General features: G+C 41.6%; 1 protein-coding gene across 1 annotated transcript; it reads left to right on the top strand.

Moving 5' to 3' along the window:
- The first annotated feature begins 28,570 nt into the window (after positions 1-28,570).
- On the top strand, positions 28,571-39,464 carry LOC118856927 (H-2 class II histocompatibility antigen, E-S beta chain-like). Its single transcript, XM_036767484.1, has 6 exons — positions 28,571-28,750; positions 34,819-35,082; positions 37,186-37,467; positions 37,972-38,082; positions 38,550-38,573; positions 38,741-39,464. Exons 1-6 carry the CDS (start codon positions 28,651-28,653, stop codon positions 38,752-38,754), a joined length of 795 nt encoding a protein of 264 aa, XP_036623379.1. The 5' UTR covers positions 28,571-28,650; the 3' UTR covers positions 38,755-39,464.
- The last annotated feature ends 32,625 nt before the right edge of the window (positions 39,465-72,089 follow it).

Genomic DNA, 72,089 nt, shown 5'->3' on the forward strand with positions numbered 1-72,089 from the left:
ATTGACACAAATAGTGTAATTAATTACTGCGACTAAATCAGAGACATCTTCAGTTTAGGTAAACAATTCTAGAAGTATTTTGGAAAATGTTTTTGTGATTTTAAGTGAGAGTTAGAGCTTAACAATGTGTATAAGACTCAATTCCTGAAGTGTTCCTTTTTTCCTCCAGAAGGAATTAACAGGGACAAACCCATCAACTTGTGAGGTCAGTCATTAACCTCTTTTGTTTGCTTGAGCAAACTGGAATGGGATTCCAGTATACACAGTTATGTCAGTAAAAAGTACTAACTTATGAGTTGTTTTGTCTTATGGCTGAAATGAAGACTGAAAGTGTGAAAGATTTGGAAAGGTAAATTAAGGTTGAGGGAAAATAGGAAAGGCAGATGAGAAAGTTAGGGGACAAATGGGAGTTAGCTAAGCCTCCCCTGTCCTGAGAATGATAGTTTCAAATGGTTTAAGTTAAGTTGAGAGTGTGAGAAAGTATTTTAGAAGACAGAAAAGTTATGTAGCTTGATTTGATAATTATTAGCTCAATGAAATTTGGGACAGTCCTATCTGAAGGATATTTATTTGCTATTTAAGATTTTATGGGACTACAATTTAATATTGTTTTAAGCTCTGATTACAGGTTTAGGTCACATGAAGCCAGTAGTGGAATGGCAGGCATTACAGACTGAGAATTCTTAAAGGTGGATGTCTATGCCTGGAAAAAAGTCTCGAAGACGACCTTGGACACAACCTAGGTAGGATCTTCCTGACTCTATTTCCCAATTCTGCTATTTCCTTTCTGAAAAGGAAAGTCCCCACCTGGTTACTCCTAAGCCCTGCTTTCAGCACCTGCTGACTGTAAGATTGGCTATCAGATATGACTCGTGCCTGGAATCAAACAGAGCTAAGGGAGTTCTTTCCTTCTGTTAAGATATATGACATTGTCCCTTGTTTCTTTCATAGCAAATTTATATTATCAGAAAGTTTTGTAAGCACAATGCTAAATCTATTAGGTAATAGATGGATATTGGAATATCTCTGAGTTATTATAATAGGATACAGGAATGAATAGCTTACAATTTTAACCTATGTTCATGACCAAATAAAGATCAGAAGGATATAGAGGTAACATCCTCCAAAAGGAGGAAATGATTAGACAAAGTAATAAGGCAACGATGTAATGTGATAAATGTCTAATTAAATAGGATAGCAAATTTTGAGAGGAAAAGGCAATAGGACCAAATAGATTCCTCTAAGAATTATGTACAGATGTGTATGATTGGCTCCAAAATTTATCAGTCATACTGCATAGCAGTATGGGGTCTTCCTGGGACAATTTGAGAAGATCTAAAGAAAAATCCCAGGATGAGGTTAGGTCCCCAGGAGGAGGAAACAACTCCAGGCTAGGTTCCATTTTAACATCTAGCAGCAAGCCCTGGGGTTAGTTGGTTTGAGAGGCCACCTGGGCCCCAGCCACTGGAACTTTTCACCCTGGGATAATGAGAGGAGTCATGCGTTTGAGCCCAGGAAGACCGAGGGAGCCTCTGCTGATGAGGAACGCCTGACCCAGCTGTTCTATGAAGAGCAGTGGAGGCGAGAAGGAACTAGCACGTGCCACTGAGTGCAGAAGCAGTGAGGCAGAAAGCCCCTGGCTGTGGGCACTTACAGGAGGTTGCAGGTTTGGCTTTGGTTCCAGGCTAGAGGGGAGAACTCAAGATCTGGGGCAAGAGGCATCATTTCCCACACCCCAGGGCTAGAGGTGATTACAAAACTCAAGTTATTATCACAAAAAATGCACAGGCAAAGGAGAAAGAATCCAACCAGAGAAACCTATTACTGGAATAGAGGCGAAGGAGGTTCATCTTCAGAGGAAGATATTGAAGTAAAGAAATCTCCCAAAAGCAACATCAAATGGTCATTTGCCCAAAAAGAATTTATAGAAGATCTTAAAAAAGACTTTAAAAATCAAATGAGAGAGATGAAGGAAAAAAAAAACTAAAAGAAAACTAATCCAAGAAAAACAAGAAGATTATGAAAGGAAAGTCAACCAATTAGACAAGGAGATCCAGAATCTCAAGGAGGAAAATGACACCTTGAAAATTAGAACTGGGCAAAGTGAAGCCAGTGAAATTATAAGAGATCAAGAAATAATTAAACAAAACATGAATAATGAAAAAATAGAAGAGAAAGTGAAATATCTTATAAAAAACAGATTTGGAAAATAGGTCAAGAAGACAAAATGTAAAAATAATTGGACTAACTGAAAGTTATGATAACAAAAAGAATCTTGATAAAATAATACAAGAAATAAATAAAGAAAATTGTCTGGAAGCATTAGAACAAGGCAAGAAAGTAGGGATAGAAAAAAAAATCCATCAATTGCCATTTAAAAGAGATCCTATGAGGAAAACTCATAGGAATATCATAATCAAATTCTGAAACCCCCAACTCAAGGATAAAATATTAAAACCATCAAGATTAAAACAATTTAAATATGATGGGGCCACAATTAGAATTACGCAAGACCTAGTAGCAGAGACATTAAACGACCGCAGGTCTTAGAATGCAATATATCGAAGAGCAAAAGATCTGGGGCTCTGGCCAAAAATATCTTACCCTGGAAATTTAAGTATCTTGAATGAAAAAATTGGACATTTGATAAACTCTCAGACTTCCAAGACTTTCTTAAAAACAATCCTGAACTTAATAGAAGATTTGACATACAAGAACCAAGAGAAACATAAGGTATCTACTAAAGACTGATTATAAGGGATTCATAAGGACCAATGGTTTACCTTTTATATAATGTAAAATGTAAAATATATGTCTAAGATTCTTATTAATAAGCTCATATTTGTAAGCTCATAAGAAACGGGGAGGTAAAACTGACTATGATATGAATTTAAAAAGTAAAACCATTTAGAAACAGTTAAAAAGAGTTACTATTGAGGTGCAAGAGGAAGAAAGAATACAGAGGAATTATGAGGGAGGAGGGCTGGTAGTTCTGGTAACCTACTTTCATCGGGAATGGGTTTAAGAGGGAATGATGCATATATATTTAGAAGAGTATAAGTCTTCTAAATTTAGAAGAAACAAAATAGTAGGGGTAAAGAGGCGGGGGAGAGGACAAGGGAGGGATTTTTAGAGGGGAGAATGAGGGAATAGGTAAAAGGGGGATATAGAAGGGTGTTTAGATTTATGGGAATGGGAGGATAGGGAAGAGATCCTCAGAGTGGGGTAGGCAAATAATAGGAGGGCAAAGTAGTTGGTGGAAGTAAAGTAGAGGATTCAGGAGAGATAGGTAACAAGAGATGTGCACAAATATAAAAACAAAGATCAATAGTAGAGTATATTTGGGAAAGTATATGTCTATATATGTATGTATATATGTATGTATATATCTATAATTATAGAGAAACATATCTAAACTTTATTGTAGGGGTGGGGTGGGGTGGGGAAAAAAGAACAAAGTAAAAAAAGTGCATAGCAGAGAACAAAAGAAAACTCACAAGGAAGCAAAGAAAAGATGGACAATTCTTTTTTTAAAGTTTTTTATTTAGTTTTTTAAATTTAATATATTTAGTTTTCAGCATTGATTTTCACAAGAGTTTGAATTACAAATTTTCTCCCTGTTTCTACCCTCCCCCCACTCCAAGATGGCTTATAGTCTGGTTGCCCTGTTCCCCTGTCACCCCACTCCCCTCCCATCCCCTTTTCCCTTCCTTTCTTGTAGGACAAGATAAATTTCTATGCCCCATTGCCTGTGTAAAAGATGGACAATTCTTAACACAACATTTATTATTTATCATGTGGGCTTTCTTGAAATGAAAATCTATTGTTATATGTTTTGAATCCCCTCTTACCTTCTGCTATGTACTCAACACACTTTTTTTTCCTTTCTTACTTTGTATTTATGTTTCAATAATTAAGTTTATGATATGTTTTGTTCCTTTTCTCTATTCTGTATTTTTGTTGTGGCCCTTGAGTCTAAAATAGAAAAAACAATATTCTGAGCAGGGGTCTATAGGCTTCGCCAAAGGGCCAAAGGGATACATGATTCAGAGAAGATTAAGAACCACTGGCCTACTCAAATGTAAGTTCCTATCTCACTTTTGTATTTGTATCCACAGTGCATAGAATATAGTAGGTGTTTAATAAATGCTTGTTGATTTATTGCACTGATTTGTTATTCCTCTAGGGATAAAAACCTATCTTAAGGGAGATGAATTCTTACTGAATGGGATAGATTTGAGATAACCTAGGGCAGGCTCTGTGACTAGGGTGTAAACTCTTTTTGTATCATGGACCCCATTGGCAGTCTAGTGAAGACTATGGACCCCATCTCAGAATAATGTTTTTAAGTGCATAAAATAAAACACATAGAAATATAAAGAAAATCAATTATAGTAATACAATTATAAAAAGGATTTTTTAAAACAAGTTTCACAAACACGAGGTTAAGAACCACTGCCTAGGGAAACAGTGCTTACACACACTTACATCCTCTCTTCCTTTCATGGTTTCTAAGTTTCTCTTGGCAAAGACTTTCTATGCTTTAGCATGGACCAATTATCAGGTAGAGTTTTATGATGTTATCAGTTACTAGGTGAAGCTGTTATGTGAAGAGGCTTTTTCCAGAGGGGAAGGATGTGGTTTGTCAGGCAGTCTGAGAAGGCATCTAGAGACAGGGCAAGTTTCTAGAAGGAAGCTTTGGAGAAAGGAGAGAAGGGGCTGTAGAGAAATCTAAGCTAACAGAAGGCTTGTGTGGACAAGTCAAACAGCTTTGAAAATTAGGTGGCAGAAATATCAAGGGTCTAAAATAAATAAATTTATTGTTAACTACTTCATCCTAAGCATTTTCTGAGGTCATTTGGGTATTTTCTCTTTTTTAAAAATGTTTTATTAATTTTTTAAAAAGAAACTTACATTTTGAATTTATTACATTCTTACAAAGGGTACATAAGGAGGATTCATAGTTTAGTGTACAATCCTCTTTCACTGTTTTACTGTGTATGTGGAAGTGCTTGTTTAATTTGGTGCTTAATTAAATTTAGAACAGAAGTTTTAAAAATAATAGAACTCTTATAAAAAGGAAATCTAAGTTTAGAGTAGGGAAGAGGATGAGAGGGTCAAGATGGCAGAGGCCATGGAGGCAGGGGTGTGGAGAAAATCAGTGGGGTCCAGGGCAGGTGCTTAGGGGGGCAGGGGTCAAGGCTAGGATTGAAAGGTGGAGGTGGGGGAAGCTGTGATGGAAGAGATGAGCCTGGGTGAAGTGATATGACAAGATTTCAGATGGGAATACTGGATGAGGGAAAGGGAGAAGCTGAGATGCTCAGATGAAGAAGGAGCAATTGGATAAGTTATTTGAACAAAAAGAGACGGTGTCTGCTTAACCTTTTGCAGTCCACGACACCTGTGAGGTAAGTAGTATAGATATCATTATCTGCATTTTAAACATGAGGGAACAGAATTTCAGAGAGGGTAAGCAATTTTTTCAGTCATAGAGCTACTAAGTGTTAAGTAGTAGGGAATAAATGATCTGAAGACAAATTTGGAGTGGACAAGATAGAAGTGGATTGAAGAAGAATCATAAAGAAAGTAGAATAGAAAGTAGAAATCAATCATTTCATGGATTATTAGTTCATTCTAAGACATGTACCCTGCCCTTTTCTGTCTCTGTGGCTTTGCTCATACTGTTTCCCATGCTTGGAATGCTCCTCCCCACTCCCTCTATCTATTGAATTCCTACTCATTTTCTAAAAGAGATGAAACGCCACCTCCTTCAGGAAATGTTTTCATCATTGATAACGGATTCACCGATCCATCATTGGTAACAACTTCTCCCACTTTGGACCTCATCTAACACTTGGTTTTCTCTTCTTGGGTATATTGATCATAGCTGGTTTTGCTCTGTGGTTATTTATGTATTGGTTAAATTCCCCTGTTAAGTTCCAGAAGGCAGAAACTGGCCTAGAATCTTCACACAGTGCATACTAAAGCAATGTTTAACTGAACAGAATGTGAGAGTTAGAAGGGGCTGTGGAGAGAGAAAAATGATGTATAACTTGAAAGAGTTGGAAGGAAACTGGGGTGAGAGGGAGCAAGTGGAAGACTTGCTGGTGATGGTGATGTGAGAATTCTCAGGCTCCTTAGCATTTGGGTTTTCCTTGGCATGATACTTACTTGTCCACAGAAACTACAATGCCTAACATGTTCTTCTCTCTCACTTGGGCTGGAGAATGTATGAATGAAAAAATCATTTATTATTCACTTGTTCAGTTGTTTCAGTTGTGTCCAACTCTTCGTGACCCCGTTTGGGGTTTTCTTGGCAAAGATACTGGAGTGGTTTGCCATTTCCTTCTCCAGTTCATTTTACGGATGAGGAAACTGAGGCAAACAGGGTTAAGTGGTTTGCTCAGGGTCACACAGCTAGTAAACATCTGAGGCCAAATTTGAACTCAGGTCTTCGTGATTCCAGGCTTTGCACTCTATCCACTGTGCAATCTAGCTGCCATGCACATACACGGGCATATCACTTATTATGTGCCAATCTCTGTGTTAAGTGCTAGGGATATAAATGTGCAAGCAGGACAGCCCCTGCCCTCAAGGAGCTTGCATCCTAATAGGGTAGACCACATGCACAGGGGTGTAGATATCCCTACTTCATTTGCCACTAGCTACTCTGCCTGGTTTTGACTCCACCATCATCTTCATCATGTCCATTCAGGATAAACTCATTACCAGATAAACTCAGCATTGGAAAACTCAACATCGTGGAGACTGCTTCAGCTTTGGTGTTCACACCTCATCAGTATCCTCAGTCACTTCTGCCTCTCTGGTTGGAGGGCTGGACAGAGGAGCAAAACCTTCTTCCCATAGCCTCCCAGAGAGCTCGAAGTCCCAGCCATCTCTTCCTTTGCCACCAGCTGCTCTGCTTGGTTTTGACTCTACCATTGTCTTTATTATGCTCCCATTCCGGTTATCCTTTGGCACTCTTGCCCTCCCCACCCTTCTGTCTTCCTTGTGTGTTTTGTCTTTTTCCATCAGATTGTAAGTTCTTTGAAGGCAGAGATTGTTTTTCTTTTTCTTATTTGTGCTCCTATGCTTAATACAGTACTTGGCACATTGTAGGAGCTTAATAAATGTGGATGGTATCACATCCTTCCTTTGATTCCTGGACCGTAGAGTTGTGGCTAGGGAAGGACAGTTAGAGCTTTGCCCCAGGGTGCTGACGCCCATTGTGAACTTCCTTCCCCTAGATCTGTGTCTCTTAGTCCTCTATAGGCTTACACTGAGTGCTGTGACCCTGCATCATTTCAAGCCCCGGACGGCCACTCCCAGAGTCCCAGAGCTGTACTATTCACTTCCCTCCAAAGCACAAGAAAGTATTTACCAGACTCTTTGGGGAATGATCCACCTCCTTTCTCTTTGTGACACTTCTGAAGTTGAACTATTCCCTTTGTGGCACCACTTTTCTTCTGCAAAAGAATTCCTAGTAAAGGCTCTGTGGGATCCCTCTTCTCCACCCCACCCCAACTCCACCCTGGCCCCCTACATGTGACTTCTCTCAGTTGATGAAACAGTTCTTAGGGCAAGGATTTGTAACCTTTTTATGTGTCGTGCACCCCTTGCAGTTTAATAAGCCTGTGGATTCCTTTATAGAATGTTTTTAAATGCATAAAATTAAATACATATGATACAGAGGAAACCAATTAAGTTGAAATAGTTATACATTTTGAAACCCTTGTCTTAGGTGCCCTTGGTTCTGGTATCTTACACCCTAAGGTAGAAGAAAGACCCAGGGCAAGATTCTTGGGAATTGGAGTCACCACCCTCTCATTCATTCTGCTTAGCCTGGGCTAAAGGCAGGTGCTCTCTGCTGCTGTTTCATGAAACTTTGCTGAATAGTAACTTTCCTCAATTCCTTAAAGCAGGGCTGTCCAAAATAGGCCGCATGCGCAGTGCACAGATTTTATGTGGCCTGCCTGTGTTTACTACAAGCATAGAAATTGACATAAATGCTTTAGTAAATGAAGCCGAGCTACAGCAGAGCTGTCACTAAAGTGGCAAATCAAAATATGTTGTCTGTTGTTTCAATAAAAACTTTTAAAAGTACCATGACTTTTCGTAGCACTTGCTAAACCTAAGGTAAGACTACAAGTTAACTATTATATTAGTGTACTGTATTTTTTGTTCTGGGTGCAGCCCTCGAATAACTATTTTATTTTAATGTATCCCTAAGATAAGCTAAGGTTGCACAGCCTTGCCCTAAAGGATTGTGCTGGCCAATCAGAAGCCAGAGAACCTGTAGCTTCATTAGTTACTAGAGAAAACTGTTACATGAAGATCGCCTTAGGTTGCCTCTCTCCTCTCCCACACGGGAAAGGTGTGGCTGCTGTGGCCTCCAGAAAGCTTCTTCCCCAGTATTTCTTTATTATCTTCCCTCTACCCAACTCCCACCACCACCCCTGTCTGAATTTCTTACATACTCTCCCCAGCCAGGGTAGGCCTGGCTCTGTCCATTCTCATTTTGCAAACACCACTAGCCTGCCCAGGATAAGGTATAGTGCTAATGGTGATAACTTACACTTGCACGGGGCTATTTTCAGAGATTTATTGACCTTATCCTTATTCTATCCTGATAATACATCAGTGCAGTCAGTATCTCCTTTTTGTATAAGAGGAAAATGAATCTCAGAGAGAGAAAGTGACTTTTCCAAAGTTGCACAGCTAATACATGGAAGAGCTTAGATTCGAACCCAGTTCTTTTGTTTGTAAGTTCACTATGCTTCCCACTAGACTGAAATATAAGAATTCCATAAGATGTGTGTGTATATGTATTTATACCCCAAACTCCTCTGTATCATTTTCCACTCTCTCCTCCATTGATCCATTCTTAGAGGTCCAGTGTTCTCCTTGCTAATGCCAACCTTCTTCTTGCCCCACACCCTAATCCTCTGGAAATTTGTCTTTTAATCATTCTCTCTCTCTCTCTCTCTCTCTCTCTCTCTCTCTCTCTCTCTTTCAGACACACACACACACACACACACACACACACACACACTCTGATCCCTCTCATATTTCTCTTTGTCTCTGTTTCCTCCATCTGTTCCCCCTCCTTTCTCTCATCTTTAATCTCTATCTGCTGGCTTCTTCCTGATGCCAAGTTTTCACCATTTTTTGAAAAATCTTTATTATGTCACCCCTTCAGACTAATTCTATATCACTCCTCCATTGCATCTACTTCCTCACTCCCACTTCCTTAAATTTCACTCACTTAATCCCTTAAAATGTGACTTCTGACTCTACAACTCAACTGAAACTGTAGTCTCAAAAGTTATCGGCCTAGTCAGGAAGTGGGGAAAAGAATTATTCTCAGTTCTTGCAAAAAGGGGCTGCAGGATACTGAGATTCCTGAGGGGAGAGAGTTGTAGATTGTAGAACAAACTTTGAGGAGCCTGTTTGGGGAAAACCCTCCAGTCATGCCTTGGATCTCCTCCAACCAATGGGAAGAAGAAGAAATGGTAGCATCCTCTGTCTCCAGCAGAAAGCACCTAGTAGCTGGTTCATTCTTGGGGCTTAAGTAACTCATTAGTGTAGAGAGAAGATATTTGGAGACAGAGAGGCAGAGACAGAAAGACACAGAGAAAGACAGAAACACAGAGAACAAGAGAGATAGAAAGAGAGAGAGAGAGACAGGGAGATACAGAGAAAGATAGGGAGGTAGGGAAGTGGAGAGAGAGAAAGAAAGAGAGAGAGAGAGAGAGAGACAGAGAGAGAGCTTGGTTGCCTACAAAGCAGTGAAGTTGGGATCTGGGAGAGATTTGGAAAAATGGAGAATCAAGAATGCCATGAGTGTTTAGTGAGGCCTAGACTACAGATGCAGGGAGCTAGGGGTGGGGAGAATTGGGGGCAGGAGAATATCCATCTTTCTGTGACCAGCTCTTAGGGCAGGATGTAAGAGCAACATGGCCCTGTTGGCTGGTTACCAGGGCCTGTGTCTGAAACATGGGAAGTGAGAGGGAGATGAGTCCATGCTCAGGCCTGCTTCAGTCACGGGAGAGAACTGGAGTCAGTAGACTAGCATCAACACTAGCATCAGCATCAGAATCAGCATCAAGTATTTACTGGGTGCTGAGATTCAGTAATTCAGTGACTCAGTGTCATTCATCATTTTGGTAACTGAGGCTTATGGAAAGATGAGCAAAACTTGACCTGGGACTGGTCATAAAGGCAGAAAAAAGTATTCATACACAGGCAAGTTATGAGATCATCCCATCCCAGTGATGTATGTAGGGGGTCCCATGCTGATTGTAGGCTTCCCCAGTGACCTGGTACTGGTCCCTGATGCACACTGGGCCTTGGTGTCTTCTTGTAACTTCTCCCCATTCCTATCTCCCTCCCTTTACTTTCCCCCCCTGCTTACAAAGAGCCCCTGTCTCTCTATATGTTCACATTCTTCTCAGAACAAGGGTGCCTTATTTTCCAGGCTCCCAGCTCTTTCCTAACATCCAAGCCCCCAGCCATTCATTGCAGACACCAAAGGCCATTCCAGTAAGCTGTCTGCTTGTGACCTCATGGCCTCATTAACCCTCCTTTAGTTGTTCAATTCACTCAATAATCATGTATTAAATACCTACTGTGTACAAGACACTGTTCTAGAGCTGGAGATACAAAAATAAAACAAAAACCAGTCTCTGCCCTCAAGGAATTTACATTTGACTGAAGGATTCAGCAATTGCATTTAACACCTGTGGCACCGCCCTTTCACACAGGGATTCACCTTAACAGCCACCCTAAATTCAAGGCTATCTACGGGTCCTTGTTGCATAGTTGTGTCGGACTCTTTCTGACCCCATTTGGGGTTTTTCTTGGCAAAGATACTGGAGTGTTTTGCCATTTTCTTCTCCATCTCATTTTACAGATGAAGAAACTGAGGCAAATAGGGTTAAATGACTTACGCAGAGTCACACAACTAGTGTCTGAGGCCAGATTTGAATTTAGGAAAATGAGTCTTCCTCACTTCAGCCTGGAATTCTATCTACTGTGTCAGTTAGCTGCCCTTCTATCTATGGGTCCACAGGCACTCAAAACAATAGCTCCCAAACCCCAATCTGCAGGGCTACTTTTTCTCTGGCCAGTCAGCAGATATAATTGGCTCAAAATAAAGGGTGAAGAGATGATTTAGAAGAGAAATGTGTGGTTTTGGCAGGCAGTCTGAAGCCCCAGCCATGGCCTGCATCTAAAGGGAAGGTTTGGAAACAGGGGAGAAATGATGGGTGAGAAATCCAAGCCAAGAGCAGAGGAGGGATAAGATAGCCAAGGAGGGCAAGGGTTATAGAAGAAGGAGACTAGAGAAAATCATTGGGCCCGGGGCCCGGGGGAAGGCAGTGCTCAAGCCCAGGACTGAGTAAAGGAAGGAGGGATTGAATAGTGAGGTTGGGATGGGGTGGGGTCAGTGATATGACAGAAAGTCAGAATAGAATATGGAATGAGGGGAGGGGAGAGAGTGAGATGCACAAATGAAAGAACAGCTGGATTAGTTAATTGAGCAAAATAGCTCATGTTTACATAGCACTTCATAGTTCATTACTCTCCTGTGATAGGTAGTACAAGTGTCCCCATTTTACAGATAAGAAAACTGAAGCTAAGAGGAGTTCAGCATCTAGGTGGCACAGTGGACAAAGTGTAGGGCCTGAAATCAAAAAGACCTAAGTTCAAAGGCAGTCTTAGACACTGACTAGTTATTTGACCCTGGACAAGTCACTTAACCACTGTTTGCTTTGGATTCCTGATCTGTAAAGTGGGGATAACAAGGGAGCCAAGGTGGCACAGTAAAAACAGTGACTTGCTTGAGTTCTCCGCCAAACCGCTGAATACCTGTAAAAATGACTCTAAACAAATTCTAGAGCAGCAGAATTCACAACATCGACAGAATGAAGCAAACTTCCAGCCCAAGACAACCTGGAAGGTCAACAGGAAAGGTCTGTTGCACCAGTCTAAGAGAGGAGCACAGTCCAGAACAAAATGTACCAGCACAGATATATATATATATATATATATATATATATATATATATATATATATATATATATATATATATATACGTATATGTCGGGGGCTCCACCCCGACCACCGCCTTCCACTTACCCTGCCCTCGGGTCTTCGGACGTCTCCGGCTCCTCTCGGGGGATACGAGAGGAGAATCACCAGGCAGAACACCGGAGTAAACAAGCAGCTTTATTGCATGGCGTCACAGAAATCCCAGAAATCCCACTGACCCTCTCTGGGGCGCGCCTTATATAACCTATCAGGGTGTTCCGGGTTGGCTCCTCCCCAGTTCCTCCCCGAGGGTGGAGCTCCTCCAGTAAGAGCTGCCCCGGTACTGAGGTGGCGGAAGCCACACAGGCATTGCCACGTCAGCAGGTCCAGACTCCCTGGCGTCTCACTACCCTCTCGGGGGGCCTAGGTCCAGAGCGCCCCTAACATATATATATATATATACATATATATATATATATATATATATATATATATATATATATATATATATATATAGACAGGGCACAGGGTGAGTTGAATATGAAGGGATGATATCTAAAAAATAAAATTAAAGGGTGAGAGAGGAATGTACTGGGAGAAGGAGAAAAGGAGAGGTAGAATAGGGTAAATTATCTCACATAAAAGAGGCAAGAAAAAGCTTTTATGATGGAGGGGAAGAGGGGGAGGTGAGAGGGAATGAATGAACCTTACTCTCACTGGATTTGGCTTAAGGAAAGAGTAGCATACATATTTAATTGGGTATGAAAATCTATCTTACCCTACGAGAAAGTAGGGGGAAAGGGGATAAAGGGGGGATATTAGAAGGGAGGGCAAATGGGAGGAGGGGGTAATCAGAAGCAAACACTTTTGAGGAGGGATAGGTTCAAAGGAGAGAATAGAATGGGGAGTGGGATAGGATCCAGGGAAATGTAGTTAGTCTTTCTCAACATGACTGTTGTGGGAGTGTTTTGCATGACTCCACATGTATAACCTGTATAAAATTTCTTGCCTTCTCAATGGAGATGGGTGGGGATGGGGGAAGGCAGAGAATGTGGAACTTAAAGTTTTAAAAATGAATGTTAAAAATTGTTTTTACATGCAACTGGGAAATAAGACATGCAGGCAATGGGGTATAGAAATCTATCTTTCCCTACAAGAAAATGGAGGAGAAGGGGATGAGAGAAGAGGGTAGTATGATAGAAGGGAGGGCAGATTGGGGAAAGGGGTAATCAGAATGCATACAGTCTTGGGGTGGGGGGAGGGGAGAGATGGGGAGAAAAATTGGAACTCAAAATCTTGTGGCAGTGAAAGTTGAAAGCTAAAAATAAATTAAATAAGAGAAAGAAAGTGGGGATAATAATAGCAACTCTCTCCCAAGGTTGCTGTGAAATAGTAATTGTAAAGTGCTTAGCACAGAGCCTGGTATGTAGTAAGTGCTTTATAAACATTAGCTATTATTATTATTATTGTTAAATAACTTTCATAAGTTCACATAGGGCAAGTGTCAGGTCATCATGAATAAGTCATCTCCCTGATAAGGTGATGGACAGGATAGGAGTGAACTGAAGATGCAATACAGAGAGAAGAAGATAATTTTAGGGGGAAAATTCAGAATTTTGTAGTTGATTAGCTTTTACTGAGACATACTCTCTGTACTCTCCTGTTCTGAGCATTGGTCTACACTGTCCCTGGGACAGCCAGGTAGCCCAGTGGATAGTATGCTAGGCTTGGAATCAAGAAGGACTGAGTTCAAATGTGGGCTCAGACACTTACTAGCTGTGTGACCCAGGGGAAGTCACTTAACCCTGTTTCCCTCAGTTCCTTAACTGTAAAATGGGGACACACTGGAGAAGGAAATGGCAAATGACTCCAGTATCTTTGACAAGAAAATCCCAGGGACAATCCATGGACTCCCAAAGAGTCCAACACAACTGAACGATTGAACAACAACAACACGTGTTCCTGTGCCGGGAATGGCTTCCCCCACTCTCTCAACCTGTTGACTTCCTATCCATGCTTTAAGATCTCCATGACTGAAATGTCATCTCCTGCAGGCAGACCTCCCCATGAGGAATCACTCTCCCTCCTTTTGGATCTCACCAAAGCAGCACTTAGTTTGAGCCTGTCAGATGCATTCATTAGGGATTACAGTTCTTTGTTCACATGGCAAATTATCTTATTTAGCTTCATAAAGTAGGAACCCACACAGGCTCTAACCTAGTGCTCTCCATGCAGTGGACTCCAAAGCAGTCTTGAATTCAATAGAACAGCAGAGCCAGAGGGGACTTTAGGGAGAGGAAAGGATGTCTCACTTGTAAGAGTTGGAGGAAACTGGAGTCAGAGGGAGCAAGGAGAAAACAAGGAACAAGGATGTGCAAGTTGTAGCAACTTCATGGTGCCCTCCTTGGTTCTTGCTGTTCATCACAAACTACATGGGCTGAACACAGCCTTCTCTTTTACACTGGGCCTGGGGAAATCCTCTTAACTCTTTCCTTTGATTCCTAGATCCTAGAACTATAGCTAGGATGGGGCAACCAGAGTTTTGCCCCTGGGTACCAGGGGGGAATTTCCTCCCCATACACCTGTACCTTCAGGTCTTCCACAGGTTTACAATGCATGATGGAATCCTGTATCTTTCCTAGACCCCAGGCTATGACTCCTAGGATTTTTATAGTGAAGTGAAGTTAAGAAGCGTTTGTTAAGTGCTCACTATGTGCCATTTTGCTAAGCACTGGAGGAACAAAGAGAAAAAAGCCAAAAAAAAAAAAACAAATAAAATCCACCCTAGACCCAGTCACTTTCTTCTAAAACTCAAGGGAACCCAGGTCAGGTAGGTTGAGTCTATCTCCTTTCATAGTGGGAGTGCTCCTGGATTTGAGCTATCTTTGTCCCAGGATTTTCCTTCCAACCCTCGCCCCATGACTGTTGGTCCACCAGGTGAAAGAATTCCTAGTTGCTTCAACTTAAATCTATTTTTTTCTTTTTTTTTAGATAAATAAATCATTATTTATTTATTTAATATTTTTAGTTTTCAGCATTAATTTTCACAAGAGTTTGATTTACAAATTTTCTCCCCATTTCTACCCTCCCCCCACTCCAAGATGGCATATATTCTGATTGCCAAGTTCCCCAGTCAACCCAGCCTTCGGTCACCCCACTCCCCCACCCCATCCTCTTTTCCCTTACTTTCTTATAGGGCAAGATAGATTTTTATGCCCCATTGCCTGTATATCTTATTTCATAGTTGCATGCAAAAACTTTATTTTTTGAACATCTGCTTTTAAAACTTTGAGTTCCAAATTCTCTCCCCTCTTCCCTCCCCAGCCTCCCTCCCTAAGAAAGCAAGAAATTTAGCATAGGCCACATGTGTAACATTATGCAAAACACTTTCACAGTACTCATGTTGTGAAAGACTAACTATATTTTGCTCCTTCCTGTCCTATCCCCCTTTATCCAATTTTCTCCCTTGATCCTGTCCCTTTTCAAAAGTGTTTGCTTTTGATTACCTCCTCCCCCTGTCTGCCCTCCCTTCTATTGTCCCCCCTTTTTATCTTCTTCCTCCTTCTTTCCTGTGGGGTAAAATACCCAATTGCATGTGTATGTTATTCCCTCCTCAGGTCAAATCCGATGAGAGTAAGATTCACTCATTCCCCTCACCTGACCCCTCTTCCCTCCCAACAGAACTGCTTTTTCTTGCCACTTTTATGCAAGATAATTTACCCCATTCTATCTCTCCCTTTATCCCTCTCTCAATATATTTCTCTCTTATCCTTAATTTGATTTTTTTAATATCATCCCTTCATATTTAACTCACCCTGTGCCCTTCAGCTACGCTAATACTGAGGTCTCATGAATTATACACATCATCTTCCCATGTAGGAATGTAAACAAAACAGTTCAACTTTAGAAAGTCCCTTATCATTTCTCTTTCTTATTTACCTTTTCATGCTTCTCTTGATTCTTGTGTTTGAATGTCAGATTTTCTATTCAGCTCTGGTATTTTCACTGAGAAAGCTGGAAAGTCCTCTATTTTATTGAAAAATCCATATTTTGCCTTGAAGCATGATACTCAGTTTTTCTGAGTAGGTGATTCTTGGCTTTAATCCTAGCTCCATTGATGTCTGGAATATCATATTCCAAGCCCTTCAATCCCTTAATGTAGAAGCTGCTGGAGATCTTGGGTTATTCTGATTGTGCTTCCACAATACTCAAATTGTTTCTTTCTAGCTGCTTGCAGTATTTTCTCCTTGATCTGGGAGCTCTGGAATTTGGCAAGAATATTCCTAGGAGTTTTCTTTTTGGGATCTTTTTCCGGAGGCAATCAGTGGATTCTTTGTATTTCTATTTTACGCTCTGGCTCTAGAATATCAGGGAAGTTATCCTTGATAATTTCTTGAAAGATGATATCTAGGTTCTTTTTTTGATCATGGCTGCCAGGTAGTCCAATAATTTTTAAATTATCTCTCCTGGATCTATTCTCCAGGTCAGTGGTTTTTCCAATGAGACATTTCACATTGTCTTCCATTTTTTCATTCCTTTGGTTCTGTTTTATAATAGCTTGACCTCTCATAAAGTCACTAACTTCCATTTGCTCCAATCTAATTTTTAAGGTAGTATTTTCCTCAGTGGTCTTTTGGACCTCCTTTCCCATTAGGCTAATTCTGCCTTTCAAGGCATTCTTCTCCTTATTGGCTTTTTGGAGCTCTTTTGCCATTTGAGTTAGTCTATTTTTTACGATGCTATTGTCTTCAGTATTTTTTTGGGTCTCCTTTAGCAAGTTATTGACTTGTTTTTCATGGTTTTCTTGCATCACTCTCATTTCTCTTCCCAATTTTCCTCTACTTCTCTTACTTGCTTTTCCAAATCCTTTTTTGAGCTCTTCCATAGCAGGAAACCAGTTCATGTTTTTCTTGGAGGCTTTTGACAGTAGACTCTTTGACTCTGTTGACTTCTTCTGGCTGTATTTTTCACCTTCTTTGTCACCAAAGAAAGATTCCAAAGTCTGAGTCTGAATCCAAGTCTGTTTTCACTGCCTGGCCATGTTCCCAGCCAACTACTTGATCCTTGAACTTCTCATCCAGGTATGACTGCTTGTAGAGTAGAGAGGACTTTGTCCCAAGCTTGAGGGGCTGTTCTGTTGTTCTCAGAGCTATTTCTACACAGCAAGCTCTGCCACACCAGTGCTCTTCCTCCCCCAAGCACTACCAACTTGGACCATGACTCAGATTTTTTTTTCTTTTTTTTAAATTTATTTATTATTTTTAGTTTACCACATACAGTTCTACATAATTTTGAGTTCCAGATTTTCTCCCCTCCCTACCCCCTCCCTTCCCAAGATGGCATGTAATCTCATATAACTACCATGCATAACTTCGCATTGAATCAATTTATACACTAGTCAAGTTGTGGAGAAGAATTATGACCAATGGAATGAATCATGAGAAAGAAGAAACAGAACCAAAAAAAACCCCAAAAAACAAAAAAACCCCCCAAAAACAAAAACAAAAGAGAAGCAAAAAAAGCAGGCATGTAGTGTGCCTCAATCTGTATTCAAACTTCATAGTTCTTTCTCTGGATGAAGATAGCATTCTCCATCGTGAGTCCCCTGGAGTTGTCCTTGCACCTTAGGTTGCTGAGAAGAGCGAAGTATGTCAGGGTTGGTCCTCACAGAATCCATATATCTGTGGCTGTGCACAACGTTCTCCTGGCTCTGCTCCGCTCACTCAGCATTATGTCGTGTAGGTTTTTCCAGGTTGTTACGAAGTCTGCATCATCCCCATTTCTTATGGCACAATAGTATTCCATCACCTTCATATACCACAGCTTGTTCAGCCATTCCCCAATTGATGGGCATCCCTTTGATTTCCAATTCTTGGCTACCACAAAGAGAGCCGCTATAAATATTTTTGTACATATGGGTCCCTTTCCCTCTTGTGTGATTTGTTTGGGATACAACCCTAGAAGTGGTATTGCTGGGTCAAAGGGTATGAACATTTCATAGCCCTTTGGGCATAGTTCCAAACTGCTCTCCAAAATGGCTGGATCAGCTCACAACTCCACCAGCAATGCAACAATGTTCCAATTTCCCCACATCCTTTCCAGCATTTATCATTTTCCTGTTTTGTAATTTTAGCCAATCTGACAGGAGAGATGTGGTATCTAAGAGTTGTTTTGATTTGCATTTCTCTAATCAGTAGTGATTTCAAGCATTTTTTCATATGCCTATAGATAGCTTTAATTTCTTCCTCTGAAAACTGCCTGTTCATATCCTTTGACCATTTCTCAATTGGGGAATGGCTTGTATTCCTATATATTTGGCTCAGTTCCCTGTATATTTTAGATATGAGGCCTTTATCAGAGATACTAGTTGCAAAGATTTTCTCCCAATTTTCTGCTTCCCTCCTAATTTTTGTTGTATTGGCTTTTTTTTTGTACAAAAACCTTTCAATTTGACATAATCAAAATTATCCATTTTGCATTTTGTAATGCTCTCTATCTCTTGTTGGGTCATGAATTCTTTGCTTTTCCATAAATCTGATAAGTAAACTATTCCTTGCTTTCCCAAATTACTTATAGTATCAGCTTTTACTCCTAAATCATGAACCCATTTTGACTTTATTTTGCTATATAGTGTAAGATATTGGTCTATGCCCAGTTTTTGCCCTACCATTTTCCAATTTTCCCAACAGTTTTTGTGAAATAGTGAATTCTTAGCCCAGAAGCTGGCCTCTTTGGGTTTATCAAAGAGTAGATTGCTAAACTCGTTGATTTCTCCTCCTTGTGTACCTATCCTATTCCACTGATCCACACCCCTGTTTCTTAACCAGTACCAGGCAGTTTTGATGACTGCTGCTCTGTAGTACAGTTTAATATCTGGTATGGCTAAGCCACGTTCTCTAGCATGTCTTTTCATTAATACCCTAGATATTCTAGACCTCTTGTTTTTCCAGATGAATTTTGTTATTATTTTGTCCAGCTCAGTAAAATAATTTTTTGGTAGTTCGATTGGTATGGCACTGAATAGATAGATTAATTTAGGTAAAATTGTCATTTTTATTATATTAGCTCAGCCTATCCATGAGCAACTGATATTTTTCCATTTATTTAGATCTGATTATATTCGCGTGAAAAGTGTGTCATAATTATGTTCATATAGGCCCTGGGTTTGTCTTGGCAAATAGACTCCCAAATATTTTATAGTGTCTACAGTAACTTCGAATGGAATTTCTCTTTCTATCTCTTGCTGTTGGGCTTTGTTAGTAATGTATAGGAATGCCGAGGATTTATGTGGGTTTATTTTATATCCTGCAACTTTGCTAAAGTTGTTTATTATTTCAAGTAGCTTTTTACTTGATTCTCTAGGATTCTCTAAACAAATCATCATATCATCTGCAAAAGTGATAATTTAGTTTCTTCTTTTCCTATTCTAATTCCTTCAATTTCTTTTTCTTCTCTTATTGCTACAGCTAATGTTTCTAGTACCAAATTGAATAATAGGGGTGATGATGGACAACCTTGTTTCACCCCTGATCTTATTGGGAATGCATCTAGTTCATCCCCATTACAAATAATGCTTGTCGATGGTTTTAGGTAGATGCTATTTATAATTTTAAGAAAGGTTCCACTTATTCCTATGCTTTCCAGTGTTTTTAATAGGAATGGGTGTTGTACTTTGTCAAAGGCTTTTTCTGCGTCTATTGAGATGATCATATGGTTTCTGATAGTTTTGTTGTTGATATGGTCAATTATGCTAATAGTTTTCCTAATATTGAACCAGCCTTGCATTCCTGGAATAAATCCTACCTGATCATAGTGTATTATTGTCATGATGAGTTGCTGCAATCTTTTTGCTGATATTTTATTTAAAATTTTTGCATCAATATTCATTAGAGAAATTGGTCTATAATTTTCTTTCTCTGTTTTGACTCTACCTGGTTTGGGTATTAGTAGCATATTTGTGTCATAAAAAGAATTTGGTAGGACTCCTTCTTCACCTATTTTCCCAAATAGTCTACAAAGTATTGGAATTAGTTGTTCTTTAAATGTTTGATAGAATTCACATGTAAAACCATCTGGCCCTGGAGATTTTTTCCTAGGGAGTTCATTGATGGCATGCTCAATTTCTTTTTCTGATATGGGGTTATTAAGAAATTTCACTTCCTTCTCTGTTAGCCTGGGCAGTTTATGTTTTTGTAGATATTCATCCATATCTCTAAGGTTGTCAAATTTATGGGCATACAGTTGGGCAAAATAATTCCTAATTATTGTTTTGATTTCCTCTTCATTAGAGGTGACCTCACCCTTTTCATTTTTGATACTGGTAATTTGATTTTCTTCTTTCTTTTTTTTTTAATCAAATTGGCCAAAGATTTATCAATTTTATTGGTTTTTTCATAAAACCAGCTCTTTGTTTTATTTATTAATTCAATGGTTTTCTTGGTTTCAATTTTATTAATCTCTGCTTTGATTTTCAGTATTTCTAATTTGGTATTTAATTGGGGGTTTTCAATTTGCTCTTTTTCTAGCTTTTTCAGCTGTATGCCCAGATCATTGATCTCCTTTTTCCCTATTTTATTCATGTAAGCATTTAGGGATATAAAACCGCCAACCCCCGTGGCTCAGATCTTAAGCAGGCTCTGCACTCCTGCTCTGATCCGCCACTTAATTCCTCCTACTAGGTGGACCTGGGACCAGAAGCAACTGCAGCTGTAGTTCTGTCCTCAGAGCTGCATCCCCTCTACTGCCTCAGGGTGTTGGCCAAACCACGAACTCCTTTCACTCTGTCCCCGCAGCTTTTCCCACCAACCTTCTCTGTAGTCTTCGGTGTTTGTGGGTTAAGTCTGGTAACTGCCACCGCTCACTCATTCAGGGCACTAGGGCCTGTCCCACCTGGCTCCTGGTCTGGTTGGTCCTGGCGCAGCCCATGCTGGGCTCTGCTCTGCTCCGCTCCCAGCTCCAGGTGATAGACCCTTCCCCACATCCATCCAGGCTTTCCTGGGCTGGAGCCCTGCTTCCCTCTGTTATTTCGTGGGTTCTGCAGCTCTACAATTTGTTCAGAGCCATTTTTATAGGTTTTTGGAGGGACATGAGGGAGAACTCATGGCAGGTCCCTGCTTTTCAGCTTCCATCTTGGTTCCGCCTCCTCCCTGGCCCCCCAGTTCTCTCAACTTAGATCTTAAGTATGTGTTCCCTCTTAGTAAAGGAAACAGCTCTGAGAGTGAGCTCAAGCTGACACCTTGGACTATTCATGTGAGTGTATGGAAGTGTGTGTGTGTGTGTGTGTGTGTGTGTGTCTGTGTGAGAGAGAGAGAGAGAGAGAGACAGACAGACAGACAGACAGACAGACTGACAGACAGACAGAGACAGAAAGAAAGAGTGAGAGAGAGTTGGCAAGTTGGGGATGGGGAGGGGTGGGTGGAGGAAACTCTGGAATCTCAGTCTCAAGCTGGCCCAGGCTTCACCCAGTGTCATCATCAAATGTGAGGGAAGTTCTCCACTGATGTCCAAGATGTGAGTAATGATTGCCTTTCTAGGAAGAGAATGGAGGTGGACAGACTGGGATGTTTTCAGGGGAAGGAAGAAGGCGAACATACTCTAAGGGAAATGTCTTGGGAGTGAGGAGAAAGAGCAGAACCAGGGCTGTAGTTTGTGGTGACTGAATGTTGGGGACTCCTTTAGGGAATGAATTCTGTCTTTCAGGGGGCCAAGTCCCCACTGCAGTGGGACAGGAAGGGAAACCCTAAGTTAAGGAGAAAAATGGGGTAAGTTTCTGAGGAATCTGAATCACCCCCTTTCCATCCATTCCACTTAGCCTGGGCTAAAGTTACATGCTTTCAGCTCCTCTTTCAGATACTTTAGCTCAATGGGGACTTTCTAACCTCAGTTCCCCAAAGGACTACACTGGCCAATCAGCAGCCAAAGAATCAGAGATTTCATTAGTTACTAGGTGTAAGTGTTACCTGAAGATCCCCTTGGGTTGCTTCTCTCCTCCTCACCTAGCTCCTGAAGCTTGTAGAAAGCTTCTCCCCCAACATTCTCTTTTACTACCTTCCTTTCCACACCCCTCAGTTTCTTGAATGTCTGATCCCAACCAGGGTAGGCCTGGCTCTGGCCCTTCTCCTTTGTAAAGACCACTGGCCTGGCCCCAGGAGAGATAGTGAGGATGATGATACCTTACACTGAGCCTTAACTACCCCCTCCCACACTTTTATAACATCATAGACAGCTATGGAGTGTATTCCCTCTGGTCTACAGGATTTCACCACCTTCATATTTTAATGAGCTCTTTCTCACTTCTTTCTCACCTACAGGCATAGCAAGGGTCTCCCTCAATTCCACCTTATGGATTAGGATGAGTATATTTTGCCCAGAGAATTTGGGGCAGGCCCCCGCTCCATTCCAGACAATTTCCCCAATCAATCAGTCAATCAACAAGCATTTATTAAGAGCTTAATATGTTCCAGCCACTGTCATACATGCTTCTTGACTTTTGATTTTCCAATCCTCATCCCCAGCCTGTGTTTCTTCATTTGGTTTGCCCTGCAGATAGGAATGGAAGGGAATAACTATTTATATAATGCCCTCAGTGTGCCAGACACCATTCTAAATGCTTTTACATTTTTTATAAATATTATCTCATTCAATTTCAAACTTTGAGCCTTTTCTCACTTCACCCTATATATTTTTATCCCCTATACCTATCCTACGAGATGTTACCATGTGCTGTAAGCTCCCTTTCCTCTCTTTCTCCCCATCTCAAAGTCCCTCTAGCATATCCCCCATTCTTCCCTTCTTTGCTCCAGCCTCTCTGATGGTCCTTTTCATTTCCAGGGCCATCTCTCTTTCCTGGGGTATGAAGCTCCTTCCTTTCCTCCTCCTTTGGAACTAGGCTCTTTGATCATGCTTTTTCTCTTTCTTATTCTCAGTCTTTCTCTATAGTCAGGCCCCTTCCTATAAACATGATCATGTCCTCCTCCATCTTTAAAATACCTTTACTTTGCCATGCCCCCTGTTCAACCTTATATCTCCACTTTGTTTCACAGTGAAACTCTATAAAAAAGTATCCCCTTTCATAGCAGTACACACATTTTCATCCTTTGACATCTAGCTTCTAACTCTACCACACAACTGAAACTGTTCTCTGCAAAGTTATCACTCCTCCAGGCATGGGGACACACACCTGTAATCCTAGGTACGATGAGGTGGCTAAAGCTGGTGGATCTCTGGAGTTTAGAATTGTAGTGGGCTATGCTGATCCACTGTCTGCACTAAGTTCAACATTAATATGGTGTGCTCCCAAGAAGGGGGCAAAAGGGGACTATCTGTTTGCTTAAGGAGGGGACAAACTGGATCAGGTCAGACATGGAACCAGCCAAAGATGTTGCAGATCAGTAGCGGGAATGGGCTTGGGAATAGCTCCTGTATTTCCAGTCTCAGAGAGATGGGGAGACCCAGTTTTCAGAACAAAATAAAACACAGAGTTATCACACTAATTCTTAGTTGCTAAATCTTATAGTATTTTCTTAATCCTCATCCTTCTGGAATTCTCTGTGGTAGTTGATGCTGTTAACCAATCTCTCTTCCCGAATATTTCCTTCTCCCTTGGTTTTGTGACACTGTTCTCTCCTGGGGCTCCTTCCTGCCTGATCACTTCTTTTAAACTCCTTTGCTAGATCACTGTCCTTGTCCTCTTCTCTAATCATACTTTTTCCCCAAGACTGTTTTTCTCTCCCTACATCTTCTTTCTCTTGGTGCTCTTATCAACTTACATGGGTTCATTTTTTTGTTTCCTTGTGTATGACTTATCTCTCTAAACCCCTAAGAACAAAAGGTAATACTTTAGTGGAGGCTTGTGAGCTGTATTTTTAGTAGATGTCAACCCATAGAGAACCTTGAACCTGACACAGTTGTTCTGAGGATTTCATATGTGAAAGGGGGACAGAGAGGTGGCCACATGGACTACATGATATATCCCCCTAGTATAATGTAACCTTCTTGAGGGCAGGGACAATTTGCTTTTTTTCCCTAATCTTTGTATATCTAGTCACTAATGCTGGGCTTTGCACATAGTAGGTGCATAATAAATGCTTGTTCAATGAATTAAACATTGAAAGTAGAGGTAACTAGACCACGAGATCTTCAGGAGACAGCTATAACAGGAGAGAGCCATGGGGGCTGGAATGAATGGTTGGGGAGCCATGGTAGAAAGAGTTCTGGGAGGAACATGAAGTCGTGGAGAGACACGGGCTCTATATAGGTATAGAGGGAGTATAAAAGGGAAGAGATAAGAGAGAGGAATTGGAAGTAGATGTCTGGAACCCAAGGTGCATCAGAAGCTACTCAGACTATCAGGTCTCTGGGCGAAACTTGCGATGGGCATGAGACTCCCCAGATTTGTCACTGGGATAGAATGATCTCATGGTCTTGATATGTATGGGACTTCTTTTTCTGTCTTCAAGGCCAATCCCAGGTCAGAATTTGCGCATCTTTACTCTCAATCCTTAGTCACCATAGTGATAAGTGACATTGACTCATTGAGTCACTGAGCCACATCACCTCATAAATATTGAATGCTGATTCTGATGCTGATGCTGGTATGGAGGCTAGGCTGTGGGCCCAGCTCCCTCCCATGACTGAGGTGGCCTGAGCATGGGCTCATCTTTCTTACACTTCCCATTTTCTCAGCTGCAAGCCCTGGCATCCACTCAGCCAACAAGGAGCCAGCCATGTTATTGTCACACCCTGCCCTAGGAACTGGCCAGAGAAATACAGATATCTCACCCCCAGCTCTCCCTATCTCTTTATCTCTAGTCCAGAATTTTTTCACACCCATATGGAACTGCTGATTCTCCACTCCTCCAGATCCCTCTCAGCTTACAAGCTCTCTACTTTACAGAGATCCAAGTGTTCTCTCTCTCTATCTCTCTGTTTCTGTCTCTCTCTGTTTCTCTGTGTCTGTCTGTTTGTCCCTTCCTCTGTTTCTGTCTCTCTCTTTCCCCTAATCAACTACCCCAAATGCCTTTTTTTCTATACTGGTGATTTCTCTAATCCCTTAGACAAGAACCACTGCTGGGTTCCATCCGCAGGAGACAGATGACGCTACACATTCCTCTACTCCCCATTGGCTGGAACATCCTGCCCTTCCATGGCAGGATAGGGTTTTCCCCAAACAGCTTCTTCAAAGCTTGTCCTGCAATCTGCAACTTTCTCCCCAGCTCCAGGAAGCTCAGGGTCCACCAGCCCTTCCTTACAACTGAAAGAGAACTACTCTGTCCCTCCCCTCCTGATTCGGTTTAGAGGCTTTGTAGATAGGACCAATGACTCTGAGGGATAAGGCCTGGGAGACAGTCTAAGGAAGATGGAGTGGGGCATGCATAAGTGGAGTTAAGTGAGAGAAAAGGACGTGGGTACTCACTGACACAGCTATCAGCAAAGACTGTTGGCGTTTATCCTATTAAGTGCATTGAACACTTCTTCCTCTTCCCTACATCAGACCTTTCTCTGCCTCATTTAGGACCTCAAGTGGAGATGTTTCATTGAAAGGGCCCTTGTGATTGAGGCAGGTCTGGGCGTGGACATTTCTCAGGCTTTTCTCTTCTGAAACCTAACTATAGCTTCTTACCCAGAAGAGACCTCAGCATTAACTCTGAACTTCTAAGAAACAATGAGAGCTCAGAATTCCATCCCGAGCACTTCTTGTATTGGGGTTCCTCATCCCTCATTAGATCTTGCTGCACACTCCAGTCATAACAACTGTGACCTGGCTCCCACCCAGGTGGAGGAAGTTTGCAATGGGTATAAGAGGACGAGTGGGGGAGGGGCAGTGTAGTGCTGCATGCTGCTTATGTGGAGGGGGATGTGACTCCTGATTGGTGGGAAGAATACTGAGTGTGATGTTGTATGACTGTAAGGGGCTCACTTCATTTGGCTGTAGAAACTTTGGAGAGATCATTCAGAGACACATGTGGACCAAGGACACCAGGGAGGTAGTGGAGAAAAACTTTGGAATGACAGACATGCATGGGAAACTGGCCCCATACTTTCCTTGAACTTACTTGAAATTCTAGAGAGTTTTGAGAATGGTCCTTGTGTGTGTGAAACTGCTCTCTCTCTCTCTCTCTCTCTCTCTCTCTCTCTCTCTCTCTCTTTCCCTATAGCACCACTGGGACTACTCTCCCCCTCCAAATATTTGGGCCCCAGCTTCACAACAAAAGCTGCTTTCCTGATTACTTTTGCTTAATATATATTTTTTTGCCCAATCACATGTAAAAACAATTTTTAATTTTTTAAAAAATGTTTTGAGTTCCAAATTCTATGCCTCCTTTTCTACCTCCCTGAGATGGTAAGCAATCTGATATAATTTATATATGTGTATTCATATAAAACCTTTACATGTTTAGTCATTTTGTACAAGAAGACAAATTAAAAAATAGAATGAAACAAAGAAAGTGCAAAATAGCATGCTTTAGTGTGTATTCCTATAGTCTCAGTTCTTTCTCTGGAGGCAGATAGTATGCTTTGTCATTAGTCCTTTGGTATTGTCTTGGATCATTGTATTGCTGAGAATAGCTAAGTCATTCACAATTTTTCATCGTACGCTATTGCTGTTACTGTATACAACGTTCTCCTGGTTCTGCTCATTTCACTTTGCATCAGTTCATGTAAGTCTCTCCAGGATTTTCTGAAATTACCCTGCTTGTCATGTCTTAAGATTCCATCACAATTATATACCATAGCTTGTTTAGCCATTTCCCAATTGATGGGCATCCTTTCAATTTCCAATTCTTAGCCACCGCAAAAAGAGCTGCTATAAATATTTTTGTACAAACAGGTCTTTTCCCTTTTTTAAAATGATATTTTTGGGATATAGACCTAGCAGTGGTATTTCTGGGTCAAAGGGTATGCACAGTTTTACAGCCCTTTGGGCATGGTTCCAATTACTCTCCTAGATAGTTGGCTCCTGATTACTTTTAAAGGGGAAGGTAGTCCCTAACTTATATCCCTCAGCTGGGCTCCTTCTCCACAAATACTGGTTACACAAAATATAACAAGCCCACTTATTCCAAGCAAAACAGCAAACAGAAACCAGAGAAATAGCCTGATTACAATATGACATAAAATACTGAAGAATAAATGAGCTTTTCATCTGAGTTTCATCTGAGAGTGAGCTTTCAAACAAGGAATGAGCACACAATCTCACTCAGATGCAGATCTATTCTTAGAAGTCTCTAGAATTTCGAGCAAGTCCAAAGACAAGACAGGCCTGACCTTCCATACACACATGCCCTTCCAAAGTCTTTCTTCATTAAGGAGTTTCCTCTGCCCATGCTTGTCTCTCAGTGATGCCTCTAAAGTCTCTGAAGGGGATTGAGATAAATCCGTGAGCCACGTGGGCACCTTTGTACTTGGCATTTTTGGTGTCAACCAAGAGGCATGAGAGGAACAATTAAGGTAATATTTATAAAGGGCTTTGCAAACTTCAAATCTGTAAATGCTGTTATTATGATGTCTCTTCATCGAATAAAGTTACTTGAACAGATAAAGTGGATTTTTAAATTCAAGTGTAGAACTCCTTTATCTCTATTAAATTAAATCTCCTTCCATTCAATTCTCCCATCATTCTGACCTGTCGACAATGCTTTGGATCCTGGCTCTGTCATCCAATATAGTAGCAATGTCTCCCAGTTTCAAGTCATCTGAAAATTCCCTTTGCCTTCCTTCTATGTCTTCATCCAAGGCACTGATAACAATGCTGAATAGGACGGGACCAAGGACAGATTCCCGGCATACTCTGCTAGGGAGCTTCCTCCAATCTGACATTCACCCATTAAGGACCAATCTTTGGGCCCCAGCCATTCAACCATTTCCAAATCCAGCTAACCACATTATCATCTAGTGCATATCTGTCCATCTTCTCCCCAAGGGCAGCACTGGAGGCTTTGTCAGATTCTTTGTTGGAATCCAGGTTTACTGTATCTACAGCATTCTCCTGATCCATGAGCTCAGTTATAGTGTCAAAAAAGAAAGGTTCATCTGGCATGAGTTCTTTCTGATGCAGTCTTGATGGCCTTTATATAATCACTCTCCCCTTTCAAAATGCTCACAAACCATTTCTTTTATAATGGGTTTTAAATTTTTTTCTAGGAGGCAAAAGCAAAATTAATTGAACACTCATCCATCTTCCCTTTTTAAAAAATATTGGAACATTTGTCCTCCAGTTTTATGGGACCCACTACAGTAGTGAAGACATTCATTGATCTACACTAACAGCTCAGCTTCAGTGCCTTTACATTTGGCTATTGCAATAGTCCAGGTAAGACACGATCTCTGGGCCCCTTACTTCACTGAGATTCTATGATTTCTGTGACCTTTTTTTTTCCTTAACCACAAAAACATTTCAGTATTAGAACAGGCCCTGCAAAAGGAACCTCTGCCTAGGAACTGATGATGCCCTTCGTTCCTAATGCTCATTGGCTCTCTCAACTCTGAGGTTGCCCAACCCTGGGGCAGACAAGAGAGTGTAAATTCTTAGTCTGGGAGATGTGGGGGGTAGTTCCCATGAAGTGAGGGCCATCTTGACTGTTATATCTCTGAGTCCCTCAGCCTCATCTTGTCTCCAGGATGCTGTGTGTCTTGCTCCCCAAGGGCGTCTGGACAGAGGTTCTGGCTGTGACCCTGCTGGTGCTGATTTCTCAGGTGGCTGCAGGCAGACATGCCCCAGGTAAATACAGAGCAGCAGCTTCCCAGAGAGCACAGGTGGGGCCCAAGGGGAGCACTCTTCTCTCTGGGCCCAGACCAAAGGAAGGACTTGGGACAGGATGGACCTCAGATAGATGGACAGTAAATGAATCTGTTTTCAGGCTCCCCTCCCAACTAACTCTTCCTTTGGCCCTCCTTCCTTTCCCCCTTTTCCTCAGGGTTCAGGGACTTGATATAGCCCCGCCCCCTCCAAGAGCTGAGGGCTCCAGGCAGTTTGTCAATAAGCAGTTATGAAGCAGCTACTGTCTGCCAGGCACTGTGCTAATGCCAAGGATAGAAAGAAAGGCAAAGGCAGTTCCTGTTCTCAGGGAGCTCACAGTCTTATAACACATAAACAACTGTGTGCAAACAAGATAGTTACAGGAGAAATTGGATATAATCAAGAGAGGGAAGGCACTGACGTTAAGGGGCATCAGGAAAGGCTTCCTGTAGAAGGTGGGATTTGAGCTGATACCTGAAGTCAGCCAGGGAAGTGAGGAGGCAGAGGTGAAGAAGGAGAACATTCTAAGCAAGGAGGACAGCCAGAGAGCGCCCAGGGTGGGGAGATGGAGAAATGTGTGGGGGAAAAACAAGAAGGCTGGTGTCACTGGATAGTACAGTGCTGGGGCCCTGGGAAAGCAAAGTGTAAGAAGGCTGGAAAAGTAGGAGGGGGCCGGGTTGGGAAGAGCCTTGAAGGCCAAGCAGAGGATTTTATATTGGGTCCTGGGGGTGATAGGGAGTCCTTGGATCTTGTTGATTAGTGGATGGCATGGGCAGAGCTGCCAGGGTGCTCCACCCCCGTCTAAACTTTTCTGTCCCACTAAATATCTTCCCAGAGTCTGTCTAAGCTGCTGGAAAGGTTTCAATTTGGCTGGCTATTTGGGAAGGAAGGGGTAGACTTTGCTGGATTAATTTCCCAGGTATGGTTTCAAGGCCATAGTGAAGCTGGAGTTGGGGACCACCTTCTGGTTTTCATGAATAACACCCCAGTGCAGTAGGGGAAGGTCTCCCCATCAGTTCCTCAGAGGCAGGTTAGAGGCAGACACTGGGCTGGAGGGGCCAAGGGGATGGACCCAGGCTGGCTTTTCTCCTGTCTTCATGATCCCTTGCTCATGGGCTGAGAAAAGAGGTGCAAGCCCAATATTCCCCAATCCCCCCTCCCCTGGATCAGGCAGGGCTTGCCCTCTCTGCCCCCCATCTGCCAGTGTCATCTCTGGTCTCCACACCTCTGCTGCTCTCCCTGAAGCTGGGGTCTGGATCAAGGGGTCTCTGCCATGACCCAGCAGGGGAGTGAGATCCTTTGTCCTCGGCAGGGAGGGAGCCCTCTGGGATGGGACACAATCCTCTCCCAGCTGGTGTAAGCATTGTAGGGGAGCAGATAAAAGCCCCTCTGGCACTATCCATATTATTTCCTCTCCAGCCTGGCCTGGCACCTGGCCTGGCTAACCACAGTCTCTCTGGGATCCTAACCTGCTCTAGAGCCGTCCTCCAGGATCTGACCCACTTTTGAGCTTTGTCACTTGCTCTGCCCCTGCCACGTGTAGCCCCCATTCTCCAGGGCTGGGCAGGAGACAAGGGCCTTCTAGAGACAGTCTGTCAGGGCCTGAGCAAGAGAAACCCAAGGGCAGGGGGATCTCCCAGTCCTAGCAGGGTGGTGGCTGCTTAACCCAGCTGACAACTCCAGGAACACCCTGGTATCAGCCATGGGTGTACTAAGCACGTGCTGCCCCCATGTGGACAATCCTCCAAACTACACAATATGGAAATAGCCTCTCAGCTAGAAGTCAGTCAGACTTTTATTAAGCCCTTACTATGTGCCAGGCACTGGGTTAACTGCGGGGGACACAAAGAAAGGTAAAAGTCTCTGGGGATGACACCATGAAAACAACTGTGTATAAGCAAGTTATATTCAGGATGCTTTGGAAATAACCAACAGAGGGAAGGCACTAGAATAATTAAGGAGGATTGGGAAGCTTCCTGGAAGATGGGATTTTAGTTGGGACGGGAAGGAAGCCAGGGAAGCCATGAGTCAGATATGAGGAGGGAGAGCATTCCAGACATGGGGACAGCCAGAGGAAATGCCCAGAGCTGAGAGATGGAGTGTCTGGCAGGAGGGACAGCAGGGAAGCCAGTGTCACTGGATCACAGAGTACATGAGTGGGGGAGGGGGGGTCAGGGGTAAGAAGACTGAAAAGGTAGGAGGGTAAACATGAGAAGGGCCTTGAAGGCCTAACAGGATTTTTAAATTTGATGCTGGATATGATAGGGAGCCACTGGAGTTTATTAAGCAGTTGGGTGACAGGGTCAGATCTGTGCCTTAGAAAGATCCATTTGACAGCTGAATGGAGGATGGACTAGAGGGGGAGAGCCTGGAAGCAGGCAGACCCACCACCAAGCTATTGCAGTAGTGCAGGTGGAAGGTGCTGAAGGTCTGCATCAGGGCCGTGCAGGGTCAGGGGCATTCAAGATGCTACAAAGGCAAAATTGCCAAATTTTGGCAACAACAGATTCAATATGGGTGATTAGAGTGAGGATAACACTGAGACTGTGAGCCGAGGTGACTGGGATGACGATGGCACCTCACCATAATAGGGAGAGAATCCATGTCTGTGAGAGAATGACACAGAGAAGGTCAAGCACAAGAAGGAACTAAGGGACTTTGAATAGCCTTTGGCTTGGGCTGGGGTCTCATGTGGGTAGAAGTCAGAAAGAAGGCTAGAAAGGGAAATGGAGGCAGAGGTGGGGAAGGCCTTGCTTTCTAGGCTAAAGAAGTCGTTCTTTATCTAACTGGCAATGGAGAGTCATGGGGTGAGCTGGGGCCTCTGGAGAGGAGATTTTAAATAAAGAAACCAGTTAGGAGGCCACTGCAGATGGTGAAGCTTGACCCATCATGCCTGGCCTCTGGAGCTCTCTGTTAATTGCCAAAGCAAATGGTCTTTTCTCAGGCTTCCTCCTTCAGGAACTTTCTGCTGAATCTGACCCTGTCAGCTTCCCTCGGCCTCTGGGTATTCTCTCCTCTCTGGGTTTTTGTGACTCTGCTCTCTCTTGGTTCTCTCCTTACCTGTCTGATCACTCTTTCTCAGTCTCCTTAGCAGGTTTACCATCCACATCATATGCCTTAAACAGTAGTGTTTCCTAAGGCTCTGTCCTGGGCCCTCTTCTCTCCTCTCTGTAACTTCCTCTGCTCCCATAGAGTTCATTCCCATTTCTGTTCAGGTGACTCCTAGGTCTGTGTTTCCCTCCCAGTGCCTGTCCAGCATCACCTGCTGCCTCCTGGATATTTCAGGCCCTATGTCTCTAAGCTCTCTTAAACACAGCATGTCCAAAATGGAACTCATTGCTTTTCCCCCAAACCCATCCCTCTTTTAGACTTTCCTATTCCTAATGAACATAATGCAATTCTTCTCATCTCATGGTTCATGACCTTGGTTTTATCTTCAGCGCCCCACTCTGCCCCCCCCCCCCCAGAGTCACTGCCATAACCTTCCTTACATGTGGTGGGTAAAAGATGAAATGACTAAGAAACAAAGGTTCGAGCTTTTGTGCATATTGATTATTAGCAATGTCTGCCGATTACTCCACAAACTGGGACCAGACTTCCTCAGCTTAGGCCTGGACCCTGAACATAGGATGAGACAGACTTTTATATATTAAAAACAAGGAATCACATAAGGCCAATGAATGAAAAGGAAACAAAATAAACATTAGATAACTTCAATTCTCATTGGAGGAAGGATTAGGGACTTTCCAAGTTGGAAGAGGGAGAGCAAAAAGGTGTAATACCCTGAAATTAGAAAGAGATGCTCTCCCCCCACCCCCGCAAGTGTCTGTGAACACTCAAAGGAGTGTGGAAACAATAACTGATTGAATAGAAGGGGGCCAGATTTCAGATAAGACAGATGGGCAGCTTGGGATGTACAATTGTGACAAAACTCTCTGCCTCAGTCTCCGGATCTGCCCTTCTTTCTGGTGGCACAACCTCAGGGCCTTAGTTAAGGGTCTCTAAGCAGCAGGAGAGCTGGTCCAGCCTCCAGCCACGCAGGGCTAGGTTCAGACAATGAAATAAGGTTTTCTCCCAATTCCCGCAATTGAACACAATTTCTCACAAGACAGAAACTGGGCTCTTCCCATAATGGGATAGAAAGGGAGCTGAGCTAGCTCCAGAACTGAGTCACAGGATGCAGTCAGTGGGGTTCACTGAATTCCCATAATTCATCACCTGCTGAACTAATCTCAATTTCTTCCTACATACAACCATTTCTGCTGCTCTGGCCACCACATGAGCAGACCCTCATCATCCCTCACCCAGATTATTATCATGGCCTCCTAATCGCTGTTCCTGTCTCAATTCTCTGTTCACTCCAGACCATCTGTCACACACCTAAAAATGTATTTTTCCTCAAGAGCAAATCTAAGTCACTCCTCTCCTCAATAGACAGCACTGGCTCCTTATTGCTTCTGTGATCAATTAGAACTTCCTCTGTTTATTCCTTCATGATCTGGGTGGAACCCTCTCTTATATGATAGTCCTCCTCTTCCTGTGCTTTGTGATCTGCTCAAAATGGCCTTTTCCTCACAGGCTGCACTATCTCCCACCTCTGGGCCTTTGCCCATGGCCATCCCCCATTCCTGGAATACACTCCCTCCTTCCCTCTGCCTCATGGATCCTCTCTTCCTTTATGGCTCAGCTCAAGCAGCACTTTCTAGGTGAAGCCTTTCCTGATCCCCCAAATGCTAGTGTCTTCTCTCTTTCCCTCTCTTCTCTTCACTTGGATTCATTCTGTCTGTATCTTTATGGACACTTGTCACTCCCATTTGAATGTAAAGCTGGAGATTGTTCCCTTCTTTATATTTGTATTTCTAGCAGCTAACATAGTGCCTAGCACACAGTAAGCACTTAATAAATGCCTGTTGAGTGACTGACTGTCTTTGGGGAAGTACAGCAGTGCACACAGAAGGAAAGACTTAAGTATAAAGGAAGCAAGGAATCCATGAGTGAGGGGGTGGGGGTTGGGGCAGGCCAGGCATGGAGGCTGTTCACATGTTTGGAGGTGGGAGATGAAATGCTGAGTTTGGGGAGCAGCCAGTAGGTCAGTTTGACTGAAACATAAATTGTGTGTGAGAGGGAATAATAGGAGATCCTGGAAAGGTAGGCTGGACTCAGACTGGGGAGGGCTCTACATGCCAAGGTTGGGGTTTTGAAATTTCTCCAAAGGTCCATAGGGAGCACTAAAGGTTCTTGAGGGGGTGAGTTAAGCAGTTACACTTACACTTTCTAAAAATTACTTTGTCCTTTGTTGGGTGGATAGATAAATTATATCAGTCAGTCAACAAGCATTAATTTAGTGCTTCCTGTGTGCCAGGCACTGTGCTGAGGGCTAGTTTACATATAAGAACAGTCATTTCCTGCCCTCCAGGAGCTCACATTCTAGGAGGAGGAGGGTCCAAGCCATGCCCAGGAGGGGCGATGGGGAAGCGGCCCTGGTCCACAGTCACAGAATTGTGAGCAGAGCCACACACACACAGCAGATCTCCAAGCCCTTTTCAGTAGGGAGGGTGATACTGATGTGATTAATGTCCTCTGATCAAAGGGGAGAGAGGGGCGTGACCTGCAGGGTCATGGAAGTGTGGGGAGGGTCTGTCACCTGCCTGGGTCTCTGCAGAGGGGCTGGGAGGGGGGTACAAAGATACACTGGAGGATGAGGATCAGAGAGGTGGTTAGACTCAGGTGAACAGGACTTGGGGAGGGTGTTGGGTAAAATTTCCTGGGAGTGTTTGCACCAGGCTGGGTGTGGTTGAGAGGCAGCTGTGACGCAGCAGACAGACAGGACCGGTCCGGAACCCGAAGGTCTGGGTTCTAGTCCTGCCTCCATTCCAGAGTTGCTCTGTGACCTTGGAAAAGTCGCTTGCTGTCTCTGGGCCTCAGAGGGGGTGGGGCTGAGCTTGCGCAGGAAGGGCAGCGGGAGGTGGGCCATATTCTCGTTGATCAGGCCCAGGTTGTGGTGAGGGCGGGGTGTCCGTCAGGGCTGACCCTCTTCCGGGTGTCCCCAGAGCACTACACTGAGCAGGCTAAGGGCGAATGTCACTTCGTGAACGGGACGGAGCGCGTGCGGCATGTGATGAGATACGTCTATAACCGGGAGGAGTTTCTGCGCTACGACAGCGACGTGGGGGAGTTTGTGGCGGTGACGGAGCTGGGGCGGCGCGATGCTGAGAAATGGAACAGCCAGAAGGAGATCCTGGAGCGCGCACGGGCAATGGTGGACAATTGCAGGCACAACTACCAGTTGGTGCCCTTCTTATTGCGCAGGCCCTGTGAGTGCGCGGCCCCGGGGAGGGAAGGGGGGGCCAGGGGAGCCCGGCAGGGACCCAGGGAGAGGGAGGGGGTCCTGGGGAGGGAGCAGAGCAGGGAGGGAGGAGAAGAGAAGGGGCTGGAAGGGAGCGCAGGGGGAGGAGAGTCCATGATGGGAGGGGGCAGGTGGGGAGGAAAGAAGGTGGAGGGGGCTCACAAGAGCAGATGCAGGAACAGGGGCCCCCAGAGCAGGGGAGAGACAAGGGGGAGCAGGGATGAAGGGAGGGGGAGATAATGGATTTGGAGGGAGGAGGAAGTGTGGGGACCAAGGGGGGAGGAGCAGGGGAGGAAGATGGGGGACAAAGGGGGATGAAGAGGAAGGAAGACGTATGGGGGAGGGGATTGGGATGGAGGGAGAAAGGAGGAGGGATGAGAGGGAGAAGAAAGGCAGCAGATGAGGGGTAGGATCAGGAGCAGAAAAACTGGAGATGAGTGAAGGGGAGGAGGGGAGGGAAGAGAGGAGAAGAAGGGGGAGAATGAATGGGGAGAAGGAGGGGAGGGACAGAGGGAAGGGGGAGAGACCCTCCTGTAGCAGCATGGATGTTGGTTCCTTGAGTCCTTTTTCCTCAGTCAGATTCAGATTTTTTTCCTCCTCCTATTTTAATGGGGATAACTTGCATTGGGAACAGGCCATAGACCCTTCACCACTAAATAACTCCCATTCATACAATGCTAAGTGGTTAAGAGGCGGCCAGGTAGGGCAGTGGTTAGAGCGCCAGGCCTGGAGTCATCTTGCTGAGTTCAAACCTGGCCTCTGACACTTACTAGCTCTGTGACCCTGGGCAAGTGGCTTTGATGAGGTCAGAGTTGGGAGAGCTGGTTCATCACATGTGAAAGGATTCCCTTAGACCTTCTCTGTAGCCAAGGGGAGCTTTATTGACCCAAAAGCAGCGGGCCTGAGACTTAGCAAGGAGCCAAACAAAGGCACTGATGTAGGGAAGGGACCAGACTTATAGAGACAAAAAGCTACACAGCCTGTAGGATGATCTTAGGGCTTCCTATGGGGGCTGGAGATTTAGGGATAGGATAAGCCTCACAGGGTAAGGACAAGATAAGGGAGTCAGGACCGGACACAAGAGAAGGGGAGGAGACTTTGGGGTGCCAGGGAGAGAAACTCATCCCTTAGGGTACCTTTGTATTAAGATACATTAGGGCATCCCCAGGAAAAAGGCAATTTAGTCCTTAGGGCACTGTTTGCACCCACATCAACTTAACCCTGTTTGCCTCAGTTTCCTCATCTGTAAAATAAGCTGGAGAAGGAAATGGCAAACCCCTCCAGTATCTTTGCCAAGAAAATCCCAAAGAAGGTAACAAGGAGCTGTACACAGTTGAAAAACGAGAGAACAACAACAAAATAGTTAATATAAAATTAAATCCCCCAATTTCTGAGTGCCCTGGCTTCATGAACCTTAAAAAGTTATCAATAAAACTGTCCTTTTTTATCCCTGAATCTAAGCTCAGCCGAAGCTTCCCATGCTCTGCCCTCTCCTGTCTCAACCACATTCTCTTCCTCTCTTCCCCCTCCAGCCTTCTCTGATAACACAGACTCTTACACCTGAGGCCTCATCACTGAAATTGTCTTTCTCCAGGGACCCAGACATATTTCTGCTTCTCCCAGGGCCCCTGGACTCTGGGTCAGGATGCTCAGGTTCCTACTGGGCCTAGGTGTTCCCCACAGTTCCCCTGATTCAAAATTTCTTCAGTGGATTGAGAGCGTCTCTTAATATTTGAGTTACAAGTCTTCCTGAAAATAGTTTTATTACCTACACTTATGATCTGCTTTGGAAATAATCCATTACAAAGTAGCTATTTACAATGAGAAATCTGGCCTGCTAATTTCTTCCCATATCACTGAATCCTGATGAGCTGGGACTGTGATAATTCAGCACCATGGACTCTTTCCTGCTACTTCAGGGGGAGCTTAAATGTCTACCAAGATGCCCATTTCTGGCCCTGGGGAGGAGAGGAGGCCTGAGCCTGGTTATGGATCAGGTGACAGAGGTGGGGGCTGGACTAGGAAGACCTGCTCTGGCTCCCTCACTCGAGATCTTTCTTCTTTCTTCCAGTTGAGCCCGAGGTGACTGTGTATCCATCAAAGACGGCTCCCCTGGGACACCACAACCTGCTTGTCTGCTCTGTCACTGGTTTCTATCCTGGGGACATTGAGGTCCGGTGGTTCCTGAATGGGCAGGAGGAGACAGCTGGGGTTGTGTCCACAGGCCTGATCAGCAATGGAGACTGGACCTACCAGATCCTGGTGATGCTAGAAATGACCCCCAAGCGTGGAGATGTCTACACCTGCCAAGCGGAGCACTCCAGTCTTCAGAGACCTGTCGTCTTGGAGTGGAGTGAGATAGAGCTCCCTTACCTTCCAGTTCTAACGTTGCTCAGGACATGGAGCTAGCTCTGAGATCCCCTCAGTGTGTGTCCTGTGCCTTCTTTTCTCCTGCCCTGGGCTAATACAAACCCCATTTGGTGCTACCCACCCTCCCCTCTTTCCCCAGCACAGCCCCCTCATGGCAATGCTGAACTAAGAGCTGTGGAGACCTAGAACCTTGTCAGCCTCCTCACTGGCCCCAGTCCTGGGAGCTGGCCTCCCTCTGGGACTCTGTGATCAGCCTATAGACCCCTTTCTCCTGGGGTAGAGGAGCTAGGCTTTGAGATGGATTGATGTCAGTGTCCCCTGGTGAGCTTTCACTTCCTGTGGCCTGAAAGGCCCTTCCCACATCTGTCCCTTCCCTTCTTAGACAGGATTTAATCACCTTCTCAGGCTCCCCTCAGACCCATCTGCTCCCCACATGGGCCTGGTTCCTGGAGGGAAGGTTTTGATCCCTGCTATCTCTTCTCCCCAGGAGCACAGTCTGAATCTGCCCAGAGTAAGATGCTGAGTGGAGTCGGGGGCCTCGTGCTGGGGCTGATCTTCTTTGGGGTTGGCCTCATTGTCCACAGGAGGAGTCAGAAAGGTGAGATAGTCTGGGGAAAGTCCTGAGCCCCCTCCCCTCCCTGACCTTCTCCAGGACAGCAAGAGAGGATATTTAATTGTGCTAGAAATCTGGCCCCAGGTCAGGGCTGAAGGGGTGGTCTGGCTCTGGCTTCAGCTCTTCCTCCTCAGGTGGTGAACAGGCCAGATCCCAGGGCTCAAGGGTCTCAAGGAATCTCATATTCACTACTAGAGACAGTCTTGGGAGAGGGGTCTCAGGTTCCAGCCTTTAGCCCCTCCCCCCTGCCATTCCCCCTCCCCCCATCTACTCACACAGTTGTAGCTGGATAGGATAAAGCATCAATTAAGTGCTTCCTTTGTGGTATCAGGTACTGAGCTAAGCAGTATTATGAGTCCCCTGTGCCACAGTGCTCAGAACCACGGTGCCCTTTGCTTCTATGGCTCTAGAATTTACCAGGATTCATATGTCTGTCTTTCTTCCTTTCCCAGGAAATCGGGGTTCACAGCCAACAGGTAAGGTCCTTCTACCCAGGTGTGATCAGGGTTCTCATAGCTACAGCATCTGCCCAGTGGGGCCTGAAGCTAAGAAGAGGCTTGGGGGCCCTCAGTGGGAAGAAGTTGTTCATGGGGGGCTTCAGACCCCCATGTAGACTCATATGACTGTTCTCTGTCCTCTGCAGGGCTCCTGAGCTGATCTCTGAGGCTGTGTCCTCTGGAACTATTGTGTTCCCATAGCCTCCCTCTCACATTTGGAAACCCCTGCTTGTGCCCAGATCTCCAGGAGATTAACTCTGCTGACCCCTTCCCTGGAATAGCTCCTTCCCTGTACCTTCAATTCTGTCTGGACTCTTTGGCAGTTCCCCAACAGAGCTTCAGAGACACCCTCCACCCTCCTTTGTTTCTGTACCTTTTTAAATCCATTTTTGTCCCTTGAGCCTTCGCCCTAATAAATGAGAGGACTCAGAATCAACTGGTGTTTGGTGACACAAAGACAAAGTGAGGGGAGCAGAGGAGGAAACTTCCTCACTTAGGATCTGTAGAATCTGTCAAAGTGTGAAATGCCTCCAGAGGTGCAGATTGCGATCCATCCACACCTTTTCATCCTGGGTGCCTCTTGTCCATTTTTTTTTCCAGTATTCGTACAGAAGTTGATTAACCAGCCTGCAGGTAGCCTTCCTCTACATATCTTTATGTTACATAGATACCAATGGCCCTCACAAGCTGTCTGCCCAGAAATCCTTAGCTTTCCTCTGTGATGGGTCCCCCTCATGCTGGTGATACATCTCTCTGATGACTTTCCTTCTACCCCTTCTGCTCAGTTCTTCTTTGATGATATGCTGTAGCCTAAGCTTGCCTATCATGTGCCTCTCCATTGCACTTTTAAAAATTAAAGTTGTAGTGATACATTTTGTGTTTATGTTATGTTCATTGCTACTCCCATCTACTCCCAGTGGCCTTCCCTCATAACAGAATTTTTACTCAAAACTTCCATTATCACCATCACGTCGATCACATATAACCCAACAGTGTATGCAACAGTGCATACCCATAGTCTCCCCACTTCTTCCATGAAATGTTTATTTTCTCTTCTCTGTGGCCAAGTTTGTTATCTATGATTCCATAACTTTCAGCATCATCTCCCCTGCTCCTCCATTTTGTAGTCTTGAGTATGTTTCTTTCTTGGTTCTGCTCACACTGTTCGGTATCAGTTCATTTAAGTCTTCCCATGTTTCTCTGAATTTTTTCATTTTTATTGTTTCTTCTGTTGCAACACAATTCCCTTACATTCATGTGCCACAACTTGCTTAGCCGTTTCTCAGTTGGTGGCCACTCATTTGTTTCTACTTCTTTGGTACCACAAAATGTTGCTATGAATATTTTGATATATGTTCGTATCTGAAGTTTTTTTTTTCCATCTTTGACACCCTTGGCATACAATGTTAAGGCATGGAATCTTAGGTTCAAAGGGTATGGAGATGTTGACATTATTTAGCATAATTCCAAATTGTTTTTCAAAATTGTACCAGTTCATAGCTCCATAAACAGGGCATCAACCTGCCTGTCTTTGTGTAGTCCTTCCCACATTGACCATTTTCATGTGTTATCACCTTGGAAGATTTGCTGGGGAAGAGGGGAGACCTCAGGGTTGTTTTAATTTCATTTTCTCATTTTTTGTGATTTAGTGGAAGCTTGAGAATTATTCATTTCTTTTGAATACTACTGGAAAATCCTCTTGGCCTTATAGATTTGGGTTAGTTTCCTACATGTTTTGGATAATAGACCTTTATCAGAGACATTTCATGCAAAGAAGTTATTCTGGCTGTTGATCTTGTCATGTGAAGGCTTCTCAGTGTCAGGCAATCAAAACTGTTTTCTCCTCTTAGTTTCCTTTAAGTCTTATAATTAGCTAACGAATGTCCCCCTTGGCCACAGTTATGAAATCAACTTCCAGCCATTTCCTGGATCTTTGGTAGAAGTTTGTTAGCTTTTTATCAGTTCCAGTAACTGAGTCTTATGCAAAATCCCCCCTCAATTAGGGCTCTTTGGGATGAGTAGAAGGAAATTAAATTTTTAAAAATGACCATATCATTTGCACATAATGCTTAGCAGGAAAGGCTTCCTAAATGAGTGATTTTTGTGGTCAGTTCATTTCCATGCAAGGAGTTGGGCTGCCCAGAATTTGCCTTTTCCTAATGAAGTTTATGGGAGGCTGTTCTTGACCAGCAGCAGAAGTGTCAAGATGGGTGGAAATGAGGATGCTGGGCCTCATCTGCTCCACATCCAAGTTGGGCTCTTCTCCCTCTTCAGAGAATGCAGAAGCCTGTCAGGGTCAGAGCAGTAAATGTGAGCTAGGGAGGGAGAGAATGGCAGCTCACTAAAAGGCTGGTGGGGGATTAGACACCCAAGACTGCTTAGCGACTTTTTATTTTGTACAGAAACAATGTCATCTCTGAGCAATGTTTCAGTTTTCAGTTTCTTATAGATTCTAACCCATTGGAATATTTATGTTTTTTATCTCCACTAAGGAACTGTTGGAAGGATGCAGACATATGTCTAGATTCCTAGAATCTAGGCTACCAGACTCCTTCATTTGGACTGATATGAATCTCATGTATGAAAACGTCATTTCTGGGAACAAAAATCTCAGGAATTTAGGGATCTAAGGTAAAGTAGGAGAAAGCCATAAATCCCACAGGGAAGCAAGAAACTAAATGATTGTTAGGAACAGGTGAATATCAAGGGAGTTCTCTTTAGTCTCTAAGTAACCTGTCCATTTCCAAGGGAATTGCCCTTCTGGCATATTCTTTGGTGAGAAAGCAATAGACCATGGATTCAAAGACTTCACTGTTTCCTTTGATACATTTTTCCAGCAATCAGTGCTCTTTGATTATAGATCATAGATCTAGAATTGAAAGTGAAGGTGCCCTATATGGATAGAGGGAAAGGAAGGAAGGAAGGAAGAGAAGAGGGAGGGAGAAAGCTGCGTTGCCCAACTAGCCAGTTCCCGCTGGGTCTCCACTCATTTTCTATTCACAGAGGTTGATGTTTGTCCTTCAGAGATGAGAGTGTAGAGTCAAGGCTGACAATGATGTGAGTCTGTACCTTCTATAGTCATAGAAGAATGAGGGTGGTGGGGAGTTTGGAGTTGGGGCAAAAGCAGTAAGTTCAGTTTTGGACATGTTGATTTGAAGATAACAAGACTACATCCATTTTAGGAGTGTCCGATGGACAGTTAGAGATGGGAGAATGGAGGTCAGGAAAAGAGGCTAGTGTTGGACAAATAGATATGAAAACCATCTGTCTAGCGATGATGGTTTAATCTGTAGGAGCTGACCAGATCACCAAGCTAAATAATATAGAAGAGGAAGAAAAGAGAGCCCAGGGTTACAGAGGTAATAGGGATCAGAGTCTAGATTTGAAATTCTGTTCTTTTATTCCAGAGCCAGTGATGTTTCCAGTGTAATGCTGCTTCACACTGGGTAGCAGGTGCCCAAAATAGGGGGGAAAGGAAGCCTCCTGGCTTTACTCTGTTACTCAGTGGGAAAATGTCTCGTGTTACCCCTTTGCAAGTAATGCTAGCTTTCAGTTTTAGATATACACTTTCATCATATTCAAAATGACAAAGATATATACACATATATATATATACATACACACACACACACACATGTATAGGTCAGAATATTTATGGCAGCTCTTTTTGTGGCACCAAGGCAGTAGAAACAAGATGAGTGCTCACTGATTGCGTAATGGCAAAACAAATCATGGTATATAAATTTAATGAAGAGGAAGGATTCAGAGAAGACTTGGAAGACATATTAACTATTATAAAATGAAGAAGAACCAGAAAAAACATTATATACAATAATTATAACAATATAAATGGAAAGAATAAATCAGCAAAGTTAATGATGTATATTTATGACCAAACTTGGGCCTCTGAGAAGAGGTGAGTAAAAGGACATCCCTCCATTGCAGAAGCAGAGGATTATGGGTGTGAAATGATACATATGGTATTTCACTGCATAATTGTCACACTGCGTAATTGTCGCACCCTATTTTTCAGTCCAAGCACTGGTTTATAACCTTACATCAGGTAATTGTTGCATGGTTTGTCTCTATTCATCCCGCCACTTAAAAGGTAAAGCAGCAATGTAGTCATCAGTGGCATATGGACACACATTTATCTCTTGAGCATTGTAAGCTGCCAGCCTAGACTTCTCAGCAGTTGTGCATTGTCAGTGTATTTCCAAAGCCAACTTGTGTGGTTTGTTCAGAGCGTTGCAGTACTTCACATAATGGTCACACCACACTTTTTCACAAAAAAATTTGTCATAAAATCTGAGGCGATTATGCAGTAAAATATGGTATACCATCAGAAATAGTTGCTGTATTGGCTGTTTTGAGTGAAGTTTTTAAACAATTGTTTTATAATTTATGGGAAGGATGTATTCATAAAAATGGTCATGTGAAAACAAAAGATCAATTTTTTAAAGTAAAGGAATCAGAACATCTGCAAATAGAAAAATAATAAAAGCATTTCCTTGTATATGTTTTGAAAAAGGAAGTAATAGGAAAGCTCTGGAGTTAACTGAGTATGTGTGAGGGTCAGACTTTAACCTTAGGAAAATTGCCTTGGGAAATCCATAATGGATTGTTGTGGGGAGAAATGAAGTAGGGAGAAAATTGGGAATCATGTGGCGATGGGGGCCTGAATTAGAAGTGGACATATATGACATGTTTTACACACATACACAGACACACACACACACCACAACTAGTATGTGTCTGGTTCTGTGAGGAGAGTGAAGATGACACTAAAGTTTCAGATCTGGATGACTGGAAGGATATTGGTACCCTCAAGAAGAATAATGGATTTGGGGAAAAGGATTATGAGAGGTCAGGATCACATTGAATGATAAAACTAGAAAACCTATAAAAGATAAAGAAAAATAGAAGAGAATAAACATCTTCTAGGAAAAGCACCAGCAGGACACATCAAGGCCAAGGCTACACTTGATATTTGCTTCAACAGGTTGAGAACTACATATTAGGGGATACTACAGTAGTCCCAGGGGGTATTAATAAAGACCTCTCCTATAGTACAGAAAATTAGGAAGAGAGAAGAGAGAACAAATATGAGAGATGTCCTGGAGGTACATTTAGCAGCAAGTAGTAGCTGGTTATGGGAGAGGAAGAATCAAAATTAACACCGGGATTTCCACAGGAGAGGCTGAGTGAGAGGGTTTTGACCAGGACTATGAAATCACAAGGTATGTTGTTACATCAAAAAAAAAATATCCAGAGAGTACTGGGAGTTAAGCACTCTGCTAAGCTGGGGGAATGCAAAGGGGGAAAATAGTCCCTGCTCCCAAGATCATGGTATAAGGGAGGAGACAACATGCAAACAGCTGTGCACAAACAAGAGCTATACAGGGTAAATTGGAGATAATCTCAGAGGTCAGGCACTAAGGTGAAGGAGGACTTGGAGAGCTTCTTGTAGAAGGTAGGACTTTAGCTGAGACTTGAAGGAAGACAGGGGAGCTACAAAGAGAGGAAGAAGAAATGTGTTTCAGGAATGGGGGAAAGTCAGTGAAAATGCCAGGACATGGGAGATGGAGTGTCACATATCAAAGAGTACGTGAAGGGCAGTAAGATATATGAAGGTTAGAAAGTTAGAAAAAGCCAGTTTAAGGAGGCCTTTAAGAGCCAAACAAAAGATTTTATATTTGATCCTAAAGGCAATAGGGTGCTACTGGAGTTCATTGCATCGAAGGGTGACATAAACTTGCTTTAGAAAGATCATTTTGATAGCTGAGTAGAGGATGGGGAGAGATGAGGCAGGGAGACTACCCAACAAAGCAGAGAAGGTTTGGGGAGAAATATGATAAACCCATTTTGGAGCAAGTTGAGTTTGAAGTGGTGAGAAATCCAGTTGTTGGTAGTCACAACAGGTTCCCAACCTCTTTTGGTCTAGGACCTCTTTGGTCACCTTGTGAAGCCTATGGACCCAGCTGTGAGAGAAATATCTCCCCTTTGAGCTTGAGTAGGAGGTCACTGCTACTGAAATAAATCCACCACAGCACAGAAATTATAGGATTATAAACTACGTTTTAATGTGCTCAAACATAGGTTCAAGTTTAAAAAAAAACCTGAAAAAAGATCGGAGTTTCTGGTAAATCTTTATACAGAAAATTATGTCAGACAGAGCAATAAATTCTTTTACATATTGCAGTCTCATATTCTTAAATATTGCAATCTAATAAATTCTTTTAGGATATAAAGTTTTTAAAGACAGATTTATAATCCCATACTTCCTTTAGTGTCATAAAGATTGAATACATTTTATCAAGCAAGAACACAATCACATACCTCCTAAGGAAACATGCCTGGTTAAACAGACTTGATAGGTAAACTAAGTCAGGTTACAGATTAAACACTAGGTTTGCAAAATGATACCCTTATAAAACATATAAGGCTACTTTTAAAAGATATCACAGTAGGTTAATTGATAGAGAGGGATTTTATATCACTAAGACTCAGTGATAGGTAAATTCTTCCACAAATAAAATGTTTTTGGAGGTTTTAAAGATGTTGTATTCCCTTCCCCTCATTTGGTTTTTTAACTTGGGAATGTCAAAAGTCTTCTCTTGATACTCATTCCATGAGTCTTTTTCTTTTTTCGTAGCTGGGTGAGATTAACAGTAAATAAGTTTCAGGAGTCAGCCAGATATTCAGGAGAAAGGGCATAATATAAGAAAATGAAAGGTTCCCATCACTGTTTTCCCTGTTTTGGTTATAGAGAGGTCTGCAAAACCTCAGAAATCAAAGAATCACATACTTAATGAGGGAAACACAAGCACCAGGAAACATTAATGGTCACCAATATTAAATAAGATGAGATCCCCTTATTCCCGATTGCTCCTCATAACCCATTCCAAAACTCCTGTTAATCACCTTGTTTCTTCTTGGGCCTTGGCTGTCTCATGTAGCCATCTCATCCCACAAAACATTTAATTTCCAGGGTGGCTCTGGAAAGGGCTCCTCCTAGGAGATTTGATTGCCATGTTCCAAGTCACTTGCAGAGGTTCCCTAGATAATGCTGCTAAAACTGCTAGTGATAAGACCTAATACAATTTAGTAAGGCCTCTTCAATTTAGTCTTCCAGTGACTTGTGTGTGGAGAAAACCAGTTCAAGTCTTACAGAACCAACCTTATTAACCACAGAGCTATAAGAAGAATATCAAAAGAGGAACCCATAATTCACCTGAGAGTTCAGAGAATTGCAGTTTTTATATATCACTTGTTTTTTCTATCTTTACCTGAACCCTGTACCTGATGAGGACAATGCTATCTACAGGCTGAAGGAAAACTTTTACAAGGATCCCTGAGGTCCTGAAATGTAAAATGAAGCCCTTCTGTCTCTTAATATTATCAGAGAAAGCCTTTGAAATAGGGGGGAAATCGTTTATCATTAGTGCAATTTTATATGTAAAAACCATAACTAATTTCTGAGAACTTATTATTAAAACATAATTAAAACAGGTATATCCCAGAAGGAAAAAAAGGAAAAAAATGTTTTCACGACAACAAAAAAATTCATCTATGGATGTTTGATTGAACCTGAAGGGTGATTAGTGCTTTTGTTTTTAAATTTTGTTCTTAATTACTTTAGGAACAAAAGAAAAAAATAGATGATCCAGGAATGTTATGTTTACTTGTACTTTTGTCATTGTTATTGTTAGAAACACTTGGAAGACAATTACACACATACACATGCGCGTGCACACACACACACACACACATATTATTTCTTTTTGAGAAAAGATACTTGCTGCCTTTTTCAAAATAAAGTTTGCGTGAAACTTAAAACTTTTGCATCTTTATCACATCACATCTTCATCAGAGTCCCTTTTTCAGGATATCACACATACATATATATGTACATATATGTCCATATCCACATCTATCTATCTATCTATCTATCTATCTATCTATCTATCTATGTATCTGTCTACCTATCTCTTTCTTTCTTTCTATCTATATCATCAGTTCATCTAGAAAAGAGGTGCTGTTATGCAGACCTGATACTACACATAAATGTACAATCATTAACAAGGAGATGGATGGCCAACCTAAGAACTTATTTACCTGGTTATTTATGACAAGAACTTGAAAGAAATTATAACCACAACTTTAGAATACTCTTTAACACTTGTATAATATTACAGTAAGCCAGAGCTGTTTGAGTATTGCAACAACAAGATTCACTATATTAAAAAACAAACTTTTACAGTTTACCTGCCACGGTAAACACAATCCCAAGAAATTGTACCTCAAATAACAAATTTCACTAATCACAGTATAAGGCTAGGTACAGTTATTAATATTTTTTGTCATGTTCTTCCTATAACAGTTAAAAATAAACACATAACGAGATCTTACCTTAGTCTGCCTTTACAATTAAAATCCATTCTGGAGCAGATAACAGGAATCAGAAATTAAGAAAATAATCACTTGTAAGTACATACAACATGACAGTTTACTCAAAACCCAGAAAAGTTCTGGCCACCTCAGCAAACCAATGGGAGATCCTGAGCCCCACTGTGGGGGAGGAGGCAAACGCAAACACCTAGGGCCCCCCACATGCCTTAGCTCAGTCAGGGAATCTAGCAGACTCCAGCTCTCAGATTAATCAAGAACTTCAGAGAAGCCCCAGGAAAAAAGGAATCCTCCAATGACCAGACCTTCATGTGCTTCAGCACAGTCTGGGACAAATAGGTGGATAGCAGGCAGCACCTGGCCACTACACTTCCCCTTAACCCTGGGCAAACAGGCAGTTCCCAGAGGCCTGACTGCACATGCTTCAGCAAAACCACTGAAAAATGCAGAATCACCCCCACCAGGCCTCAGCATATGCCAGATACCACCACTAGGACCCTAGCTCAGCACCAGGTAAGCTATCAGACCCCTAGAGCCTCCAGAAGCACCAGCCAACCCTCACCCTATTCTTATAGCACAGTACCAGACTTGAGAGTCCCCCATGAGCCTCAGGGCAGCATCAGTTCAACATCAGGTAAACAGCCAGGGCCAGCAGCCACTAGCACAAGAAGCTAGAGACAGTGCCTCTCATGTTCTGGGAGGAGAGCTCAAGTTTAAAAGAAAGGAAAAAGGGGGTGATGAGCAGAAAACAACAACAAAAATGAATTTGACCATAGAAAGTTATTATGGTGACAGAGAAGACCAAGACACAAACTCAGAAGAGGGCAACAATGTCAAAACACCTGTGGGCAAAGCCCAAAGAAAAGAAGAAGTCATCTCAAGCCCAGAAAGAACTCATGGAAGAGCTCAAAAAAGAGCTTAAAAATCATATAAAAGAAGTAGAAGAATAATGGGGAAAAGAAATGAGAGTGATGCAAGAGAGTTATGAAAAAAGACTTAACAGCTTGGAAAACTGCTTAAAAAGTAGAATTGGCCAAATGGAAAAGGAGATACAAAAATCCACTGAAGGAAACAACTCCTTAAAGAGTACAATTGGCCAAATGGAAAAGAAAGTATAGAAGCTAATTGAGGAAAAAACACCTTTTGGTCAAAATTGGGCAAGTGGAAGCTAATGACTCTATGAGATGTCAGGAATCAATCAAACAAATTCAAAAGAATGAAAAATTGGAAGAAAATGTAAAATAGCTCATGGGAAAAACAACTGACCTGGAAAACAGATCCAAGAGAGATGATATCAGAATCATGTACTACCTGACAGCCATAATCAAAAGGAGGACCTAGGCATCTTTCAAGAAACTATCAAGGAATACTGCTCTGATGTCCTGGAACCAGAGGGCAAAATAGGTATTGAAAAAATTCACTGATCACCTCAGGAAAGATATCCCAAAATAAAAAACCCAAGGAACATTATAGCCAAATTTCAGAACTATCAGTTCAAGGAAAATATACTACAAGTGGCCAGAAAGAAGGATCACACAGGACTTAGCAATTGTAACCCTAAAGGATTGGAGGTCATGGAACATGATATTCTAGAGGAACTAGGGCTACAACCAAGAATCACTCACCCAGTAAAACTAAGCATAATACCTCAAGGGGAAAAATGATCATTCAATGGAACAGAAGGATTTCAAGCCTTCGTAAAGAGAAGACCAGAACTAAACCAAAAATTTGACCTCCCATATCAAGACCCAAGAGAAGCATAAACAGGTAACAAAGGAAAAGAAAACAGAAGAGATTCATTGAGCTAAATTGTTTACATCCCAACATGGGAAGATGATATTCGTAACTCTTAAAAATTGTATCACTAACAGTACAAGACAGAAAAAACAAACATGGAGAGAGCATATGGGTATAAGGCATATTTGAGGGAATGACACAAAATTATGCAATGGGAAAGGAGTAAAATGGGTGCAGAAGGGAGAGGTAGAATGGGGTAAATTATCTCACATGAAGAGGCAAGAAAGACCTATTATAGTGGAGAGAATAATGGGAGGGGGGAGGCAATGGGCATTGCTTGAACATTACTCTCGTCAGCATTGGCTGCAAGAGGGAATAAAATACACAGTCAGATGAATATAGAAATCTATCTTACCCAACAGGGAAGTAGAAGGGGGGGAGATTAAATAAAGGTAGGGGCAACTATCAGAAAGGAGGGCAGATGAGGGGAGGTGGTGATAGGAAAGGATGAAAGGAGAGAGAGGACAAATAGGAGAAAGAAGAAGATGGAGGGAAATACACAGGTAGTCATCATAATCGTGACTGTGAATAGGATGAACTCTCCCATAAAATGGAAGTGGATAGCAGAGCAGATAAAAAACCAGTATCTTACAGTATGTTGCTTACAAGAAACACACTTGAAGCAGAGAGACACACACAGAGTAAAGGTAAAGGGCTGGAATGGAATCTATTATGCTTCAGCTGAATTAAAAAAAAAGCAAGCGTAGAAATCCTGACCTTACACAAAGTAAAAGCAAAAATATACTTATTAAAAGAGATGAGGAAGGAAACTACATCTTGCTAAAAGGTGCCCTAGATAATGAAGCAATCAGATTAGAAGAGGAAGGAATAGTTTACCTGCCAGATCTATGGGAAGGGGAAGAATTCATGACCGAACAAGAGATAGAGAACATTACAAAATATAGAATAGATCATTATTAAATTGAAAAGCTTTTATAGAAGCAAAACCAATGCAACCAAGATTAGAAGGAAAGCAAAAAGCTGGGAAACAATCTCTACAGCAAGTGTTGCTGACAAAGGCCTCATTTCTCATATATATATATAGAACTGAGTCAAATTTATGACAATACAAGCCATTCCCCAACTGATAAATGGTCAATGGATATAAACAGGCAGTTTTCAGATGAAGAAAACAAAGATATCTGTAGGCATATGAAGAAGTGCTCTAAATCACTTTTGATTAGAGAAATGCAAACTAAAACAACTCTGAAATACCACCTCACACCAGGCAGATTGGCTAATATGACAAAAAGGAATATGATGAATGTTGGAGAGGATGTCGAAAAATGGAACCCTAATGGTGGGATTGTGAATGGATCTAACTACTCTGGAGAGCCATTTGGAACTTTGGTTGGTGCCCAAAGAGCAACCAAACTGTACATACCCTTTTGATTCAGCAATACCACTATTAGGTCTGTATCCCAAAGGGATCATAGAAAATGGACAAGTACCTACCCTGTGCAAAAATATTTATGGCAGCCCTTTTCATGGTGGCAAAATATTGGAAACTGAGGAGATACCCACCAAATGGAGAAGGACTGAGCAAGCTGTGGAATATGAATGGAATGGAATACTATTGTGCAATAGGAAATGAGGAACCGGCAGATTTCAGAAAAACCTGGAAAGGCTTGTACCAACTGATGCAAAGTGAGACAAGCAGAACCAGGAAAACATCATACACAGTATCAGCAACATTGTGTGATGATCAACTATGAATGATTCTGCTCTTCTCAGCAACAAAATGATCCAAGACAAATACAAACATTTCACAAAGGAAAATGCTATCCATACCCAGATTAAAAACTGTTAAAAAAGAGTAATGAACCAAGAATGGATCTCAATCTGAAAACCAGTCAATCCATTCCTCCGGGGATGGTGTCCTGACAATCCATATTTGAGAAATTTGTTACATTCATCCTTTTAGGTCAGTCTCTATGATAGCTCAGATAACAGATGAGGCTTTGCTAGCCTCTACCTTTCTATAAAGGGACTCAGTGAGACAGCCCCAGAATGAGACTGCCCTGGCTTTGCAGATGTAATGGCAAGCAAAGTGGGATTTTTTTTTTTTTGCTGTTTTTCTATCTGTGTTGTTCAGTTTCCCAGCCTCAGTCTCACATGCTTCTGCTCTGAACCAATCAGACATTCATGTTGGCCCTAGCCAATCAGACACGTACATGTGGGCTCTAGCCAATCAGATACCTACTAGAACTGTATATAAAGAGAGCCAGTGGCATGAGAGAGCAGACATTGAGAGAGCCAACATTGAGAGGGTGAGCCAGTGCTGAGAAGAGAATGAAGAGAAGAGACAAAGAAGAAGAATGAGCTTTGATCATTGAGCTGAGGGGAAACCTTTATGGGCTGGGAAGAGACCTCTGAGAGCAGGGAGGAGACCTCTCATGGCACAGATTTGTGGAAGGAGCCTTCAAACTTTGAAGTGAGTGGAGCTGTAGGGCAGAGACCTGCCCATGGGAAGGAGGCTTAGCTTAAGCTCCTTTTGAGAGCTATTAAAGTGAACTGAGATGTTATCACAGGGTTTCGGACTTTGGAGGTGAATTGAGACAGTGGTGTTGGTGGTGTGTGTTGTTGCCCTGCTGTGGGACAGGAGCAGGAAGAGCTTGCAGTGGAGCAGTCCCCATGAGCTGAGACCTGGAGCAGGAGTGGAGAGATGCCTACATGTGAATCCAGGTGAGAGTTGGGAGTGGTCAGCCCACAGACGAAGAGCCATGGGACTTGGAAGTCAACTTTGAGTCAAGATGAAAGAGGACTTTAGTTGGACACTTGGTAATGATTAAGGAGATTGTTGTTATTGTGACCTAGGGGTGGACAGCATGGTATTTTCTGCTACCCCTTAAGGATGAAAATACAGTGGCAAGGTAAAACATCTTCCTTAGATTAAATTTTCACCTGATAAAGTCTAAAGGCTACAGACTAAGCCATTTCTCCTTTTTCCTTTCAGGATTTCTAAGCATTCTCTTTTTTCTGTTTTCTTTTTTTTTCCTTTTTTATTACTGAAACTTAAACACACAAGAAGAAAAGAAATAAAAAGCATGTCATGTGCACCACAGAATATGAGAAGATTGAAAATATATAGCAATAAATTTCCATCTCAAGCAAGCTTATATAATAAATACTGCACTTTCTGTTGATAGCTGTCCATCTTTTCTTTGCTTCCTTGTTAGTTTTCTTTTGTTCTCAGCTGTGCACTTTTTACTTTGTTCTTTTTTCTCCCTTCCCCCCCCACCCAAGGCTACAATTAAACTTAGATACATAGAGACGTAGATATATAGATTCACACACACACACACACACACACACACGCGCGCGCGCACACACACACATACATGCATACATATATACATATGTGAATAGATATATACTTTCCCTAACAAATCCTACATCTGATCTTTGTTATGTTTGTGTATATCTTTTATTTTCTATCCTTCCTAACTTCTTTACTTCTCCCCTCTACCTTGCCCTCCTCTTACTTAACCCACCCCCCTTCCAAGGATCCCTCCCTTATCTTCCCATTCCCATAAATCTACACACCCTTCTATACCCCTCTTTGACCTATTCCCTCACCTTCCCCTCTAGAGATCCTTCCTTAATCCTCTCCCCCTCCCTATCCCCTTAGCATTTTATTTCTTTCAGAATTTAGAAGACTTTATACTCTTCTAGATATATGTGTATTATTCCCTTAAAAGCATTCTCTAAATACTGAAATCACCATCTTTCTAAAACAACGAACCTACCACCCTCTGTAGCAGCAATTTAGATTTGAAGATTTTCCCATCCATTAAGAGGCCATGTGACTTACTTATGTCACAGGAAGCCTAAGTCACATGTGGTGGAAGGAGTTTCCCGAAAGGAAAAGGAAGTTATGTCACATAAAATGCTGAGACAGAGAGAGAGAGAGAGAGAGAGACAGAGAGAGCGAGCTGTTATGGCTGTTAATGGGCCTTGTGACTGTTAGAGCTGAGGTAACACAAATCAACCTCTGAGAGCTGAACAGACTGTGACACCTGTTCTGTGAGTCTGTTCTTGGAAGACCCCAGCAGGGGGTCAGAGTTTTGGGATGGTGAGGCTCCATGGTGTGATACTATATATTGAATGCTTTGCTGCTGTGATGAATTGGGTAGATGGCTTATGGGGTATGGTCCTCTGGTGTCTGCATAAATGTTACACTACATCTACCTTCTATGTGGAGAGTCTCGTATAGTTTGTGATACAGAACCACACAGGCATTTTGACAATTATCATTTACATTGTTATTATTGTCTCACTGATACACCCTCCGGGGAAAATGTTATTAAAAAGATCTTAAATGCTATTCGCATATAACCTTAGTCTTAGGGAGCTGCAATCCACCAACCTCCAATAAAATACTACTAAGATATTTCAGCATTTTAAAAAACAGTCAAACTAAACTACCCTGCCAACCTTCCCAGTCGCTGGGTGTGCCAGCAGTAAGGGAGGAGGATTACCTTGGGATGGAGAGGGTCAGAGTAGGAGATGGCCCTGTGCAGGCCACCAAAATGTTGAGGTAATGGGTGTGTGTATTGGTGTTGTCTTGAAAGAATTCAGACTAAGACTGTCTCCAAACCAAACAATGGTGTTTATTTGGGGTAATGTACCCAGCTGGTTCTTCTCCTTAAGAGAGGCAGCAGACTAGCCAAGGTGAAAGTGGTTCTTTTATGGAGCAAGAGTGCCTAGGATTGGTTGATGAAAAAAGGAGGCAAGCTGTGATTGTGGAAGAGAGTGAAAGGACCCAGTGTGCATGCGATTTCCCAGGGTGCATCACATTACCCCTCTAAGTGGGGGGACCACAATGCTCACTATATGTTAATGATTATAGGGTCACTGAAAGGTGATCAAGGGTTGGGTATGCACAGGTGCCCTTTTCAAGAAATTCCCTTCTGTGGTTTTATGGCCAACATCCTGTTTGCACTGCATATCCACTGGCCAGTTCATTTCCCTGTGTTCATGTGAGACACGTAGGAACTGCATGTTGATTACTCACAGCAGAAAACTTTCTGCCGATCTCATCATAGGGAACATAAATATATAACCAAGACACATTCTCCAGAAAATAAGTGGTCAAGGCACAGGAACAAACAGTTCTTAAACGTAAAATTGCAAACTATTAATGACTAAATGGAAGATACCTTCAAATCATTAAAAATTAAAGGAATTCAAAGCAGAACAATTTTGTTATTTTGCCTTGTATGCAGGAAATGGGACACGATGGTAAGAAATGTATATAGTTAAATTTGGAGGGACTGCAGAAGAGTAGATAGTCTAGCACTCTGTTGGTGAGCCTGTGGTCTAACCATTCTGGAGAAGAATTTGGAATGAAGTTGAATAAGTGCTTAAAAAGTCCATACCGTTTGAACCAGAGATACTACTGCTAGGTGTATATACTCCAAGGAAATAAAAAACAGAAAGCATGGTACCATATATACTAAAATATTAGTAGCATATTTTTGGTAGCAAAGAAGTAGAAACAATGTGGCTGCTCAATTGTTGGGAAATGCCAAAATGAATTATGGTACAAGAATGATAATTGGGCTAGAGACAATGGTTATGGAACATTCAGAAAAATATTAGAAGAATTAAATGAGCTAATAAAGAGCAGAGTAAGTGGAACCAGGGAAACAGTATACACAGACTGTAACACTACTTACTGTAAGCCTCCAAACCAACAGATATCCATCTAAGGTATTGTATATTAAACCCCTTAGGCAAACATTGATCTTCAACACTGGAGTCTATTGAAAATAAGTTAGCTCAAGATGTAACTTCAGTATATGCCGTCCTAGACATATTTTCATAATTTCTGTCAAACACAAATCATCATATAAATGATTTTTTTTACTATAAACAAACTTCTAAGTCCCGTTGCCCTCCCCACTTGAGCAGAGAATGTTTGTAATAGAAAAGGGGATCCCAGTTTCTCAGTAATTTTTGCTGTTGTTCAGTTGTGTCTGACTCTCCATGACCTCATTTGAGGTTTTTTTGGTAAAGACAGTGGAGTAACATGACAGTTCTTTTTCCAGATCATTTTACAAATGAGAAAACTGAGGCAGAGTTGAATGACTTGCCTGAGGTCACACAGCTAGTAAGTGTCTGAGGCCTCATTTATACTCAGGATTTCCTGAATTTAGTCCTGCCACTCTATCCACCATGTCACACAGCTGCCTGTTTTTCAGGAAATAAATTCATTATTTTAGAATTTCACTATGATCTCACCAGTGATTTTATGACCTTGCCCAAGAAACCTGGTGAGTTTACAGATAAGAAGATTTTTAAAAGTCCTTTTTTTTTTGTACTTTTCCCACACAGGAAATAATTTTCATTTTTCTTTTTAAAAATGTACCCATTAAATAATTGATAGGTTTTAACATGACAATAGCCTTCATACTGAATTAATATTTTCAAGAGCATCCATAGCAAAAGAGAAGGCATTTTGCAATGACCCCAATTGTAACATCCCCCCTAACTTATTTCTTAGTACATAGCTTCCAAAAAAAATTAACATTACAAGAAAATTTAGGGGACATAATATTAAAATACCCAATATTCTGGATTTAAATCATGAAAAAAATTTGCCATTCAATGACATCAGTTCAGTTTCTGAATTCATTTCTGAATCATTACATAAAAGTAACCCCATTCTCTTGTCATGTTTGGCATTCTAAATGTTTGCATTCAAGACTAGCATATAGAGTAATTTTGATCCTATTTTTTGTATTCCTGAACATATTGCCTTGATACCAATATTAAGTGTATTTTTCCCCGATTTGCTTATAGAGGGTCAAAGATTGCAAGTACTCTAATAGTAGAACACATTTTACTCAAAATGAGATTAGAATAAACTCAATCACATCTGGATCTGTATGTGTGAAAGGCATCATACCTAACCTTAATTTTCCTTAGGGTAATTTACTACCAATATTTCAAATTATCGGGCTTTCTCCTTTTAGTTAGTCTACTGCCAAATAGTTAATGTGGCAGTCCTGTATTTTTCGTCCTCTGTTCAATATTAATGAAATTATATAAGTATATTTCTTATATAATGACTAAAATACACCCCTTAATGGTTTTCCAAAGACAAAATTTTAGTATGCGATCATCAAATAATTCCATGCTGTACATTTCAATATAGTTTTCCATTTATTAAATGTTGTAACTGGATAGAATCCTGCCAAGTTTAAAATTACTTTCCATGGTTCCAGCTATTTTCCCATAGCATAAAAGAGAGCCAAATCAATGAAATAAGGTTCAGAGACCACAAGAAGCCTCAGAATTGGTTGTGCATTTTCCCAAATAATCTTTGCAAATATACAGGCGTAGAAAGTTTCTCTTACCCTTCTTTCCATACATTGCAATTCTTACTTTACATTTTCCCACTAATTGAGTTTCATATTTACACTCTGTCAGCATGGATTCCAACTTTCTTTAACTTTCCATTTATTCTCCTCTCATCTCTACTTCCTTAAACTTTCTCTCTTTCTTTTTATTTTCTTTCAGTATATTTTGATCAAAACTCTTCAAACTTCTTCTTTTTTTTCTTTTAGTATTCTGTTCTGACTCTAGCCTTACTTTTTTCCTACTTTATTAATTTCTCTAGCTATATTTTCCAGTCATATCACAGACTTTCTATTGAAATAATCTTCATTCTACTCCAAGGATTTTCACCTTTCCAAATGATCTGAATGATTTATTACACAATATGAATTAATCGCAATATTTTTACCTTTGGGTGTTCTTAAGAGTTCACAAGTGAATGGCCTATTCATATTTCTTTCAGACAACTTTACTTCGTTTACCTAAATAATTAAGTTCATTCCCAAAAGAAAATACAGCATGAAACCCAAAACATTCTCCCGAATTAAACTCTTATTATTTTTAAGTTGCTCCTTGATTTTAAAGTCCTTCTGTTTTTGTGGTCAAGAGAAGAGTTACTAATAGGTGATTTTTAAGTACAAGATGAATTTTAACTGCAGACTGAAAATTCATTGATTTCACTTTCAGACTTCACTGATAATACTTTCAGTTCTTGTCTTCTTTTTTTATTCAATGAAAATTACCTTCTTCCCTTTCACTTAAACAATTTATCTGTCACTCTTGAGGGAATAAGTGATCAAAGGTCTAAGTGCTGTTTCCATGTAATGTTCATAAAGTTTTATTCTTATTATTCCTTAAAACAAATTCTACACAGTGGTATCGCAAAACTCACTAAAATATTTGAGAATTTATAAAAACATTCAAACTACAGTTTGGAAATTCATAGTACAGAACTTACATTTCAATCACAAATTTAGTCTCTTGTTTACCCCAGAAACATTTCAAGTTCCTGAAGCTTACTAGATCGGCCCATTTGTCCTGAAGCATACCAGACTGGTCATATTTCTCCTTAAAAATACCAGAATGACCAGTTTTTTTAACTTCTTCTCTAAAGGAGTCACAGAAGGTACCTTTGGCTGTCTAGATGTGCGTTATGATCAGCCCTTTATTTAGAATTTCCTTTTCAGGGCTGGCAAAGTGAGAGCAACCAAGGGAGAGGCTTTTTGATAGAAATTGTAGGGCCTCTTACTAACTTAGTAGTGGCAACTTTTGTACGTGATAGTTTCACTCCGCCTCAAATCCACCAGTGAAATCACATTATCATTGCCATGATTGCTGGGTCTCAGAATCAGGAGGCAGAAATTATCTAAAGATAATGAGAGGTTTACTGATTTTCCCATGCAGTAGCTAGAATACACGTAGGCTGAATATATGTGATCAGGTAGCTTGAAAAAAGACCTGGGAGCCAAGATGGCGGCTGGTAAGCACGGACTAGAGTGAGCTCTGTACCTGAGTCCCTCCAAAAACCTATAAAAATGGCTCTGAACCAATTCTAGAATGGCAGAACCCACAGAACCCACAGAACAGCAGAGCGAAGCAGGGCTCCAGCCCAGGACAGCCTGGATGGTCTCTGGGTGAGGTCTATTCCACACGGAGCTGGGAGCTGGGAACGGAGTGGAGCAGAGCCCAGCCTGAGCGGCATGAACCATCCAGAACAGAACCTGGGCGGAGAGGGCCCTAGCGCCCTGAATATGTGAGCTGTGGCAGTTACCAGACCCCTCGACCCACAAACACCAAAGACTGTGGAGAAGGTTAGTGGGAAAAGCTGCGGGAGTGGAAGGAGTTCCCGGTTCGGCTTCCAGCCCCGGGGGCAGTGGAGGTGGGGCAGCTACAGCTGTTGTTACTTCCCGCTCCAGGCCCACCTGGTGGGAGGAATTAAGTGGTGGATCAGAGCAGGAGTGCAACAGCCTGCTGAAGATCTAAGCCCAGCCTGGCCTGGGGGTTCTTGGGGAAGGAGTAGTGTGGGTCTGACAGAGCTGGCACCTCCCCCCCAAACGTGGAACATAGAACTCTGTAATCTACAAGCAGTCATACCCCACTGAAAAACTCAAGGGTCAAGTTAGTCGGTTGGGAATATGGCCAGGCAGCGAAAACATGCCCAGATTCAGTCTCAGACTTTGGATTCTTTCTTTGGTGACAAAGAAGACCAAAACATACAGCCTAAAGAAGACAACAAAGTCATAGAGCCTACAACAAAAGCCTCCAAGAAAAACATGAACTGGCCCCAAGCCATAGAAGAACACAAAAAGGATTTGGAAAAGCAAGTTAGAGAAGTAGAGGAAAAATTGGGAAGAGAAATGAGAAGGATGCGAGAAAACCATGAAAAACAAGTCAATGACTTGCTAAAGGAGACCCAAAAAAATACACTGAAGAAAACAACACCTTAAAAAACAGACTAACTCAAATGGCAAAAGAGCTCCAAAAAGCCAATGAGAAGAAGAATGCCTTGAAAGGCAGAATTAGCCAAATGGAAAAGGAGGTCCAAAAGACCACTGAAGAAAATACTACTTTAAAAATTAGATTGGAGCAAGTGGAAGCTAGTGATTTTTTGAGAAATCAGGATATTATAAAACAGAACCAGAGGAATGAAAAAATGGAAGACAATGTGAAATATCTCACTGGAAAAACCACTGACCTGGAAAATAGATCCAGGAGAGATAATTTAAAAATTATTGGACTACCTGAAAGCCATGATCAAAAAAAGAGCCTAGATACCATCTTTCAGGAAATTATCAAGGAGAACTGCCCTGATATTCTAGAGCCACAGGGCAAAATAGAAATTGAAAGAATCCATCGATCGCCTCCTCAAATAGATCCCAAAAAGAAATCTCCTAGGAATATTGTCACCAAATTCCAGAGCTCCCAGATCAAGGAGAAAATACTGCAAGCAGCCAGAAAGAAACAATTTGAGTATTGTGGAAACCCAATCAGAATAACCCAAGATCTGGCAGCTTCTACATTAAGAGATCGAAGGGCTTGGAATGCGATATTCCGGAGGTCAATGGAGCTAGGATTAAAACCTAGAATCACCTACCCAGCAAAACTGAGTTTCATGTTCCAAGGCAAAATATGGAGTGTCAATAAAATAGAGGATTTTCAAGCTTTCTCAGTGAAAAGACCAGAACTGAATAGAAAATTTGACTTTCAAACACAAGAATCAAGAGAAGCATGAAAAGGTAATCAAGAAACAGAAATTGCAAGGGACTTACTAAAGTTGAACTGTTTTGTTTACATTCCTACATGGAAAGATGATGAGTATGATTCATGAGACCTCAGTATTAGGGTAGTTGAAGGGAATATGCATATATATATATATATATATGTTTATGTATATATATAAGTGAATGTGTATGTATGTATATATCTATGTGTATATGTATGTATGTGTATCTATGTGTATATACCTATACATATATGTTTATATATATATATATATATATATGTAAAAGAGAGAGAGCAGACTCAGGGTGAGTTGAAGATGAAGGGAAGATATCTAAAAGAAATAAAATGAAATTAAGGGATGAGAGAGCAACATACTGAGAGAGGGAGATAGGGAGAGATAGAATGTGGTGGATTATCTCGCATAAAGGTGGCAAGAGGAAGAAGTTCTATGGGAGGAGGGGAGAGGGCAGGTGAGGGGGGAATGAGTGAACCTTGCTCTCATCAGATTTGGCCTGAGGGGGAATACCATACATACTCAGTTGGGTATCTTACCCCACAGGAAAGAAGAGGGAGGAAGATAAAAAAAATAAAAGGGGGGGGGGGTGGGGATGATGGAGGGGAGGGCAGATGGGGGTGGAAGTAATCAAAACAAACACTTTGGAAAGGGGACAGGGTCAAGGGAGAAAATTCAATAAAGCGGGATGGGTTGGGAAGGAGCAAAATGTAGTTAGCCTTTCACAACATGAGTATTGTGGAAGGGTTATACATAATAATACATGTGTGGCCTAGGTTGAATTGCTCGGCTTCTTAGGGAGGGTGGGTGGGAAGGGAAGAGGGAAGAGAATTTGGAACTCAAAGTTTTAAAATCAGATGTTCAAAAACAAAAAATGTTTTTGTATGCAACTAAAAAATAAGATACACAGGCAATGGGGCGTAGAAATTTATCTTGCCCTACAAGAAAGGAAGGGAAAAGGGGATGAGAGGGGAGGGCAGTGATAGAGGGGAGGGCTGACTGGGGAACAGGGCAACTAGAATATAAGTCATCTTGGAGTGGGGGGGGAGGGTAGAAATGGGGAGAAAATTTGTAATTCAAAATGTTGTGAAAATCAATGCTGAAAACCAAATATGTTAAATAAATAAATTTAAATAAAAAAAAAAAGAAATTATCTAAAGATAATGAGAAGTTTACTGATTTTCCCATGCAGCAGCTAGAATACACGTAGGTTGAATACATGTGATTAGGTAGCTTGTGTGAGGGAATACAAAATTCCCTTATTTAATTCCAATTTTTACGTCCTTCACCAAAAAATTCTGACTGTTTGACATAATATTGATTCAAATCCTTTCTTCTTCTCCTGAAGACATTCTGTTTTTGAGATCATCTATGCATCTCCTGTCCAAACAATCCTTCAGTTAATCAACAGCTCCATCACCTTCTTTTTCTCTTTTACAATCTTGTACATTGGCATGAATTATTTTCCCTTCTTCTGTTATAATCAAAATTTTTACCTTCATTTTAAGCTGGGGAAGGGGACAAGATAGTGATTGTCAGCTACTCTACATTTGGGTTTTTTTGTGGACCTGTAGAGAAGTTCTAATTGTATATGTTCTCTATACAGCCCAGATCTCTTTTCTTTGTGGGTCTCACAAATCCTACCTGCCCCTAATATAGCTGTAGATCATTTAGTAAATAAACTCCACTAATGAGGACAGCATCCCATGCAATTGGCCCTTTGAGTCAATGGTTACACATGTAAAAATGTTACTATGATAAGTGATTCATAGAATTCATCCTACTGCCAAAGAAGTCCAACATTCAATAAAAGTTAAGAAGCCTTTTAAAAAGGTAGGGAACCAAACTTCTCAAAAGAACCAATGGTTTCCTTCCCCTAAAAAAGCTGTGTCATCAAAATATTTTGACAAACAATTTTTATTTGGAAAAAGAAGACACAAAGTTAAAGAAATGTGCAAACTAAAAAAGGATCTAGCATGATGAAAAATATTAGTAATCCTAAAAAAACTGACACAAAGTTGACAGAAATAAAAAATACAACAAAATGAATCCAATATATGACCTCAGGGGAAAAGAAAATCTGAAACTTTCACAAGGCATATCCATGAGGATAATTAATATATAGAAGGAAATAACAGAACAAAAAACTGGCAAAGAAGGAATACAACAAAATGATGATAAGGCACAATACCTTGTATATATCTACTGAAAATTTATCTAAATCATGATTGCACTGAGAATTAAAAAAGTTGAGGAACAGCCAATGAATCAGCCAAGAGAGCTTCAAGTACAATTAGAAGAATGTTTAGAATTTTGACAAACAACTTTTACAACCAAATTCTTGATTTTGCAAATCAAGAATTATTTATGAAGTATTTACTATGTCAACAATACAAATCAAGAATTATTTATTAAATATTTACTATGTACTGGACTTTGTGCTAGATGCTGTGGATTCAAAAAAAGCAAAAGCATTCCTTGCCCTCAAGGAGCTCACATTCAAATGGGGGAGACAAGGTGCAATCAATAATATACTAACAAAATATGTACAAGTAAATGAAAGATAATTTCAGAGAAAAAACACTAGCATGGGGAGGGGATAAGAAAGGGTTTTTCCAGAAAGCAGGATTTCACCTGAGTCTTGAAGGAAGCCAGAGAAGCTAGAACGCAGAGGAGAAGAAGGAGAGCATAGAGGACAGCCAGTGAAAAGTTATGGAATCAGGGATGGAGTGGATTGTACAGTGACCAACAGGAAAGCCAGTGGAGCACAATGTAACAAGACTAGAAATATATAAAGGGGCCAGGCTCCTAAGGGCTTTCAAAGCCAAAAAGTGCTATGCATTTTATTCTGGAGGTAATAGAGGCCCATTGTATTTTATTGAGTTGCACAGTGATGTGCTGAGATTTATACTTTGGGAAGATCATTTCAGCAGGAGAGTAAAGGATTGACTGGAGTGAGGAGAGAATTGAGACCAGAAACCTGTGGCAATAGTTTAAACAGAAGTGATGAGGGGAAGAGAAGGGGGCTATGTCAGTGATATTACGACAAGATTTAGCAACAGATTGGATGCATTGAGTGCTAGTGAAGAATTGAGCATGGCACTTAAGTTGTGAGTAACTGGGAGGATGGTGGTATTCTCATAAGAAATAGGAAAGTCAGGAAGAGGAGTGAGTTTGGGGAGAAAGATAAGGGAATTAGTTTTGGAAATTTTGAGCATCATTTATCTACTAGGCATCCATTTAGAGATGTCTAATAGGAATTATGAGCCTAGAGGTCAGGAGAGATTTTAGATCTAGATAAATAAATCTAAGAATCATCAGCCCAGATGTGATAATTGATTTTGCAGAAGCTGGCAAGGCCACCAAACAAAGTAGCATAGAGTGTAGGGAAGAGAATTCAGGACAGACCCTTAAAGGACATCCACAGGTAGATGGTATGGCCTAGATAAAGACTCAACAAAGGACATCTAGAAAAAGCATTCCAACAGGTAGGAGTATATCCAGAAGAAAGAATTGTCAGGAAAACCTGGGACTCCAGAAGAAAAGAGTTATTGACAGTGCTAGACTACAGAAAGGTCAAGAAGAATGAGGAGTGAAGAAAGCTTTGCCATTAGATTTAGCAAATAAGAAATCATTAGTAACTCTGGGGAGATCAATTTCAATTTCAGTTAAATGATGAGGTTAGAAGACAGAATGCAGAGCGTTAGAAAAGAGACTAAGAGGGGGAAGAAGTGGAAGCATCAGTTTTAGATGGCTTTCTCAGTGAGTTTATCCATTAAGGTGTGGAATGATGTAGGAAAATAGGTAGTAGGGATAGTTTGATAAAGTCAGGTTTGTTCTTTTTAAGAATGGGAGAGACATGTTTATGTTTGTGAACAACAGAAAAGCACCTAGTAGACAGGGAGTGACTGAAGACCACTGATAGTGGGGATGGTAAAGGGGAATACTTACTGGAAATGGCAGGATAGCATGGAATCAATGGTGCATGTAGTGGGGTTTGTATTGACAAGAAGGGCCACTACTTCGTGGGAGATAATTCAAGGGAGGCAAGAATAAAGAAAAGCATCTAAATTATGTGTTATGAGCAGGAGGGGAGAAGAGGGAGCTCTCAACAAATAATGTAATCAACAAATGAATGTAGTCAACAGAACAGTGGTGTAGTGGAATATATCTAGCAGGCAAAACTTGAAGAGAATACCCAAGACTTAGCCAGCCCTCTCAAAAAATGTGAAAAACATAACAGCCTAAATGCAATACTTGGGAAAATCCACAAAAAAATATTTAATTCAAAAGATATTAGAAATTCAACAAGAAGGAGAAATCACCAAGGTAAGTTTAATGGAAATTTTACAAGTAAAATGATACATCATGGACTCAGTGTAACTTCAAACAAAAGAGAATTATGTTGATTCATAATTTTAGAGCTTCCTCAAAGGAGGAACAAGGGACAAGGAAGAAGAGCAAGGAGTTCTTTTGGCGCCCTCAAGTGGCCATCTGCGGGAAACATCAGGTTGTCATAATACAGGGAATATGATTCACTAAGGCACCCATCTTTTTCTTTTTATGGTCCTTGATCTTGAAGGATGGCCAGATCCAAAGGGTTTGTCTATGGATAGACAAATGAGAACAGAAGTTGGAGTCTGAGGGCTGGCAAGGGAAGGGAAGAGGAGAAGATGGGGAATAAGTATTTCTTGAGTGTCTACTTAGCCAGTGTTAACAGGATTTTTACTGAGTCAATCTCTAACCTGAGAATGTTAGGAGCCGCACAAAGCAGGCCTAGAAATGGGAATGTCAGTGATCATATAGTTTAATTAATCAATTTCACATTGATGAATGTTCTCTTTGCTGAAGTAAATGCACAGGTTATATATTTAAATCACAACTGGGGAAGGTGGATTACAATCATTTAGCAGTTTCCCCACGAGAAACCCATAAGTCCAACAATAAATCTTTGGGAGTTGTGACCACCTCCCCTAAAGTACAGAAACAGAATTCTGTGATAGGAATAGGTTCTACAATCTTTGATTCACTTCACTTACCTTGAAAAGCTGAAAATAATCCTGCAAGGCTGAGGAGAAGGTGGGGGAGGTGGCTTTTGGGAAGAGAGAACTGGAAAACTTTCCTGACAAAAAGACAAGATCTGAGTAGGAACTTGAAATACAAGCACAAGAATCAAGAGAAGGGAGGTGCATTTATTTGAGAAATTATAAGGGACAGTTTGATGATGGGGGAAAAGAAAAAAATGTCCCTTCAAACCTTTAATGTCTTCAAAGGAGTTTGAGGAAATGAAGCAAGAAAAACAGAAGGCCTAGGGGGTAAAATGCTTCTTCTTTGAGGGTTTTAAGAAGGGAAAGAAAAGGAAGCATCAAAGGAATAAATTGGTATAGAAAGGAGGAAGAAGAAGGTAGAATCTGCATAAATGCAGTGCATGAGAAGAAGTATAAACACACGTGGTAGAAAGAGTGGGGGGCCGGGAATGAGCTTCATTACATGAATCTTAGTCTTATCAAAAATGATGGGGTGATTGAACACAGTTTGGTGTAGAAAGACATCAAATTCCCCAGAGGAAAAAATGGAGGGTGAGGTGGGTATGGTAATCAGGGATACAATACTAGGAAGGAAATAGTTGAAAAGATGGAAAGAAGGAATGAAGGAAGGAAGGAAGGAAGAAGGGAAATAGGGAAAAGAGGAAGGGAGGGAGGAAAATCTTCCTGAGCCTTAAGGGAGGATTAAAATAAAAAAATAAAAGAACTAGAATCTAAGAGCAGGTTCCCCATCAATTGGGAATGAGTGAACAAATTGTGGTGTAAGAATTAATGAAATATTATTGAGCCATAAGAAGTGATGCCAAAGACTATCTCAGATGATGCTAGATAGTGTGAATTGAAGTAGAGTAAAGTGAGAAGAACCAGGAGAATAATTTATACCCAAAACCAACATTGCAAAGGAAAATAACTTTGAAAGTTTTAAGAACACTAGTTAATGCAGTGACCAGTCATGTCTCCTGAAGACCTATGCTCATGCATGTCACTCACCTCATGACAGAGATGTACTGGACAAAAACACATCCATTTTTTTATCATGAGAATTCATTCTGCTTGAGGATGCTTATTGGTTACAAGGTTTTTTCTTTCTTTCTTTACTTTAGTTTCTTATTTGAAAGGCCTATGTGTTTAAGGGGGAAGAGAGAGTTAGCAATACTGATGAAAAAAAAGAAAACCATTGAAATATTTTTTCTTTATGCACAGAAGACAACAGAAGGAATTTCAGATGGAAGCATAGACAGAAAAATCAGTTTTGAAAAAAATTATTATGCTTATTTTAAAACAGAGCATGGAGCATGACAATTCATATTCAATCCTATATTGTTTTATAATATATATATATATATACACCCATTTTAATGTTGTTCAGATTCAAAATTTAAAAAACAAAATATGAAATGTGTACATATAAACTCTTATGAAGATAATATACAAAAGAATTACAATGTTATTTCATTTCCCTACTAGTCATCCATGTCTTCCTTTAATATTAGTCTCCTCCTCCACATGACTCCTTTTCCTGGTCCTTGTGTAGATTTATGTCACTTCATGAGGCCTTCAATGTAGGGCTGAGACAAGAGAAGATTGAGGTAAGGCCATTAACCTGGATGAGCAGCACATGGGATGGGCCGTCAGCTCTGATGTCCAGAAGAAGAGGGCCAGTATCTTCAGAAACAACATGGCACAGGCAAAGGTCTAAGATGGAGACCAAGAAATTCTATTTCTAGTCCTTCTATTGATTAGTTATAAAAACTTGGGGAAAAATTTGAGGTGGGGGGAAGGGAGTGTAGAGGTGGCTGGATTCTTAAATTTTTCTTCCAGGATTCTAAGATTGGAAATGGAAAACACGAACACATATTTGAACTCAAACATCCCTTCCATAAATTATGTTTCAGACAAGTTAGGACATCTGCTAGCTTGTTCTTTGCAGTATATCCTCCCACTTGGATGGGAAGAGCTGGTCCCTAGGCTTGGGATGTTTTTCAGGATGTCAGGGACTTCAGCTAATCAGACTTTTCAGGTCTCGACTGCACAGACTGACCTTGCTTCTCTCACTCAATTTCTCACCAATATGAGGGCAACTCTTCAGAGTAGAGTGTGACCCATTCTGCCCCAGGGACCTGGGTAACTCACACTCTTCTCCTCCCTCTTTGACCTGAAGGCTTCTCAGCTTCCCACTTAAAAGACCCCTCCCAACTCAAGGATGGAAGATATTATGACAAGTGTTTCTTATCCAAAGGGAGTCTAATTCAATCAGTCAACTCAAGATGAGCAGGGCTGAGTTAGGGGTATACAAAGAAAGACAAAATAATTCACTGCCCTCAAGGAGCTCACATTCTAATGAGGGAGACACGTAAATAGCTAAGTGAGCACCATACAATCACAAAAAATATATGTAGGTAGGTATTTGTGTATGCATGCATTCATGTGTGTGCATGTATATATATATATATACATATATATATATACATATAGACATATTCATCAACACATACACACATTTATAGATATATAGGCATATATCTACATGTATAATGTATACACACATATGAACATATATGGAGAGAGAGAGAGAGAGAGAGAGAGAGAGAGAGAGAGAGAGAGAGAGAGAGGGAGGGAGGGAGAGAGAGACAGGTGGGAGATGAGAGATGGGAAATGAGAGATGGGAAATGGGAGACAATCTCAGATGATTTGGCTGCTGGGGGAATGTGCAAAAAGCCTCCCAAAGGAGATTGAGATTTGAGGTCAATCCTGGAGGAAGCCACTCAGGGAAACTAGGGGGTAGAGGTGAGGAAAGTGAGCATGTCAGGCATGGTGGATAGCTATTGACAAGGAATAGTGATGGGCAATGAAGTGTCATGAGTGAAGGCGGCAGGTAGGTCAGGGTAACTGAGTGTAGAATGGGGGGAAAAGTCAAGTGCATGAAGACTGGAAAGGGAGGAAAAGGGAAGTTCATGAAGACCTTGAAATTCCAAATAGAAGAACCTGGAGATAATAGGGAATCAATGGATTTTATGGATTAGGAGAACAATGTGAACGCATCTATGTTTTGTGAAAAAAAATTGTACCTGAATGGAAAAAGGATTGGAGGGCAGAGAAACTTGAAGTAGGAAGATAAATTAGAAGCCTATTGCAATGGCCCAGAAAAGAGTCAAGTCACCAAGTCCACAAGCATTTATGAAGCACTTACTATGTGCCAGGCTCCCCCTAACCATGCCCCCCAAGTACTGGGGATATAAATACTAGCACAAAGACAACCCTGCTCTCAGGTTACTTCCATTCTAATGGGAGGAGACAACATTTAAAAGAGGCTCACAAGGCCTTGGAGGCAGAGGGAGAGAGGGAAGGTCCTGTGGAAGGCATGGTGCTGATATCCAGAAAATGAAACAGGACTATCTGAGGCCATTCCTCAAAATGGAGTTTCTGGGAGAAAACATCAATGACAGAAGAGGACTTTAGGGGCAAAGGAGCTGAAACATGGCAGCAAAGTCCAGAGAGAAGCATCTAGAGGAGTGATGAGGATCTGGGTGACGATGGTGGCTGTGTGAGGAAAGAGAAGGGGACAAATAGGAGAGATGTGATGGCAGAAAGGAAAGATCAAGGAAAAGCTAGAAACTCCTTGAGCAAAGGCTTCAAATTGGTTTGTCTCCAAAGAACATGCCTCAAGACAATTTCCCTTCCCAGGAGGTACATATAGGGACCTTCCTTATGTTCTAGGGTTCCCATCTGTTCATTTTCATATTTACCTATGTAATTGTCTCCTACTGTTTTGAGTGATATCTCTAAATTCTGTGAAGTCTTTCCTGTTTCAAATGTTATGATTTCACAGATAATGATCATTTTTCCCAAGTGGGGACCACTGTAGCACTCTAGCTCTAACAGCTACAGAGAACGTAGTCTTACATCCTCTTAAGAGGTTTTTTGAAGTTATCATTATCCACTAACCTACCACTTCTCCCCAGACGTAGTAGAGGCTCTCATTGTAATGAATTAAAATTGGCCCCATCTGAGAAAGCACACCTCATTGTGAATCTCTAGAAGTGGAGACAAAAGAGATGCCTACCAATCACAAAATATCTGAAGGATCTGAGCAGTACTACACCATAACAAATAGCAGAAAAACAAAACTCAGAAAGACCTTAGAACTCTGATTAAAAAACAAAACAACAATGACTTCAGAAAGCTGGAAGTAAGTCTTCCCTTCTTCAACTAAATTGTGTGCTCCCCACAGAGCTTAACAATGCTGAGGATCAATACTGCTCAGATAGTTATTGACTCACTGATGCTCCCTATTCTTACTTCTATCCCATCCTACTAGAAGTTATATCCAGCCTGTGATCCTGAGGAGAGACGAATAAAGAGTGGAGATTAGTTGGAGTGGAGTTGGTTGGTTGGTTTCCTTCATTTTCAAAGTGGGCCAAAATGACATCCCTAGGTTATTGTCAAGTTTCAGTGTGTCTTACTGTGACTGATCAGACCAATGTGAGCTTAGAATGCTCTACCACAAGTCAGGCACAAATAGTCTGTGTGAACATTTGGGGTAGACACACCAAATTGGCGCATCCGGCGTTTCCTTTGAGCTGACTCAATTCTGCTTTGCTCATAGAGTGTGGCACCAGTGGTCTTGTGCCAGCGTTTCCCACGTCACAAATCAATTCCAAAGTTCATAACAGAGACCTTGAGAGTGTCCCTGCTTCTTCTGACCACCATGTGAACACTTGACCTGTGTGAGCTCTCCATGTCTTTCTGGCAAGCTTACATTTTGCATTTGAACAATGTGTCCAGCTCATTGGAGTTGTGCTCTTTGAAGCAAGGTTGAATGCTTGGCAGTTTAGTTTGAGTAAGAACCTCAGTGTCTGGTGCCTTATCCTGCCAGGTGATCTTCAGAATATTCCTAAGACAATTCAAATAGAAGAGATTCAGTTTCCTGGCAGGGCACTGTTATACTGTCTAGGTTTCACAGGCATACAACAATGAGGTCAGTACCACAACTCTGTAGACCTTCAGTTTGATAGTCAGTCTAATACCTCTTCTCTCTCATGCTTTCCTTCAGAGCCTCCAAAACACTGAGCTAGCTCTGGCAATCCGTGCATCAACCTCAGTATTAATTTGTACAGCCTGGAAAGTACACTACCAAGGTCAGTGAACTTATCCACAGCATTGAAAACTTTTCTATTTGCTGTAACTGATGGCTCCAAGCATGGATGGTGTGGTGGTGACTGATGGAGCACCTGTGTTTTCTTAGTGTGAATTGTTAGGCCAAAATTAGGACAACCAGCAGATAATTGATCCAAACTTTGTTGCATGTCAGTTTCAGAGGCAAATTGAATGCAAATCATCTGCAAACACAAAATCATGTACCAACACTCCCTCCACTTTGGTCTTGGCTTATAGTCTTTTCAAGTTGAAGAATTTACCATCAATGTAGCAGGTGACTTTGATGCCGTGTCTGTCCTCATTGAAAGCATTTGAGAACATGGCTGAAAACACTGTGAGGGCTTAGGGAAATTGTATCAAAATTTGGTTGCCTGGAGAAGTTCATCAGCATTGTACATCACTTTCATGACAGCATACTTGCCCAGGTTCTGGATGATGGACAATGCTCTCAGGCTTTCCCAGTCACTAATGGAGTAAAACAAGGTTGTGAGTTTGCTCCCATGCTTTTTTTGCATGATGTTTTCAGCCATGTTGTCAAATGCTTTCAATAAGGATGAAGATGGCATCAAAGAGTGGAGGTAAAGAAAACATCAATATTACTGAGACATCTGAAGTATTGGAACCCTCACGTACCCTCAGGGAATTCCCTATCCCCCTTTTCTCCAAGCATTATTCTGAAATGGCAGGTTCCTGTGCTGCCCAGATGGATAGCTGGGAGACATCTACCTCCAGGTGTTGATGGTGATGATGACAATGATGATGATGAAAGTCAACATGCTCCATTTGACAGGTGCAGACATCTCCAGACTGGGGAGGGGAGTGGTCACTAAGGGCCTGGAAAGTTCCAAGTCCATTATGGATTAAGCATGTCAAAACACTAGCTGCCTCTTCCTGTCCAATCAAGAGCCATTTGCTTTTAATGGTACCAGGAAGGAAACCAATGACAGAGCAGGCCGTCAGGTTGTGGCATCTCAGGAGAACCATCTTTGCTGGATCCTCAGTCATTCCATGCTGTACTAGAAAAAAAAAAGAATACAATTCTGCCTGAGAAAGTCAGTGCAATGTTTTCTTATAAAAATCCTAACTCAGTCTCCATTTCATAGAAATGTTCCAGTGAGCCCGATTTTTTTTTCCGCACCACGGATGTAGGAATGATTCTCCGTAAGCCATACACCCTGGCTAGCAGGAAGCAGCCAGGGATCCACCAGGCTGAATTATAGCAGCTCAGATTCATCAGCATTCAGGGATATAGTGATATTAGCAGATGAGGTTTCTGATTGTAGATTTTTCAACTTTATACCTGGGCACTTAGGTCATTTTTTTTGTAGATGCTTGACCACTTCAAGAGTTTTTCAGATCAAACATTAAGAGATATTGCCAGACCACTGAATAAGTTATTTGGGTAAGTGTTTGCACCACTTTTCATAAGCAGTTAATTCTCCAAGTTTTTCCTCCAAATCTCTCTTCTTTTTTAATTCTTTTTGTTTGCACTATTCTTTCATTTGCAATGTCACCTTAAACTCTTTTTAAAAGTGTCTAAAATCATTGACAAGCATTATTTGTAATGGGGATAAGCTAGATGCATTCCCAATAAGATCAGGCGTGAAACAAGGGTGTCCATTATCGCCCCTATTATTCAATTTGGTACTAGAAACATTAGCTCTAGCAATAAGAGAAGAAAAAGAAATTGAAGGAATTAGAATAGGAAAAGAAGAAACTAAATTATCACTTTTTGCAGATGATATGATGATTTATTTAGAGAATCTTAGTGAACCACATTAAAAACTACCTGAAATAATAAACAACTTTAGCAAATTTGCAGGATATAAAATAAACCCACATAAATCCTTAGCATTCCTATACATTACTGACAAAGCCCTACAGCAAGAGATACAAAGAGAAATTCCATTCAAAGTTACTGTAGACACTATAAAATATTTGGGAGTCTATTTGCCAAGACAAATAGCCTATATGAACATAACTATGAAACACTTTTCACGTGAATAAAGTCAGATCTAAATAAATGGAAAAATATCAGTTGCTCATGGTTAGGCCGAGCTAGTATAATAAAAATGACAATTTTACCTAAATTAATCTATCTATTCAGTGCCATACCAATCGAACTACCAAAAAATTTTTTTACTGAGCTGGACAAAATAATAACAAAATTCATTTGGAAAAACAAGAGGTCTTGAATATCTAGGGTATTAATGAAAAGAAATGCTAGAACAGGTGGCCTAGCCATACCAGATATTAAACTGTACTGCAGAGCAGCAGTCATCAAAATTACCTGGTACTGGCTAAGAAACAGAGGTGTGGATCAGTGGAATAGGATAGGAATACAAGATGGAGAAGTCAACAACTATAGCAATCTACTCTTTGATAAACCCAAAGAGGCCAGCTTCTGGGCTAATAATTCAGTATTTCACAAAAACTGTTGGGAAAATTGGAAAATGGTAGGGCAGAAACCAGGCATAGACCAATATCTTACACCATATACCAAAATAA

The sequence above is a fragment of the Trichosurus vulpecula genome, chromosome 7 (assembly GCF_011100635.1).
Source record: "Trichosurus vulpecula isolate mTriVul1 chromosome 7, mTriVul1.pri, whole genome shotgun sequence".
NCBI classification, from domain to species: domain Eukaryota; kingdom Metazoa; phylum Chordata; class Mammalia; order Diprotodontia; family Phalangeridae; genus Trichosurus; species Trichosurus vulpecula.

What these genes read in the sequence shown, in the direction of transcription:
- LOC118856927 (XM_036767484.1), top strand. Translation starts at nt 28,651, where the DNA reads ATGCTGTGTGTCTTGCTCCCCAAGGGCGTCTGGACAGAGGTTCTGGCT. An exon ending in TGCAGGCAGACATGCCCCAG is followed by an intron (nt 28,751 to 34,818) that starts GTAAATACAGAG and finishes GGGTGTCCCCAG; the next exon opens with AGCACTACACTGAGCAGGCT. An exon ending in CCACAGGAGGAGTCAGAAAG is followed by an intron (nt 38,083 to 38,549) that starts GTGAGATAGTCT and finishes TTCCTTTCCCAG; the next exon opens with GAAATCGGGGTTCACAGCCA.